At 40.0% G+C, this 72089-nt stretch overlaps 1 long non-coding RNA gene across 1 annotated transcript; it reads right to left on the bottom strand.

Moving 5' to 3' along the window:
* Positions 1–46191: 46191 nt before the first annotated feature.
* LOC127622512 (uncharacterized) lies at positions 46192–47756 on the bottom strand. Its single transcript, XR_007967976.1, has 5 exons — positions 47484–47756; positions 47245–47301; positions 46873–46950; positions 46488–46722; positions 46192–46318 (listed from the first exon to the last, which is right to left on the bottom strand). It is a non-coding gene; the product is annotated as an uncharacterized LOC127622512 (long non-coding RNA).
* Positions 47757–72089: the final 24333 nt, after the last annotated feature.

The raw sequence follows: 72089 nt of genomic DNA, 5'->3' as shown, positions 1-72089 counted from the left end.
CGGTTCAGACGAGTCCAGAGGACGCCAACATCAGACCTCCTCCTCAGTCACGAACCCGCCCCCCTGCCGGATGCGCGGAGCAAGGTAAGTGCTTTGAGTTTATTCTCAGCACCAGAGCCTCGGGACGCCACGTTGCCTCCCGACGCCGCGTTACCTGTTCCGCACCGCTGCGAAGCCCCGCCAGGTACGTCCAAAAAACCCGTCCCCTTGGTGCCCCTAGCACGGAGTTTAGAGGCGTGGCTTGCACTGCCCAACCGTCACGCTGGCTGCACCAGACCATTCGACTCGGTTACGCAATTCAGTTTGCCAGGTCTCCGCCCCCCTTCGTGGGCATACATTTTTCCGCAGTACACGGCCAACATGCCCACTCCCTGCGCGAAGAAATCGCCTCCCTTCTATTAAAGGACGCGATAGAGCCTGTCCCTCCAACCGAAACGAAGAAGGGTTTCTACAGCCCTTACTTCGTTGTACCCAAGAAAGGCGGCGCTTACGACCGATCTTGGACCTGCGAGTTTTCAATCGGACCTTGTCCAAACTCCCGTTCAAAATGCTCACCCAGAAACAAATTCTATCTGGCGTCCGGCATCTAGATTGGTTCGCAGCGGTAGACCTGAAGGACGCGTACTTCCACGTCTCAATTCGCCCTCGACATCGACCCTTCCTAAGGTTCGCGTTTGACGGCCAGGTGGTATCAGTACAAAGTCCTCCCCTTCGGTCTGTCTCTGTCCCCTCGCATCTTCACGAAAGTCGCAGAGGCAGCTCTTGCCCCGCTCTGAGAAGCCGGCATACGCATACTCAATTACCTCGACGACTGGCTCATACTGGCCCATTCCTGAGAGTTACTATGCGCACACAGAGACCAGGTGCTCAGCCACCTCAGCCGTTTGGGGTTTCAGGTCAACTGGGAAAAGAGCAAGCTCTCCCCGGTCCAGAGCATCTCTTTTCTCGGTCTGGAGTTAGACTCAGTCCCAATGACAGCACGTCTCTCCAACGAGCGTGCTCAGTCAGTGCTGAAATGCCTCGCTTCCTTCAAGCCAGGCGCCATGGTCCCGCTAAAATGTTTTCAACAGCTCCACGGCACGCACAACATAAAAGTTACCTCTCCCTGCCGCCAAACCTTCAAACCCTGGACAGACCTCTGCTTTCTAAGGGCAGGAGTACCCTTGCAGCAGGTGTCCCGACGTGTTCTGGTCACAACCGACGCCTCCAAATTGGGTTGGGGCGCCGTATGCAACGGGCGCCAGAGCCGCAGGCCGGTGGAACCGAGGCCGCTGCGCTGGCACATCAACTGCCTAGAGCTGCTGGCTGTTTTTCTGGCCCTGCAGAAGTTTCTCCCGTTAATTCGGAACAAACACATCCTAGTCAGGACAGACAGCACCACGGTCGTAGCCTACATAAACCGCCAAGGCGGAGTACGCTCCCTCCACATGTCACAGCTCGCCCGTCGTCTCCTCCTTTGGAGTCAGCAGCGACTCAAGTCACTGCGCGCCACTCACATCCCCGGCAACCTCAATGTGATAGCGGACGCGCTGTCAAGACAAAGCTTGCCTGGCGGAGAGTGGAGGCTCCATCCCCAGTCGGTCCAGCTGATTTGGGACCGGTTCGGCAAGGCTCAGGTGGACCTATTTGCCTCCCAAGAAACCTCCCACTGCCCGCTCTGGTATGCCCGGACAGAGGCTCCCCTCAGGGCAGACGCGTTGGCACACAGCTGGCCTGCGGGGCTGCGCAAGTACGCATTCCCCCCAGTGAGCCTTCTTGCACAGGTGCTATGCAAGGTCAGGGAGGACGAGGAGCAAGTCATTCTGGTAGCCCCTTACTGGCCTACCCGGACTTGGTTTTCGGACCTCACGCTCCTCAAGACAGCCCCTCCCTGGCGAATTCCCCTGAGGAAGGACCTTCTTTCCCAGGGACGGGGCACACTCTGGCACCCGCACCCAGACCTCTGGAACCTCCACGTCTGGCCCTTGGACGGGATGCGGAAGATCTAGCCGAATACCACCGACCATCATAGATACAATCAATCAAGCCAGAGCCCCCTCTACCAGGAATCTCTACGCTCTAAAGTGGCATCTGTTCGCGGACTGGTGTTCTTCCCGAGCCGAAGACCCGCAGAAGTGCGCAGTTAGGTCAGTGCTCGTGTTTTTTCAGGAGAGGCTGGAGAGGAGGCTGTCCCCCTCCACCCTCAAGGTGTATGTCGCCGCTCCCGTAAGTCGTCCTTACGGGACTCCAGAGATCCCCCTTCGAGCCGCTTGACTCAGCTGGACTCAGGGCCCTCTCTCTCAAGACTGCCCTGCTGATCGCGCTCGCTTCCATCAAGAGGGTCGGGGACCTGCATGCGTTCTCTGTTAGCGACGCTTGCCTGGAGTTTGGTCCGGCAGATACCTTCGTGATCCTAAGACCGCGACTGGGCTATGTGCCCAAGGTTCCTACCACACCCTTCAGGGATCAGGTGGTGAACCTGCAAGCGCTGCCCCGGGAGGAGGTAGACCCAGCCCTTTCACTGCTGTGTCCAGTATGTGCTTTACGTATTTATCTGGACCGCACACAGAGCAGCAGACGTTCTGAGCAGCTCTTCTCGTCTGCTTTGGGGGACAGCAGAAAGGGAACGCTGTCTCCAAGCAGAGACTCGCCCACTGGGTTGTCGACGCCATTTCCCTGGCTTATCACACCCAGGCCGTGCCCCCCCTTGCGGGTCCGAGCTCACTCCACCAGGAGTGTTGCATCCTCATGGGCACTGGCTAGGGGCACTGCCTTAGCAGACATTTGTAGAGCAGAGGGCTGGGCAACACCTAACACTTTTGCGAGATTCTACAATCTCCGAGTTGAGTCAGTATCGTCCCGTGTTTTCTTGGTACCGAACCCGTAGAACTCGGTGGCACACCCACGATCTGATCGGGTGAATCGCTTGCACCTAGCGCCCTTCCCCCTAACCAGGGGAAACAGTGCGCCTTCATTCCCAGGAGATCTCAGGTTTGGGACACTGGTCGATTCCTCCCTAGCCCTCGAGGGTCGCAGTTCAGCGGAGGAACTCGCTGACCCAAGCCACTGCGGGTACCGCAAGCTACCCTGTACTGGTATAGGTGCTCCACAGGTAAGGCCTCCTTCGGACTCCCCCTGTGTGTAACACCACGGTTCTGTCCCCTCTGGCGAGCTGACTCCCGTGGTTCCCTTAGGCAGTCATGGCTGCCTCGGTTGCCGTGCTGTATGTTCCCCCTCCATGAGGCTGGATCCACCACTGCACCGACTTTTCCACATAGGCCCTAAGCAGGCCTCTGATGGTTTTGCCACTTAAACTTGCCTCCCCTCTCGGGTAGGCGTGGCCTCCGCAGGGTCTTCTCCACCCTGAATAATGGCTAAGACCCCTTCCCTCAATCGTGTAAGGGCCCCGGCCTTAGTTGCTCTATGCAGAAACATAGAGAGAAAAGAGGCCCGGCCAGGCTTGGCCCGTTCCCAGGTTGGCGGCCAGCACCTTGTTCCCCCCTCCAGGGTAACGATAAGGAATCCTGATGGCTTAAATGGGGCATTGGGGAAGGGTACGTGCAGCCTGATACAGTTGGTCGCTCCTGCACGTAAGAATACCTGCTCGCTCCTGTATCAGCAGTTCACGCATCACGGCTCAGCGCATGGCACTTTTATAAGTGGACCCCTAGTGTCACTTCTCTGACACAACGTGGAGAGAGCGACAGAAGGGGAACGTCTAGGTTACGTATGTAACCCCGTTCCCGATGGAGGGAACGAGACGCTGTGTCTCCCTGCCACGTCGCTGAGCCGAGCCACTGTTGTGGCCGGACCATTTCCGGCTCCTCAGAAAAATCCTGAATGAACTCCCGTATTTGTGCCGCTTAAATACCCGTATGTCCGGGGGCGGGACATGCAAACACTGGTTGCCAACTCTCATTGGCCTTTTTTCATAGTCCAGAGGTGAATATCGGCGCTCAAGAGAGACCCCTAGTGTCGCTTCTCTGACACAACGTCTCGTAACCTAGACGTTATTACAAATGTTTATTCATTAATTTGGTAATTTGTTTATTCAATCATTATTTTATTTAACGTTAATTTGATCATTATTATATTGGTTTGTTGATTAGAAACTTTAAATAGTTTGATCTTTCCTTCGGAGTGTATGTCTGTCTATGTGTGGCCCTGCGATGGACTGGCGACCTGTCCAGGGTGTCCCCCGCCTTTCGCCCAATGTTAGCTGGGATAGGCTCCAGCCCCCCGCGACCATGTACACAGGATAAGCGGTTGACGATGGATGGATGGATGGATGGATCTTTCCTTCGTTCATTCAATAGTTTATGTTCATTCATCCATTTGTTTTTTCCTTCATTTGTTTATATTCATTCAATAGTTTGTTCATTTATTTCTTTGTTTATATTCATTCATTCATTTTTTATGTCCTTTCATTTATTTGACTGGTGTCCATTTATTTGTCCATTCATTCATGTTTAATCATTATTTGTTCATTTAATTTTATTCATTAATTTGTTCAGTTATGTTCATTTACTCATTGATATATTGGTTGGTTGATTGGAAGCTTTAAATTATTAGTTTATTTATTAATTAGTTTAAGTTCATTCATTAATTAGTTTTTTCATCTATTTGTTTGTTCATTCATTAGTTTTGTTTGTTTATGATCATTCATTATTTTGTTAATTTTTTAATTGATGTAAATGTATTCATTTATGTTCATTCATTTGATTGTTCATTCATGTTTATTCATTCATTTGTTCATTTAGATTCATTAGTTCATTATTGTATGGGTTTATTGATTCAATGCTGTATATTGTTTGATCATTAGTTTGGTCATTCATTAGTTTATGTTCATTCATTTATATGTTTATTTTAATTCATTGATATGTTTATGTTCATTAATTTGATAATTTATGTTTATTCTTGAATTTGTCCATTTATGTTCATTTAATATGTTTTATATTGTTTGGCTGCTTGATTGATTTTGTTCTACATAAACTACAAAATGTGTATTATTCAGATACATAAACATAATTTTTTTTTCCTGTAATATGCGAAAAGTATACTGTAAGTTAGTGTATTAAGTAGTTAATTCAGTTAGGTAACAAAGTACCTTGGAATACCAAGTAAATACCATGGTACATGATTATAATCATTAATTAACCATCATTTGCACCAATTCATTTGGTACACACTTTTATCCAAAGTTATTTAAAGTGCATTCAAGGAATACAATTATCAAGTTTTCTGGGAAGGATCCCACGTTCTTGGTGTTGCTAACACCATGCTCTTACTAGTTGAGATACTGGAACATCATTGTGTCATGGTACAACCACCATATTGTTTTATAAAGCTAGCTTATAATTGTAAACTTCCATTTTGGTCTAAAGTTGTAGTGTAGCTCAGAACTATAAACTCTTGTTCAGTGTATGCTTAAGATCACTTACTCATAATAATACCTGGCATTCAGAGATGTTTGCTAGTTTTGTCAGTGTTGTTTTAAATTTCAGCTCTGATCTGACTATTGTTCTGACATCACATGCTAATTTCAACATCATAAAGGCATCAGAAGCCTCTGTGTTGAGGCTTGTTCTTAGTTTGTTCTTTTCCCTTGTCAAACAGCCGTGGTCCGTTCATTTTAAGTCTAGGCTATTCATGCCATTAACAAAACAAGTTTCATAATGAATAAGACACCGTATGCCTTTCATACATTACATGGCAGTCAACTAATAATACCTATTGACATTTTAAAAACACATCTACGCACGAAAGCCAGAACCAAGGAGGTTTATTACCAAGAAAAAGCTCTCTAATAATTTTTGCGATTTAAATTTTGCTTGAAATAATTTTGTTTCATCAGGGTACACGGTTACTTTTCAAAACTTGAACTGACACTGAATGCTCAAGCAGCCTAATTTACACTTGGAAAACTCTTGATGTTGCTATAACAAAACAAAAAGCACTTAGCAATTTGCCTGAAGTGAAAATCAGCCTTCAATTCTGGTTTAATTAATCCATCGCACAATCATGCAGAACACCTCAGGTTTTTAAATCCATAAGGATCTCTTTCTCAGTGGTGATGTGGCAGTGATGACAGCCAACTCCTCAGCAAGATATTGCACTCTTCGTTTCACTTAAAGCATGATTGCATCACTCAAGGCCAGCTAGAAGGCCTGGACCGGGACATATCCTAAAGATCACACCCACCAAGAACAAATAAATCAATCTGATTGGCTGATGAATCTGATAATCTGACTTAAGATGCCTATTCACTTGAAATGTTTGTTCTTGATTCTGTGGAAAATCTGAAAGCCTGACGGGGCAGAACTCAGATTCACACGCTGATTTGGCTAAGGAGCTCGGCTTCGGGCATGCGATTTATGAAACAGATGTCTCACTTTGCTTGTAAGCATCGAGGAATAAATTCTGATTGGATAAATTTTTTGTTTTTTGCAATTCGTTTGAAGATGAATTAGGAGTGGAAAGCGACTGAAAATACATAGGCAAAAAGGTCAATTAGAATAAAGGATGAAATAGTTTTTATTTATTAGGCATGTTACGCCAGCAGAGAAGGCTTTGCTGGCCCTGAGAATTCGTCACTGATTTCAAAATACCACATTGCATGGTCACAAATCCTCCTGATAGCTTCTTTTAACTGCAATTAAATATCCTGGCACAATGCATGTGAAAAATCAGAGTTGAAGTCCCTCTTCTCTTTTTGCTTTTAATGCTGGCCTTCTAGAGAACAAAGAACCTAAAGTCTGTCACAATTTTCTCTCAAATGCATCCATGCTGATTCACATTTTTGCTCTCTGTTCATTGTATTACTGAAATTTTCTCAAATTTAAAATGCTTATATATTTCTGCCCTCCCCTCTAAAAAGAAGAAATTCATTTTAGCTGGGTGCTTCATACATCCCCAGAGGAAAGGAGTAGTGATTGCTTGGCTGGACATGGATGCATTATGCATGAAGTCTCCCATGTCTCAGTTTCTCCTCTCTCTTTGTATTGCTCTCCCTACCCCTCTAGCTCAGCACAGCTGTAGAATTCTTCTGAAATTAGAGGGGGGCTGAGAGAGAGCAAGATTTCGAAATGGAGAGAGAGAGAGGGAGAAGTTGAAGGATAGAACTGATAACCTTGTTGAAATAAGCAAGTATGTGGTCCGATGGTGTGAGTTATTCTTCATACTGTCTGTGCAGACAATCCTATTGCATTTAGAAATGACTAGAGTAACTATATCACATTAAAGTTACTTGACTCAAGGACTGACGCACCAAGTGGAGCCATGAAGGCAACTGCAGAAGGTGTGTGAGTGTGTGGGGATCAAGAGATATCCGACAGATGGTTGGAGGTGGTGTATTCACAGCAACAGATTTGTAGCACAGGAGAGCTTGGCATTCTAATAGGGACTAGTGAATATGAATAATTTAGATCTCATGTATTATCTGCCAAGGAACAAACCCTTGGAATGCTTTAATTAGGCAAAAGTGGCCAATAGTCACTTAATGCAGCATTTAGTTGCATTAGTTGCTGAATTAGTGGACCCAAGGCAATACTGTTCTATGCCAGGTATATGTTAATGACTATAAATGACAAGACATTTTTGTGTTTTATAAGTCAAAACGATTTTGTTCAATCTAGCTGTTGAAATGAAGGAAAATATTGACAGTTAGGAATGGTTAGTTTGGTAAAATACTAAAATGGTTATCATTTACTTACATTCATATTGTTACAAATCATTTGACTTTCTTTCTTTGGTGGAACACATAAGGAAATGTTAGAAATACTTTCTATGAAGCCCATATATATAATGTATTGTAAAGACATTATACATACATTATAACTACATTTATAATACATTATAATACTTACCCTTCATAGTTATACTTAAGAGTGTAATGCATTATAACAGAAGCAACATTCAATTTTAATGCAGCAGAATGCAGAGTGCGCCTCTCTTCAAGAGTCCGGTCTCGAGTTCCCTGTGCATGCACGTTGGCATCCTCGAAGGTCCAGGATGGGAGCTTTTAGGAACTATTGGCAGTGAGTTAAATGTGCTGTCAGGAGCCGTCTTTGCTATGTGATGGCAGGGAAGCTGAGCTGCTAAAGGAAATGGCTGCCCCTCATGCCCCAGTCCTAGGACCCTGTTTGCCTGGACCTAACTCTTTTATCACTACCCTACCAACACATAGCCCCAGTACAGTGTAAGGATGCCAGACTCACCTTTATTTTGGACACTTATTCCCAGATTATTTTTCCTTTTAAATGTATAATGTTTTTTATAATTTAAAATAAATTATATGCCAAACCTGCTGTGTCTGATCCCACTACAAATTATACTGGGAGTCAATCGTTGTTGTGGATCTTGGCCATTATCTTTGCAGTTGCAAATAGGATAAGTTGTACATGAACTAGCTTGGTATCGGATGGTCTTGATTTCTCATTTGTTTAGCAGCATAGAAACAGAGCTGTTGTCCCAAGGGTTTGTGCCCAGCTTGTACAAGCAAGTTTACCAAGCAGGTTATTCTCAAGACGTTTTCCTAAATCAGTGATCTATTAAGATCTATTAAGGTTAAGCCCAAGTACACTGGGCTCGGGTTGTGGTTGATTCGCTGATCCTTGAGATAAATATTCAGTTCCTGTTTTGTCATAATGTTTTGAAGGTGGAAATACATGATAGAGTTTTAGTGGCACTTGGCTGAAGCATCAGCAGGAAAAGTATACAGCCATCTTCATCATGTCTTTGTTGAGAGTGCCCTCTCAGTAGAGGTGCGACCCAGGGACCCAAGGTAAATATCCTCAGCATACATGCATTTGTGTGACTTTTTCGTTGGTAGGTCATTGATGTACATATTGAAGAAGCTTGAAGACAGGACAGAACCTTGAGGCAACAGGTCGTGATTTTACACACATCCGGTCCCTTATCAGGCTAATCAAGCCTCCGAGAGGTATAAAGGCCGACAGCAGACGGTGGTGCGACAGAGAGAGAATGTTTGCAGCAGCTGTCCATCCTATGTGTGTGTTTGTGTCTTTTGGTTTCAGTTTTACATTCAAATATTATTTCTATATATTATATCCCCTTCCACCTGCCTCCCTTACAAAACCCAATTCCTAAAACATTCTATTTATACACTTATAATTTATATACTTTATTAACTGTCTGGTGGCTGCTCTATTACTGTCGGTGGGTACGTTTGGCACATCTTGTCGGCATAGGCATTACCTGTGCAAATTTTGGTTTGCCTGGCCCCTCCCTTTGCCGCATCTGCCGGCGGTCCCTTCTCTTATTTTAACATGACTGTGTCGGAGTGCTATCTGGGTTGGATGTGGTGTCTCTGGCTGGGGAGATAACTGGTGCACACCACAATTCCAGCAAAAGATTGTTAACCAAAAAAGGTCAACCAAACAATGATTTCTGGTCATCTGCCAGGTCACAACAAGACCAGGTGAGCTTGATTTGGAGGTGCCTGTCGTGGTGCCCCAGTATCCTTTGTGGATAAGATAAGCTATGGTGGTTCCATTGCGCTCTAAACTTCTAAATTCATTAGTGGAAACTAGAACACAATGGTTTTCCATGAATGTAAATAGATTACTAAAATGAAATGTCATAACACGTTTAAGTTCTGGCCATAGTCTCACAATTCTCTGATTGTGCCCAGTGCGACCAGTGATGACACTATGTCTGTTAAGCCTCCTTCTCTCCAACATGTATCGAGTGACCCCTGTGTTTTCCATACCATGATTGCAACAATGGTAAGCCAAAATTATTTAAAACCTCACGAAAAAGTTCTAAAACGCTTGATGATTGGTTATAGTTCAGACAGCGCAAGTATATGATGATTCAACTAAAAAAATCCACACATCCATGAAAAACCATCCTCCATCTCACAAGCTTGTGGTTTCCATCAATATGCCTGTAAAAAAGAAAATTAGTTTGCAAGTCCCTGGTGAAGCCACATGTTTATATTTGAGAAAACTACTAATAATTTGCAAACTTCAACTCATTTGAATTAGGTTTGTATACAGGTATAAACAAATGTGATGGGGAACAGATTATCTACTTTGAAACAGATCTGATTGCAAATAACATGATATTATATGATGTTATACATTTAAAAAGACTGAGATCACAGTGATTCACACTGATTCAGAACAGCACTGAGTGGCACAAAACAATGGAGATCTCAATTAGGATAAATATAAACGTACTAAAAGTGAAAACACTGAAAAACAGCAGCAATTGACAAAATTATCTACTTAAAAATGTGACCTTTGCGCTGGGACTGTAGTGTACCAGTGAATAATTTTTTTGCTAGTTAATTATTTACAATATATTCTCTGTAAGAACAAACCGATTCACTAGTGACCCCAATGCTCCCAAAGTGAAACATATGGCATGACAACTTTAAAGTCATGTAGCTTCACTTACCATTATTCGTTGGGGGTTTGAACACTGTAAACATGAATTACGTGACAATGTCTGAAGGAGCATACAATTGGGGCAAGCCGTTGCAGACATTGTCTGACACGCTAATGCTGTATTTGGACCTGGCATGACCTTAGGCTTCCTAGAACGTACCGTTCCCCCACATTTGGGGTAGTATGAAGAATGTCGGCAATCACCGTATTCAATCCATCATCGAATATCGGTGAGTATTCTTGTGGTGGGATCTCAAGTCATAATCTGTGTCAGTAGAGTGTTCGCGTGCTGGCTCCCAAACATGATGCAATTCTCTGCCAGCTCATGCCAAGTCATTAACCATTGGTAATTTGTTAATGAGATAACCCCCCAAAATAAAAAAATCACAACATCATTGTTTACCCTCACCCCAGAACCAAAACAAGAATGATAAAAAGCGAAACTTTATAAAAACAATGGTTATAATACAAAATTGTTATTTTAGCGAAGCCACTAATGTGATCGGCTTACAGTTTTTGAACTGGGAAAAACAGAGGCACTCACCCAATCAGAAATTGTGAAAATAACACTTTTTATTTTCTCTCTGTAACCCGCACAAGAAGAAACAGTCACAATGAAGGTCAAACTGACCACCGGACAGGAATAGGGTCCGGAGGCCAGGGAAGAGGCCACAGGACAGGGAGAGGGTCAGGAAGTCCGGGCTGAGCCGTGAAAGGCAGTGCCGTCAGAGGCGGCACTGTAGGCGGCTCTGGAGGTGGGGTTCTGGAAGGCTCTGGAGGTGGAGCCGAAGGAGGCTTTAGGGGCGAAGGCCTGAAAGGCTCTGGAGGTGGAGCCGACGGAGGCTTTAGGGGGAAGGCCTGGAAGGCTCAGGAGGTGGAGCCAATGGAGGTGGCGCCGTGGGAGGTCCCCGAGGCGACGACCTGGCAGGCTCTGTAGTCTCGGGGGGTAGAGCCGTAGGAGGCCCGAGAGGCGGAGCCATAGAAAGCTCTGGAGTCTTTGGGAGCAGAGCCGTGAGGGGCTCGGGAGGTGGAGCCGTGGGAGGCTCGGGAGGCAGAGCCGTAGGAGGCTCAAGAGGCGGAGCCCTAGGAGGCTCTGGAGTCTCTGGGAGTAGAGCCGTGAGAGGCTTGGGGAAAAAGGTCGTGGAAGACTCGAGAGGCTCTAGAGGTGGGGCCCTGGAAGACTCGAGAGATGAAGCCCTGAGAGGCTTGGAAGGGGGAGGAGCCCTGAGAGACTCGAGAGGAGAAGCCCTGAGAGGCTTGGGAGGGGGAGCCCTGAAAGACTCGAGAGGAGAAGCCCTGAGAGGCTCGAGAGGAGGAGCCCTGGGAGGCTTGGGAGGAGGAGCCTTGGAAGGCTCGAGAAGAAGAGCCCTGGGAGGCTTGAGAGGAGCCCTGGGAGGCTTGGGAGGAGGAGCCTTGGGAGACTCGAGAGGCGGAGGCCGCGAGGGCTCTGAGGGGTGAGCAGAGGCTGGCAGAGCCGTGGAAGACTCTGGGGGCGGAGCAGAACCCGGCAGAGCCGTGGAAGACTCTGGGGGCGGAGCAGAACCCGGCAGAGCCATGGAAGACTCTGGGGGCGGAGCAGAACCCGGCAGAGCCGTGGAACCTCTGCGGTCTTGAGCACAATATGAGACTGGGGAGAAGGGGCCCTCTTCCTTCTCTTGCGTCCTCGGCCAACAGGGGACGTGGCCATGGGGACGGTCGAGGCTACAGGCGCTGGCTCGCCGAACGTGGCGGGCATGGGCGCTGGCTCGTTGGCCGTGGTGGGCATGGGCACTGGCTCGCTGGTCGTGGGCGGCATGGGCGCTGACTCTCTGGCCGTGGCAGGCATGGGCGCTGACTCGCTGGTCGCGCCAGGCTTCGAGACTGGGGCCGTGACAGGCTTCGGGACTGGGGCCGTGGTCAGGCTTCGGGCTAGGGCCGTGTCAGGCTTCGGACTGGGGACGTGACAGGCCTCGGACTGGGGCCGTGTCAGGCTTCGGGACTAGGGCCGGTAAGGCTTCGGGCTAGGGCCGTAAGGCTTCGGGCTAGGGCCGTGTCAGGCTTCGGGCTAGGGCGCGTAAGGCTTCGGGACTAGGGCCGTGTCAGGCTTCGGGCTAGGGCCGTGTCAGTCTTCGACTAGGGCGCGACAGGCTTCGGGACTAGGGCCGTGACAGGCTTCGGACTAGGGCCGTGAAGGCTTCAAGACGGGGCCGTGGTAGGCTTCAAGACGGGGCCGTGGTAGGCTTCAAGACGGGGCCGTGGTAGGCTTCAAGACGGGGCCGTGGTATGGAATGCTGGTTCAGTTTCTGCCTCCCCACAGTAAATGAGGAACCAGCGTACAGTAGGGCGAGGTCAATAAACTGAGCCAGGTTGAGAGAGCAGCCACCACCAGGCATGAATGATGAGGCTGGCTCATTCAGTCCAAATTGAAAAATGTCTTTCAGAGCCACCTCATCAAAATTCACCTGGTTGGCCAGGGCACAAAAATCAACCACATAAGCCTCCAAGGGTTGACTCCCCTGACGCAAAACCAAGAGTTGGGCCGCTGGGTCCATAATGTTAAGGGCACGTTTAAAAGTTCTACAACCGCTGCCCTGCATAAACAACCCTTGGCAAGTGCCCGAAGAGCCATCAAACCTCTCAGGGGGTTGAAGGCTTACGGCGCTCAGAAATGCACTGGAGGCATAAACGGGCTCAGGGGCAGACACAGGTGAAACAGGGTGACATAAAAAAGACAAGTGACATACCTGCTGCCCCTGGGCCGCGAGCGCTTGGTCCTGCCTCCAAAAAGTAGCTCCTCGCGCCGAATGTGACGTGCACCTCCGCTCTAGTGAGCTGCGCGAATCCTCAGCGCTGGGCATTGTGACTGTCTTCGGTAACGGTTGGTTATTCTGTAACCCGCACAAGAAGAGACAGTCACAATGTAAGTCAAACTGCGCTTTATTGCAGGCAGGCAAAAGTACAGAAAAGGGTAAATCCAGTGAAGAGTTGTCGAGGGAAGCGTAGGGTCAAAAGCCGGGAATCAAAGAGAGTAAAGGGGCAAATCCGGGAGAGTAGTAGAGGGAGCGAGGGTCAAAGCCGGGTAAACAGGATAAGCGAGACGGGACTAGTGGGAGCAAAAGACAGGGGAACAAGGGGAGCTGGCAAGCTAAGAGGTGAACGAGAGGAGGTCAAAACTAGACGAGACTAGTGGGGGGCAAAGACACGGGAAACTAAATACAATAACCAACAACCGTGAGACGAAAGGGTAGTGATATATATAGGGGCAAGTGCAGGTGTAAACCATGACAGGTGATGAGACGAGTGCAGGTGAAACTAATGTGCAGGAGTGCAGATGACTCGAGTGCAGGTGGTCATAATGTTCTGGGGGATTGGAAACGCGTGAGAAACTTGAGGAAGGGAGATTGCCTACGAGCATGTGAGCGAGTAGGAGCAAATTGGGCGTGAGGGCTCGAGCGAGCAAAAAGAGCGTGCGAGCTCGAGGGGGCGGAACGAGCGTGGGAGCTCGAGGGGGCGGAACGAGCGTGGGAGCTCGAGGGGGTGGAACGAGCGTGGACGCTCGAGGGAGCGGAGCGAGGGAGCGGGGTTCGTGACACTCTCTCTCTCACACACACAACAGTGCACACCCAAAGCTTCTCAGGAGTGAGAGTTTGATAGTTTGTGAGCGAGAGAGTTTGATAGTTTGTGAGCGAGAGAGTTTGATAGTTTGTGCGCAAGAGTTTGATAGTTCGCAAGAGAGAGTTTGATAGTTCGTGAGAGAGAGTTTGATAGTTCGCAAGAGAGAGTTTGATAGTTCGTGAGAGAGAGTTTGATAGTTTGTGAGCGAGAGAGTTTGATAGTTTGTGAGTGAGAGAGTTTGATAGTTTGTGTGAGAGAGTTTGATAGTTTGCAAGAGAGAGTTTGATAGTTCGCAAGAGAGTTTGATAGTTCGTGAGAGAGTTTGATAGTTTGTGCGCAAGAGTTTGATAGTTCGCAAGAGAGAGTTTGATAGTTCGTGAGAGAGAGTTTGATAGTTTGTGCGCCAGAGTTTGATAGTTCGCAAGAGAGAGTTTGATAGTTCGTGAGACAGAGTTTGATAGTTAATGAGAGACTGCTTGATAGTCTGTGCATGAGAATTTGATAGTTTATGCGTGAGAGTTTGTAGTTTGTGCAAGAGAGAGTTTGATAGCGCATGTGAGAGTTTGATAGTGCATGTGATAGAGTTTGATAGTGTGCGTGTAATATAAAGTTTGATAGTGCATGTGAGAGTTTGATAGTGTGTATGAATGCTTTGAAAGTGCTTGTGAAATAAAGTTTGATAGCACGTGTGTGAGTTTGATAGCATGTGTGTGAGTTTGATAACACGTGTGAGAGAGTATTATTGTGTGCGTGTGAGATAAAGCTTTATAGTGCATGTGAGAGAGTTTGATAGTGTGTGTGAATGCTTTGATAGCATGTGTGAGAGTTTTATATGCATGTGAGAGAGTTTGATATGCATGTGAGAGAGTTTGATAGTGTGTGTGAATGCTTTGATAGCATGTGTGAGAGTTTTATATGCATGTGAGAGAGTTTGATAGTGTGTGTGAATGCTTTGATAGCATGTGTGAGAGTTTTATATGCATGTGAGAGAGTTTGATAGTGTGTGTGAATGCTTTGATAGCATGTGTGAGAGTTTTATATGCATGTGAGAGAGTATGATAGTTTGTGTGAATGCTTTGATAGTGCGTGTGAATGCTTGGAAAGAGTATGATTGTGTGCGTTTGAGAGAGTTTGAAAGCACGTGTGAGAGAGTATGATAGTGTGTGTTTGAGAGAGTATGATGTATACAAAATCAGCATAACATGAACAACAATGATCTTACAGGACACAGTGTCAGTAGCAGCCACAGCGCAAAATGGCTTTTGTGAATCTGCTGGAGGTAGTTTACTTTCTACATGTATCTAAACAGACAAGATAATATAAGATAAGTGAAGTTGGTCTAGAACCTGAGATTAGCAGGAAAAGACAGTATCAGTTGACATGAGCGTGCAGCCCCTGAACCATCAGTCCACAATATTTAATACTATTTGAAAACAACAAAATAAACACACACACACACACACACACACACACACACACACACACACACACACACACACACACACACACACACACACACACACAAGATGGTGACAAAAGTGTCCCTTTGTGCCTCCTGGCGGTGATTTTGCGAACGGATCTCACATGTGAGAATGGAAAGTTTTCATGCAGCGGAACTCCCTGAGGTAGTAAGGCTCAATCTGTTTGCTTACCCCAAGGGCGTAGGTTTGGCTTGAACATTGGTGTGTGTGTTTATACCATGATCGATGTTTCCATTGATCATGGTATAAATATTGGGGGGTTGTACTTGCTTGGAATCTACGCCCTTGGCTTACCCACTGTATAGGAGGAGTGAGCAAGAGATGAACACAAAGTGTCAAAAAGAGATGGAGTGTGGGCTTGACTTTTGAACTGACCTATGAGAAAACTCTCCTGGTTTCTCACACTTTCTCTCCTCTTGTCATCCTCTTTTGCCAAACTGTCACATCGCAGTAGCAACCCTTCCTCAACCTTGCTCAAATGTCTACATGCCTTTCTGTGGAGGAACAACAACACATAAATTATTAGCAGAAATCCAAGTGGCAGATAATTCTCATCAGGGTTTTCGGCGACAGAGCCAAAAGAGTCTTGCAGCACAAGAATGCCCTGTAAAATAAAGTAGGATAGCACAGCCTTTGATATAGATATGAATACATTAATTTCTATTACTGTGTAAGAGAGGGGCTGTGCATAATAGATATGGCAGCAGCCTGCTCCATAAGAACCACCAACCATCATGCACTAGGCCAATGCCTTTAGGGGCAGTGTGTGTGTGTGTGTGTGTGTGTGTGTGTGTGTGTGAGAGAGAGAGAGAGAGAGAGAGAGAGAGAGAGAGAGAGAGAGAGAGAGAGAGAGAGAGAGAGAGAGAGAATAAAACAATGAGGAAAAAATTAAGACAATTATCAAATGAAAACACAGACAACCAAATGATGCAGATTTGTGCCATCAGTATTGTAAGGAACTTAAACAGTATAAAAATACACTCAGGACAAAGAGAGAACAGTGCATGCAAAATCAGCTAAAAACTATTTAAGAATCAATACATTCTAACAAATTCTGGGACAATTGGTATTCCCTGAATAAAAGACAACATAAACAAACAGCCATACAAAATCACTTTGAACAACTTTATAGTGAAGTAAAATTGAACCCAGAACAAACCCAAATATATGAAAAAATGATCAATATGGAACATACAATTGGTAAATACCAAAACCCATTAGACTACCCCATCACAGAAAATGAACTGATTGATAAAATCCAGGCCCTAAAACTCAAAAAAGAAAATGGACCAGATGGCATCCTCAATGAAATGCTGAAGAACACAGAGCACAAATTAAGATTGGCCTTACTGAAACTGTTCAACTTGGTTCTGAGTGTTTGTCATTTCCCTGACACCTGGAATAGAGGACTCATAACGCCCAATTCAAGAGTGGAGACAAATTAGATCCAAACAAATACAGAGGCTTCTGGGAAGATGTCCAGCAGTATCATCAACACAAGACTCGTTCACTTCCTTACCGAACACTTTTGCCTTAAGCAAAAGTCAAATTGGATTCTTACCAAATTTTAGAACATCAGACCATATCTTCACCCTACATACCGTGATTAGATAAATACATCAACCAAAAAAAAAAATAAATATTTGCATGCTTTGTAGATTTCCAGAAGGCCTTTGATTCAATTTGGCACCAAGGTCTACTGTCTAAACTTTCAGAAATTGGTATAGGGGGCAAAACATACAACATCATAAAAGCAATGAATTCAAACAATAAATGTTCGATCAAAATTGGCAATAAACAAACTGAGTTCTTCACTCAAGGGCGGGGTGTGAGACAGGACTGCCCACTATCACCGACCCTCTTCAATATATATTAATTTATTGGCAAAACTACTAGAACAAGCAGCAGCTCCTGGCCTCACACTACATGACTCCAGTATAAAGTTCCTCCTGTATGCAGATCCGGTCCTGCTGTCTCCAACAGAAGAGGGTCTACAGCAGAACCTGGACATCCTGCATCAGTTCTGTCAGACCTGGGCCCTGACCATTAACCCAACTAAAACTAAAGTTCTAACATTCCGGAAAAGACCCAGATGTCAGGGAAAGAAATACAGTTTCACCCTTGGTATGAACAAAATGTGATCATGCCAAAACCTCAACTTGGCTGTGAATGAACTGAAAGCGAAAGCAAGAAGGGCTTTCTATGCCATTAAAAAATCTATCCAGAATCTATTCTATTAGAATCTGGCTCAAAATATTACAATTTCATAGAGTATTCATTGAACCTATTGCACTATATGGCAGCGAAGTTTGGGGTCCTCTCCTAAATCACCAATTTGAAAAATGGGACAAAAATCTGATTGTAGCCCTGCATACAGAGTTTTGTAAAAGCATTCTTAGGGTACAGAGAAACACACTTAATAATGCATGCACGGCAGAATTAGGCCAATACCCTCTATTAATCCACATTGAAAAAAGAGCCATTACATTTTGGAAACATCTAAAACTGAGTGACCCCAACTCTTTCAACATTTTAAAGCCCTTAAAAACAAGTGAACACTGAAAAGAGTCCCCTTATTCAGCTGGTCCTGAAGCTCCACAAACAGACTAACACGACTAACAATAATCAGCCTCAGGACACTGACACCCTCATCCACACAATCCAGCCCAAACAAATGATTAACGCACAAAAAGAAAACTACCAAACTTATTGAACAAACCAACTACAATGTTATTTGGCCCTAAACAGAGATTACACAACATCAGAATACCTGAGTACAGTCAGAGACCACAAACTGAGGAAAAACATGATGAGGTTACAGACTGAGTGACCACAGACTGGCGATAGAGAAGGGCAGATACAGTCAGAGCTGGATGCCCAGAGAGGGCAGGTTATGCTCGTACTGTATCCAAGGACAAATAGAAACAGAGCTGCACTTCTTAACCACCTGCCCTAATTATAATGAAATTCGAAAACACTTCTTTCCCAAATTTGAAATTATTTGTCCCAACTTCCAAAAGTTGAAGAATGATGCACAAGTTCAATATTTACTTGGTGAACAGAGAGACTGCATTTCACTTGCAGCAAAGTACATCAATTCCTGCCACAAAAAGAGGGAAGAGTCAACCAAACAGTACAATGTACAATTTGTCATGCCAATAAAGCTCATATTAATTTGAATTTGAGAGAGAGAGAGAGAGAGAGAGTGAGGGAGTAAGGAATAAGTAGAGTACAGAACTAACCCAAGCAACATGATCCATCTCTCTGAACATGCCTCTCATCGCTCTGTTGCTTCAAAACAGTAAACATTCATAATTTGATGAAAATGTATAAACTATCAGCAGCCAGTACACTTGCAAGAAGATGAGTCATTTACTTTAATAGAGCCTGTTAAATATCATAATGAATTATTATGAGGATACAAAGTCTGTAATGGACAACAAACACTGTGTGGGCACTTCCTTTACTCCTCTCTCTCTCTCTCTCTTGCTGTATCTCTCTAACTCTTACACACACTAAAACACAAACGAGAGTCTAACGTCTGAGGTTATAGACATTTGTCCTGAGAAAAACAAAGTTTAAGGCATTGGAGCTGTGGCTTAGTTTTTAGTACATATGTTTAACATGTTGAACTCCGGCACTCATGTGTTTGATGCAAGCTCCATTGTTTGGCTAGTGCCAGATTCTTATCTAACTTTCCTACTTCACCTAATAATTAAATATTCACTCTGCTAATAACTAAACTTTTATGAAATGGTAACAGTTGAATAGTGTTTTTGAAAAATATGTTTGAAAGGATCAAATGAGATCATGTGATCATAAGACCAGCCAAATAATCCTCTCTTTTTTTGGCGATAATCCCATGTGTTTGGATGCTTACATTAGCAAAATAAATGAATCATGGTTGACTTCGTATAGCTTCAAATATCGTTAACTTACAACTTTAGTTTATGCTTGATGCTACATCTACACAGCTATGTGTAAGCACAACATAAACACAAATATTACTGAGTGCACCTAGGCAAAATGGCTTAAGCACAAGTCTATTCTTCAAATTATCCGAATGGACAGAGATGAAATTGTTTAATCATTGTTTGAAATTACATAATTTTTCTATGATTATTTTTGTGGATAGAAGTGTTTAGTTATCACTTGTCTGATAGCTGTCTTAAAACACTGGATGCTTGCATTATATGTTTGCTTTTTTTTACTGCCATTTCATTCACATGCCACCTGTGTAAACCCTTCTTCTCTTATTGCATCCAAACTTGAACTTGTACTGTTGTACTGTAAAACTTGTAGAACAGCATTACAACTTGTACTGGAACTGCTTACTGTTGTCATGATGATGAGCGTGCATCTTGTATTCTGTCGGTTGGGTGGAAAAATCAACAATCTACTATTTAGGGGGCCTGGGTAGCTCAGCAAGACGCTGACTACCACACCTGGAGTTGCTAGTTCGTGACTCCAGTCAGGCTTCCTAAGCAACCACTAGGCACAGTTGCTAGGGTGGGAAGAGTCAGGTTGGGTTAACCTCCTTGTGGTCGCTATAATGTGGTTCTCGCTCTCGTGTGGGGGGGCGTGGTGTACGTGGAAGTCTCCACATGCACTAGGTCTCCGCGGCTCAACAAGCCACATGATAAGATGCACTGATTGATGATCTCAGATGCGGAGGCAACTGAGATTCATCCTCCACCACCCAGATTGAGGCGAGTCACTACACCACCACGAGGACCTAGAGCGAATTGGGAATCGGGCATGCCAAAATGGGGAGAAAATGCATTAAAAAGTCTGTTTACACACTGCTTTTGTGATGTATGAAATATAAATAACAAAGAATGAGTAGGTGTATCCAAACATGTGTACATGTTAGAATAATAGTAGTCATCAAAAATACAAAACACAAATGGAAGGATTGGAAGGAATCATATAGTGACCTATCTTGAAGATTACAACTCTGCACACTCATTCTCTCATCCAACTTCACGAGGTGCCATCTGGGATGCTTTTTAAACCGTTTTCATCTGTCTGGGACTCTTGTTGGCTGCTTTTCCTTCATTGTTCAGAACAACATTAATTTGTTTACAGTAGTTTTGTTAAGAAGTTAATTCATATGGACAATTTATTTTTGTCTACACAACTCATTTCAATAATTTAAGCATAAGCCTTTAGATTTAAAAGGTTTGTAAGATCATGAGAAATATTTAAGCTAAGTGTTTCCAAACATTTGACAGATAGTATAAAAACTACTACCTCTTTTTTGCCCCCAAGCAAAAAAAGTACAAAGCCTGTATAGAATCAGTTTCTAGACTTGACCCCACTCAGCCTCAGTCTCAGGGCACTAAAACACCCTTCAGCTCTTACAGCTGTCAAAGCCCTTGTCTATTTCCTCTTTACATAATGGTGCTCATGAAACCCACTGTGCAGTAATGAGGCCAGTCTGCTGTCTGTGGAAGTCTGATATGTGATCATTCAAATACTGTACTTTTAAGACTCTCCCACATGTCACTAGCAATCACTAACTGCTTTGTTTGGCAGGTGCAGGTTCACATTGACTTTTCTGATTGATTTTTGATTAATATTGTTATTTATTTCCCAAAACAAACATGTTTTGCTGAAGTAGTGGGCTGGTGGCAGCTGGTAGGCAAGTCAGAGCACAGAGTGTTTTAAATGAATTATTAGCTGATTGCTTTTTGAGTAGAGTGAGCTGGCGGTTTGTATAAAGATATCTCGCTGTGTGAATGTACAAGAGAACTTGCGGCGGTGAAGCAATATTTTGTTCAATAAAGACCTTATATTTCCTTAATACACTGTTGGCTGAAATAATGGGTATGAAAAGATGCGCTCTTGCATTCAAACACAGCTGGATGGTGCGCAACTCCGAATGCAGTGGTCTCGAGATCTGTTATTCTAAGTTACTCTATCATGGACAGATTGTCAAATTCAATTGCAAAATAGATTGCTGTGGACTGTAGGCCAGTTATTTGCTTGCTAACTTATATTAAAATAAACAATATTGTGCATTTTAAAGTAACTTTTTGTATTTCCTAATCAATGATTTACTTGTCTGCCAAAATAATGTAATGTATATTTTGATTATGTGGAATATTATATTTATTATATGTTCTATTTATAATTATTTACTTTAAATTATTTATAATTATTTAATCGTTACAGATTGAAATTTTTTATTTTATTATTTGGGTGTCTTTCTTTGCGAATATTGATATATGCGGTTACTTGCGATCAATTATGATTAAGTAATCTGCATTTAAATTTGTAGTTTAGTTAAGTCAGTTAAAATGTGTAATTGATTGACAGCCCTATTTACTAGCATTATATAAAAGCACACACAAGTGTGGAATGTGTGTGTGTGTTAAATATGTTAGATGTCAGAGCTGTATTTTTCTGGATGACTGTTTGAGCATGTGTTTGTGTTTGTTTGTGTGTGTGTTTGTATTGTGAAAGAGATGGAGAGAGAGATAGGGCATGTTTTAGGCAATGCTATTTTGAAAAGGTCACATCACATGTAATGTGAAATAGTGCTCTATTTCTTATTCACAGTGGCTCTATCATTCTCTTTCTCTCTGTGTACCTGTGCACTGTAAGTGTGCTATATGTCTGTATGTGTGTGTGTCTTTAAGACTGCCATTTTAGTACATGTGACAGAATATAACAGGCCCACGTGATTTTAAAATGCATTAGAGAGGAAGGAAATATATAAAAAAGAAGACCACACATACAGAATGTAGTTTAGTGTATATCGTATCTGTGTAGCATGCACACATGATAGCAAGTCGTAATTTATTGGCTGGAGGGAGTGTTATTGGGTGGCAGCTGTTTCTTTGACATCTGTGCTATTAGAAGGAAAATGCAGATAAATTTGCTAGCATAAAGATGAAAATAAAAGATGGTGCACACAAGCTGTGAACCCAACGCTCTGTTCTTGCTATCAATTATTCAGAGATGCCTATTGGCGAAATGAAGAGGGAGGGGAGAACATAAATGCATTATAACATGACATACATGCACAAAAATGTGTACATGCAGATCAGTTAACAGGAAAAGTGACAAAATAAAAGAGTTTTAAATGGCAAGGAGAAAAGAGGCACTGTGGTTTTCACTGAGAAAACAATCATGGCTGCAAACCTGTGATTGTAATAACCAGTTATTTTCTTTAAATGGACCTGTTGCTTTTGAGCTCTTAAAGACAGCTATAAGTGAAGTATCAAAATGTCATAGAACTGGTACATTGCATCAGACAATCAGTTAGTTTTATTCTCCTTGTGCTGACTTTATTCCTAGAGAAATGGAACAGTATTTTTAAAAGTCAGATCCCCAAATTTCTAAACGAAATTAATAAAACTAAAATATTTAGTTTTTAACTGATATTTTATTAAATATGACTTATGTTGTTATCAGATTCTTAAAATCCTAAAATCTTTGAGTGCTTTCTGAGTACTATTGCTGAACATCTATTAATAGCCTACTTACATATTATATTTAAAATGCAGATAGATTGTGGAAAATAATTTTTATTAATTTTTTCTATTTTTATTAGTACTTTATATTTCATAAAATGTATTCTTCTCAAATCAGTCTCAATAAACAGCAAGTTATCATTGTAACAACTTACCCCATAGAGTATGACAACATTCTCCGCTCTGTGTTAAATTAAATGTATCTTTTTTTTCATCCGCATAATACATGGAAATGTTCAAAAGCTTTTTTAGAGTCAGTTTAGATGTTAAGGAACTGTATATGCCTATAGAAAAGTTGACTTTCAAAAATAAATCTGTTCAAAGACAGGCCTATTCAATGAGTAAATAGTGCCCTGGTCATCCCGAAATACAACCCCAATTCCAAAAAAGTTGGAACAGTATGGAAAATGCTTATAAAAACAAAAAGGAGTGATTTTTCAATTATATTCACCCTTTGCTATATTGAAAGCACTACAACTAGAGAGAGGCAGTTTAAGACTAATCAAATTTGACGAGTTAAAATAACAAGGTGATGTGAAACCGGAGATGTTAAACAGGTGAGGTAATCATTTCATAATACTCTAAACTGTATAAGGAACTCCAAAAATAGCCTAGACCTTCAAGAGCAAGGATCATTCAAGACTTGTCAATTTGCCAACAGATGATTCACAAATAATCCAGCACTTTGAGATTCATGGAATCTGGTCAAATCTCAGTGCATAAAGGGCAAGACGAAAAACACATTGCGTGTGATCTCTGATCCGTCAGACGTCATGGTCTTAAAAAACATAATTCATCTGTAATGGATATCATGAACATGGGTTTGGGAGTACTTTAGTAAACCTTTGTTAGTCAACACCACTCGCCGCTGCATCCACAGTTTCAAGTTAAGACTTTAAAATGCAAAGCAGAAGCCATACATCAGAATCAGAATCAGAATCAGCTTTGATTGCCAAGTATGCTTACACATACAAGGAATTTGTCTAGGTGACAGGAGCTTCCAGTCAACAATACAAACAATACCAAAAAACAGCAGCAAGACATAGGTAATTAAAAACAAAAAAGAACACAAAATAAATAATTATACATATACGTACATACACTCACCTTCATACATACCCACATACACACACGTAGTGCAAATCTAATACAATCTGTTATATAAAGAACAAAAACCTGTATATTATGTACAGAGCAATGTAAGTAATGGCAGAAGTGGATATGTTGGATAATATAAATTAAAATTAAAATTAAACTGTTTATTGCACATAATTATTCTCAATGGGGCAATTTAATTGTTCATTAGATGGATGGCCTGAGGGAAAAAACTGTTCCTGTGTCTGACGGTTCTGGTGTTCAGAGCTCTGAAGCGCCGCCAGAAGGCAACAGTTCAAAAAGGTAGTGGGCAGGGTGAGTGGGGTCCAGAGTGATTTTACCAGCCTTTTTCCTCACTCTGGAAGTGTATAGTTCTTGAAGGGGGGCAGGGGGCAACCAATAATCCTCTCAGCAGACCGAACTGTCCTTTGTAGTCTTCTGATGTCTGATTTCAGTAGCTGCACCAAACCAGACAGTTATTGAAGTGCAGAGGACAGACTCAATGACTGCTGAGTAGAACTGTTTCAGCAGCACTGGTGGCAGGTTGAACTTCCTCAGCTGGCTGAAGGAAGTACAACCTCTGCTGGGCCTTTTTCACAATGGAGTCGATGTGTATCTCCCACTTCAGGTCCTGTGAGATGGTAGTGCCCAGGAACCTGAATGACTCCACTGCTGCCACAGTGCTGTTTAGAATGGTGAGGGGGGACAATGTTGGGGTGTTCCTCCTAAAGTCCACAATCATCTCCACTGTTTTGAGCGTGTTCAGCTCCAGGTTGTTTTGACTGCACCAGAAAGCCAGCCGCTCAACCTCCTTTCTATATGCAGACTCATCATCATCTCGGATGAGGCCGATGACATGTGGTGTCGCCTGCAAACTTCAGGAGCCTGACAGAGGGGTCCTTGGTGGTGCAGTCATTGGTGTACAGGGAGAAGAGAAGTGGGGAGAGCACACATCCCTGGGGGGCACCAGTGCTGATGGTACAGGTGGTGGAAGTGAATTTTCCCTGCCTCACAAGCTGCTGCCTGTCCATCAGAAAGCTGGTAATCCACTGACAGGTAGAGGTGGGAACAGGGAGTTGGTTTAACTTAGTCCGGAGTATATCTGGTATGATTGTGTTGAAAGCCGAGCTGAAGTCCACAAAAAGGATCCTTACGTATGTCCCTGGTCTGTCCAGATGTTGCAGGATATGATGAAATCCCATGTTGACTGCATCATCCACAGACCTGTTTGCTCGATAAGCAAATTGAAGGGTGTCCAGAAAGGGTCCAGTGATGTCCTTCAGGTGGGCCAACACCAGTCTCTCAAATGACTTCATGACCACAGATGTCAGGGCTGACAGGTCTGTAGTCATTAAGTCCTGTGATTTTAGGTTTCTTAGGGACGGGATAATAACTGAGCGCTTGAAGCAGCATGGGACTTCACACTGCTCCAGTGATCTATTGAAGATCTGAGTGAAGATGGGGGCCAGTTGGTTAGCACAGGAACGAAGGCAAGCTGGTGAGATGCCATCTGGTCCTGGAGCCTTCCTTGTCCTTTGCTTCCGAAAGACACGGCACACATCGTCCCTCACAGATCTTGAGTGCAGGTAGTGTAGCAGGAGGGGGAGGAGGGGGTTGCAGGAGGTGTTAATGGTTGTGTGAAATGAAGGTCCGAGTGCATGTGGGGTGTGAAATCGGGCCATTCAAATCTGCAGTAAAACACATTCAGGTCAGCCAGCCAGTCGTTGGTCCGCCACAGGGTTGGGGGTAGGAGTCCTGTAATTAGTAAGTTGTTTCAGGCCACTCCACACTGATGCAGGGTCGTTAGCTGAAAACTTGCTTTTCAGCTTCTCAGAGTAGCTTCTTTTAGCCACTCTGATTTCCTTATTCAGTGTGTTCCTGGCCTGATTATACAAGACTCTATCCCCACCCCTGTAAGCCTCCTCTTTGGCATGACAAAGCTGTCTGAGTTTCCCTGTGAACCATGGTTTATTATTGTTGAATGACAAAAATGTCCTAGTAGGGATGCACATATCCTCACAGAAACTGATGTATGACGTAACAGTATCTGTGAGCTCGTCCAGGTCTGTAGCTGCAGCTTCAAAAACACTCCAATCAGTGCAGTCAAAGCAGGCTTGTAGTTCCAGCTCTGCTTCAATAGTCCATCTCCTTATAGTCCTTACAACTGGCTTTGTTGATTTTAATTTCTGCCTGTAGGTCGGGAGAAGATGAACCAGACAGTGATCAGAGAGTCCCAAAGCTGCACGTGGGACCGAGCGATATGCATCCTTTAATGTTGACATCAACACTGTCCAGAAGATCTGCCGACTTCTCTAGATGGAAAGTAGAACAATGGAACTGTGTTTTTTGGTCTGATGAGTCCCCATTTCAAAAAGGTTTTGAAAAACTCAGCCGTCGTGTTATCCAGGCCAAACAGGAAAAGGTCATCCAAGCTGTTATCAGCGTCAGGTCCAGAAGCGAGTGTCTGTATTGGTCAGAATTTTGTCAGTGCCCATGGCATGGGTAACTTGCACATCTGTGAGAACATCATGAATGCAGACAGATGTGTACAAATTTTGGATCAACATATACTGTCATCTAGCACCGTCTTTTCCAGTGACATTTTCCAGCAGGACAACTTCAAACCACATACTGCCCAGATTACAAGTGCATGGCTGTGAAGCAGAGAGTGTGGGTGCTAGATTGGCCTGCCTGCAATCCTGACCATCTCCAATTGAGAATGTGTGGTGCATTATGAAGCACACCATACGGCAATGAAGACCCCGTACAATTGTGTAACTAAAGATCTACACACTTTTTACACTTAAAAAACTTGTGTCTTCAATGCCAAAATGCTCTAATAAGTGTTATTAGAGAAATGATTATGTTTCACTGTGGTAAACACTCGAATTACCCAACTTTTTTATAGCGTGTTGCAATCAACTGATTTTAAATGACTGTACATTTAAAAAAAAACAAAAAAACAATGAAATTCACAAGGTAAAACATCATATAATGTGTAGTTGTAGTGCTTTCAATATAGGAAAGGATGAATATCATTTTTGTTTTTATTAGCATTTTTCATACTGTTCCAACTTTTTGGGAATTGGGAATGTATATTGCATAGGCATAGTTGAAAATATTTCATTAAATAATGCTATTTAATAATTCTAATTATGAGAAGACACAGCACACATTCTCTTCCTCAAAATACTAAACAAACACAACTATGTCTTCAGGATGGGCATTACCAACATATTTACCCCCATTTTTTAAAGCTTAGTAATTTAACACAGTACATTTAACTTCAATAAAGCCATCTTTGCCAAGGTCTACAAAGCTTCTCATGGGTGGTGAGTCGTTCACTTTGGCAAAAAGAGCAAGTGTTTTAGCTGTAATTGTGATGTAGAAATATTTCTTGGAAGAGAGACATAGAGCATGAGGTGTTACATCTCTGTCTAACCTACATCGAGTGAAGATGAAGATAGCTTCCTGCAAATGCACATCTAATTGCTTCTCAAGACATCCTGCAACATTTACCCTCCTACACTCTCATTACACACACACACTGATGGGTTTTCATTACACACACACACACACACACACACGCACGCGCGCGCACATTGTTTCACTTTCATTGGAGTAAATACTGATGCACTGCCAGGCATATGGATAAAACTATCTCCTATGAATTCTAGCCTGTCACTTTAGCCACTCAAGGTTCAATTGCTATTGCTTTACCTGAGCAAGAAGCAGCATTTAAATACAGAATTCACGCCAGCCACTGCCAAGTGTACAGCAGATTAACATTTCCTTTGTGTTCTGGGACCACTGTGAATTTATATTTGCAGTCATGTAGACTTCTCAGGTTTTAAACCTATACTTTACCATCTCCGAGGGCCCCAAGGCGAAGGGCCAGCTCTGCGACAGAGAGGCCCATGTGCAGAGGTTTGCCCGGCCGGGGCATTATCGGGCTCCATTTGCTGTGCAGTGAGGTGGGAAAAATGGCAGGTTTGATCTGATGAGAGAGAGTGGAGTTGAGCACTTGTAAATGTCAAGCTTCAGAGTAACTCTTAGTCCCAAAAGATCCTTACTCAAATCCCTGCTCTTTTAGAGCTCTGGACGGATCCGCCACAACAAGGTGTTTCTCTCTCTCCACTTCATGTTTATCTTTTCCTCTTTCCATCTCTGACTCTCATCCTCTGTCCTCCAGTCTCTCAATTTGACCAATTTTTCTCCTATAAGTTAGATGTTTCTGGCAATACCTTACTTCATACAGTATATATTGCATTATAAATGTATTCTAAATGTATTTTAGAAACACTCTTAATTCCTTATTATGCATTGTATTTGATATTTTAATAAATAACCAGTTATAACACTGTACAATATAATACTTTCCATTCATAATTAGATTGAATTACAATTACACTTTTTATATTAAATGTGTTTAAACAAGCAAAAGCAAATGGAGGGAGAATTTGGGAAACCTGTTTGAAAACAATTATTATTGTTGCTATTTATTTGTTGGTGCTAGTGGTACACAGGTCTCCAACAGCCAAAAAAACCCTGAAAATATCAGGTAATAGTAGAATTGTGATTTCCAGACCTGGAATCAATAGTCTCAAAAGTCAGGGAATAGACATGTACATTTCTATAGTAAATATATATTTTTCCTGTTTTTCTCTGCTCTAAAATGTTTAATGAGCTTGATATTGCTCTCTAAAACATGCTAACAATTCAGAGTGATGTCTGATTTGTCAATTAACCGTTCTTTTGAGTTGGTGTTTTTCAATTAAGTAGTTGATTCACAAATCATTGTTCGGTTCACAAATCAGTCTAAATGATTCATAAGTGAATTGGTCTGAATCAAAGTTATTTTTTTTAAATCAGTATCCAGTAATCACAGATGACTGGAAAGGTCATGAAATACATCAGCTTCACTGAGTATTATGAATTATTATAACAAACACCACACGAAATACGGTGTGGATAATGTTTCAATGCATTATTTAAGCAAAATCACACTCTAAATCATGCTTTTGTATGGAGTGTGAAGTGTGGGTTTTTTTTTTAAGAAAACGGTTACAGTTATTCACACAAAAATATTCAACTGATCAATTATTAGGCATTAAAGATTAATTGTAATCCATTAAGAACACCTTTATAATGCCTTGTATACAGGCTTCAAGTAAAATGTTACAGAGTTACCTTTTCACTTTTAACTCTTCTTCGAAATCTGATGTTTAAACAAACATTGTATCAAAAATTGAGGAAAACGAAATCTTTAAATAATTAAATCACTGGATAACACTTCTCTTTCTTGCTTCATTTGTGATTTCACATCTAACATGATTATAGAGTCAAAAGCAAATCCTTATTGATATAAATCTATTTAAAGGTAGTCTGCCATATCTGCACACTCGTCTTGCATTTAGATGCTTTAAAGACTTCTCAGAATGCTTCGTCACCAAGGTGATAAGCATGACAGTCGGTGGGCTGAGGGTGCACTGGGACCCTTGACACACAAACAAGCATGCACATATACACACACTCATACATAGATGTAATCTTCCACAAGCTCTCAGTTTATGGGGCCCACGGGTATAATTTTATGCCTGAGTGAAGTACTTACTAATAGCTACTGTTATGCATTCAGTATAGGACAGAGACAATGACAGAGACAGAGTGACATGTACAACAGAGGAACGGCTGCAACAAATGAATCAAAGCTCAAAGAATGTACTTAAATCTCAAAAACATGGGACGAATTATACCAGTGGGAGCAAAAAACAAATGAACACCTGAATACATTACAGCAATCAATTTGCAATATTTAACCAATACACATGCTTGTACATGTAAATTATTAATATAAGCAATGCTGGACTTAATCTCACCTTTACCTGAAAATTAAAGGTGTACAGTATAGTGATTTATTAACCATAGTTAGTGAAATATTAATTTTATAAGGGATAGTTCACTAAAAAAATCACTCTTTCATCATTTAATCACACTGATATTGTTCCCGACCTATATGGCTTTCTTTCGTACAGTGTGTCAAACACAAAATGATTTGTTAGGTAGACTGTTAGTCTCAGTCACCATTCATTTTCACTCTTTTTCTAATCTATTGAAAATGAAAATCTCTACTGTTGTCATTACTGCAAAATTCAAATTGTCTTAATTAAACATTACTTGAAATGTCAAGTTTTGGGCTCAGAGCCCCTTGAAGACCCTTGAACTTATTTTCCATATACTTAAGCTGCATACAGTCCATTTACACTACCAACTTCTTATGAATGTGCCATCTTTGTTGATATCGCTGGTGCTTGACTAGGAATGGACTGTATAATGGGATGAGATGGTGCCAGAGAAGAACATCCATTGACCCGATTAGTGCCTTGCGATCATGATTTCACTAAACCCACTTACCACACGCTTTCACGAAAATACCAATACTTCATGGCCGTTGACTTTGAGTTAAAGCACTGTGCTGCGCTTAGCGCTAGCACGCTTAAAATAGGGCCCATAATATTAATTATGTAAGCTGTGCTATTGTATAACCTCAATCTGAGTAAATAAAAAAACAACAACATTTAAATAGCAAAAATGAGTTAAGTGAATTTGCATCTATTTATCTTAACTTAAATAGTTAAGTTCGCTCTATATGAACACCAAGTTAAAAGTGAACTTAATTACACAAGTTTTGGAGAGGCCATTAATCAATTCATTCAATTTGTTTTGGGTTTTCAGTGTAACATTCTGTCTTACAACTCATTTTCGGTTTCCAAGGTAGAATAGTCATATGGGTTTGGAACATCATGAGGGTGAGTAAATTATGGCAGAATTGACACAAATTAAAAGATTGCTGTGAGGGACAGATTATTTTCTGATATGAGAACATTGTAAATCAGGCATCACCCTGACTAAACTCTAAATGCTAAACCCTTTCTCTCATTCTGTTATTTTGTTTTGCCTATGCAACAGAGTATTTTTTCAGTCCAACTGAACAAGAGCAAGAAGGAGCCAGCTAATGATATTATGATTAATAAAATACCAACAGTATTTTCTCCTTGTAAAAATGCTCATCATGTGCCAATGTTGTAGTAAACAGTGTGTATGTGGCATATGTCTTGTGTGCTCAGACACGTTTGCTGGCTTATATCGATCAATAGTGAATCTCTGTTGTCGTTGTGGTTGTTTTGTTGTTCGTGATGCAGTGTGAACATCATTACTTAAAGTTGTTGTGGACTCATCCCAAGTGGCTGGGATGGAAATCATGGGAGCTGTTTGTTCATCCCTCTTTTTTCTTTTCACACCTTTCCATCATGACTTCACTAATGGTCTCACATGGGGCTGGGAATGTACTGGGTGAGGGGCAACAGGAATGTAATAATAACATTCTGGAATTACAAGATCAGAATTCACCAAGAGCAACAGCAGGAACCTAGTAACCTGTAAGAAACCGCATTTACTGCAAAAACACTATGTTCAGGATGATGTTACATTTTTTTCTCAGTAAGCACTAGAGAGAAAATCAAATCACAAACTGCTGATTCAACAACTTTCTGACAGAAAAGTTATAAATACATTGATATTTCAGAATAGATCTATAATTTTAAGCCTGCATTGGTCTTTTACACCAACCCTAATGACATAATTCAATGCACTCTCATAATGATACAGTACTTCATTTTTCCAACTTTATCCTGCACCACCATTACATCACCCTTCCTCTGTTGCTAGCACTCTTTTATTTTACAGACTGAATGAGATGCGAATGCCTTCATGGAGAGGAAGATTTTCAGTGATTAAAACCTTTACTTTTACTCACACTGAGCTGTGGTTTCAGAAGACTTCAAATACAGCATGAGTGGTTTGCAATACTTTTATATTGCTTTTAATGATTTTGTGCAATAATTTGTTTTTAACTGTACTTTTATCTGCTTGTTCAAAATTAGTTAGGTTTAGGCATAGGGGTGGGGTTAGGTGTTAGATAGCCTATTTCATAGTCTAATGTAGCTACATTTTTGTGATTAAATGTAACTGCCTGTTACATGTTTTCTATTATTGATAAGTGGTTAGAGCTAAGAATGGGGTTAGGTAGAGGATCTAAAATATCAATATGCTAGTAAAATTAAACTAAATAATATATTTATAAGGAAAATAAAACATGTGGTGGTTAAACATTTGTCGTTCCAAATCTGTATGACTTTCTGCCTTTGGAACACTATAGGAGACGTTTAGCAGAATTTCTGAGCTGCTCTCTTCCATATGACGGAAGTAGATAGGGACCATAGACTTTTGAGCTCCACATATGAACATAAAAGTAGTCTGTATGAGTTGTGCACTAAATTGCAAGTTTTCTGAAGCCATATTATTAATTTGTGTGAGGAACAGACTGTAAAAAATCTTTACAGTCATGGTCACCATTCACTTTGATTGTCTGAAAAAGACATTTTAGTTCCACGGAAGAGCGAAAATCATTCTGGTTTGGAACGACATGAGGATCAGTAAATAAAAAAGAAATGGGGGAAACTAGTTTTCACCAGTTGTAGGAATAGGATTCACTAAAATATAATTTTTCTCCATTAAAATTATACAGTGCACTCCATTAAAAAGATACAGTGCATAAAATCTCTCAATAAATTCTCAATAAAAAAAATGTCAAACGCTGGGTGCTAAATATTTCAAATATGAGAAATGCAGAAATAATGCATGTGTGTTTGTCTGTGTGTGAGTGACACAAAGAGGAAATGGAGAGAGATAAAGCAACTGTCAGCAGTTATAAAGGTACCACTTTAATAAAGCATTGCTGATATAAATCTGTCGCTTTGCCTAAATCTTCCCCAGAGCCACACTTCATTATAACGCCATCTCTCTTCTCTACAGAAGCACCACTCCAAACCTAATATTGAGCTCATTGCTGGATAAATATCATAACGATTCTGTTTGGAAAGAAAAAAAAAGAAAGAAATGTTTTACACAGATTCAAATTAAGTTCAGCTGTGGTGAACTTTAGAGGACAAGTATTAAACACACAGAGAAATGATGGCATGCTTTTTATTTTTTTTTGGCTGTAGAGGATTAACAAATATGTATGTCTGCTTGTCCAATTTATGGTCATGGGTAGTGCTGGAGCTTATCCCAGCGGTTTCGGGCCGAAGGCAGGGAAATAGTAAACCAATACGTATCAACTTAATACATTTTTGTTTAAGATGAGAACATAATTATATTGTGTAAAGTCTAAGTGATATTCAAAACAGTCATCAAAAAATGATATGATCACAATCACATTGCTATGAAATGTTCAAATGGATTTAAACTTTTAACGGATGGTGTACACTCAACATGATTTTAACTGCTTGCTCAATTAATTTAAACTTAAAATGAGCTAATGCAGCTTAATTTAATTGTGTACAATTCATCGTTGTTCAGTTATATACTGTAGGAACTACATTCATTATATATTTCATTATATATATATATACATCAATGTATTTCTGAAACCGGGTGTCAGAGATCAGTCAAGTTCATTGCAGTCCACCACTCAAAGATCACTCTCCCCAGAATTCTAAATCACAAACACCTGGTCATCACTTATCACCTCATCAGTAAACTCATAAAAACACTCACCTTGTATCCAGTCTTTGTCAAGCCTCCAACAGGAACAGACCATTTCTCCCTGAGTCCTGATATCTCCGTCGATCCTGAAAACCTGAGTATTCCGTTTTCTTACCTGATTCATACTAACCCTATGCACTGTTGTTCTGCCATCTCCAGATCACTTATCCGATTCCTGAACCCTTGTCTGAGATCTGATCAAACCGGCCCGATTGCTCCTAGAAAAGAGAAGGCGTTAACGAACTGATACAGAGTGAATGTTCTGCGATCCAAGTTATTTGGATTTCCAGTTGTTCTCCGTGCAACGAACTATCTTCACTAAACCAGCACCTGAAAAGTCACCTGATACTTACCTTTCACCTTCTATACTTGAATAAAACTATATTTGAATCACTTACCTCCGATCTCCTGGTCTCTACCCTGACACCGGGCAGATGATTTCCATTTCCCAGCATACTTTGCACAGGATTGGATTGGGAGAGGGAATTTTAAAATTAAGTGTTATTTTAATGTATTTCTATGCAAAATGAAACAGTAGGAGACTTGTTAGTGTTTAATGTTCTGAAAAATCAGAATATAGTTTTTCTCATGAAGCACATACTGAGGGATCATCAGTATATTTACTCATTGGGGATCTGTAAACTCTTAGCTTCACCATGCTTGTTATAAAGTTCAAAAATATATAAATAATATGCAAATGTGTAACAGCAAGGAGTTATTTCACCATTTTAATCAATGGGATTAAATGGGTTAATGACAGTGTAGATTACCTGCAGGGTTCCAGCAATGTCTCCAACTTCTGCATTGTCTAGTGCACTATCAAACAGAGATGCTGTGACAGAACCTTGTAGACAGCAGTTGGGTTTCAGTTAGCCAGTATTCAGTACTGCTGCTCCCAAAGCGCAGGGATGGATTACAGACCAGGCCAATGGGGCCAGTGCCCATCAAACTCGCTTGAACATGCTCTTGTGTTAAAAACATCAAGCTTATCTAGAGACCAGGTTTAAAAGTTCACAATGTTTTAAATTGCCACATTGTCTTTTACACATGTTTTACATGAACGAAACTCCAAAACCTTTATTGAAATGTGGTGCAATGGGCAAAGATGTTCGTCAGGAACGTTTAAATGAAAAAAATAAAATGAAAACTAAAATAAACACACAAAAAAAAAAACTATTTAAGTTTGGTGTAAATGAACCCTGTCAACAGCATTGAACGTGGCTCATCCAATCAGATTTGAATCATCGAACTATTAGTTTTATAAACATGATGTCACTTTCAAAATAAAAACAATTTTGGCTCTCAAACAGACTGATTATTTTTTAAAATTTTGTATTTAATTAGCACACCACTGATTCTCTTTCTGTTTGAAAGAGTTGAAAATGGAATAAACTGGCTGAGTAACATATCAAATGTAATCACCAAATCACCACATTTAAGGAGCTCCTGTAACTGTGACGATATTTGTTTAATTGCAGTGTTTAAATAATTAATAGCATTTTCCTTTCTTTTTTTTTGCTCATACAAAAACGCAGACCCGTTTCCTGTTGTAAGCAGGTGCAGCAGACTGACAGACGTTGCCATGTCTGTAATGGACAGATGAATGAAGAAGGGAATTACTGAAAGGCCCATCTCAAATCAGCGCATCAGTTCACATCTCATCAGGGCATTGTGAGTAAACATCAAAGAGTGGAGGAGGCACAGGAGAAAGGATATATGAGAGACAAGGGGAAGATTGGAGTTATATGGGCAGGGTCGTAGATTCGGGGGGTGGGGGTTGGAGAGGTAACCCTCTCAATAATCAAAACAAGCAATTGCACCCCCCATTATTTATTCAATGGAATCATGTAAAAGCTTCACGCTTCAACACCCCCCATCCCCCAATGTTAAAGACAAATCTATGCCATTGTATATGGGGAGTGTATTGAGTTTCACTTAACTCTGTTTCTTTGCTGATTAATATTTGTTTTGCGACACCATATTTTATTCAACGTAAGCGAAAACTAGGCTGCCAGATGGAAGTACAGTCCATGTAAAACATGTTTGGTCAGTTGACCTTAAAATGTGCTTCATCTTAATTAACTGGTTTTATTTAAATCAAAAGTATTAGGTTTTAATATTATGTTAGGTTACACAAACCAAAGTCCTTTTTATTTGGATTAGTTCATTTTAGAAAGGACAGAGTTTCAATGTTTTGTCAGCTCAATAACTGACGCCAAGGTAAACAAACAACAGTGTAACTTATTGAACATCTATAGGCCTCAAAGTCTTCAGTTTTAATCCATGTCAAAAATATGTCACCTCACTAAGGTCTATTGGCGAGTACAGGACTATTATGTATACACTGATCAGCCACAACCTTAAAACCACTGATGGATGAAGTGAATAACATTTATTATCTAATTACAATGGCACCTGTCAAGGGTTGGATCTATTAAGTAGAAAATGAACAGTTAGTTCATGTGTTAGAATCAGGAAAAATGGGCAAACTTAAATTTTGAACGCACAGTGCAATGCAGCTTGCTACGTATGAGGCTGCGTAGCTGCAGACCGGTCAGAGTGCCAATAATTACCCCTGTCCTCCGCCGAAAGCACCTACAATGGGCACATGAACGTCAGAACTGGACCATGGGGCAGTGGAACAAGGTGGCCTGGTCAGATGAATCACGTTTTATTTGATATCATGTGGATGGCCGAGTGCAAGTGCATCATTTACCTGGGGACGAGATGGCAGCAGGATGCACTTTGGTAAGAAGGCAGGCCGGCGGAGGCAGTGTGATTCTCTGGGCAATGTTCTGCTTGGAAACCTTGGGTCCTGGAATTCATGTAGATGTTACTTTGACACATACAACCTACCTAAGATTGTTGCAGACCATGTACTCCCCTTCATGGCAATGGTATTCTCTGATGGCAGTGGCCTCTTTCAGTGGGATTATGCGCCCTGCCACACTGTAAAAATTGTTCAGAAATGGTTTGAGGAACATGACAAAGAGTTCAAAGGGTTGACTTGGCCTAGAAATTCCCCAGATCTCAGTCCAATTGTGCTGGACCAACAAGTCCCGATCCATGGAGGCCCCACCTTGCAACTTACAGGACAGAAAGGATCTTATGCCAACTTCTTGGTGCCAGATACCACAGGACACCTTCAGAGGTCTTGTCGAGTCCATGCCTTGACAGGTCAGAGCTGTTTTGGCAGCAAGAGGGGGACCTACATGGTATTAGGCAGGTGGTTTTAATGTAGTGGCTGATCGGTGTAAGTGTAGGTCAGTACATGTGCATTACTTTGTGTGTGTGTGCCGACCTGTTGGGCTACAAGGGCATAGACATGGATGTCAGGCTTGTAATCCAATCAACCAAAAAAAGCAAATCAAATTACTCAGAGCAGCTAAGTGATGCATCTCTATACACAGAGAGAGTCTGAGACAGAGCGAGAGAGAGAGAGAGAAAGCAGTCGTAACAACAAGAAAATACAGAGAACTCTTCATCCTGTGGAGAACTTGTGAATTTCCATGCAAGAACAATGAACAAATGAGTCAGGGTGCAGAGACCAAAGCTATTACAATGCAACAAGAAAATAAAAATAGAGAAAAAGAAAATAAATCTAAAAGCAACGAGTATGTATTTGCAGACGAAGGTTAAGCACCATTTTCCAGTACACCCCCCTTCTTCCTAACAAACAAAAGGCAGTCAATTGGCTGCTAAAGGAAAAATAAATTAATCCTCAGTTTATTTTAATAAGCCTTCACTAACTGAAGACCCTCGTGCATTCTGTCAGCTTGTCTCCACTGTCTGCCTTAACTACCTCTGAAACTGCAATCAGCCGTTCTGGAACTGAAAGCTTTAGGATAAAGTCAGTGAAACAAATTTCTTCCACTGGCTCAGGGGATGTGTGTGTGTGTGTGTGTGTGTGTGTGTGTGTGTGTGTGTGCATTTGTGTGTGTGTGTAAGACTGCTGCTGTAAAATGTCTGCAGGTGCAAAGGCTAAGAGTAAGCCTTCATTGAGGGCTGTCTTTTATAGATGCATGAATATTAAGATGTGAATATGGATTTTTAATGGGGGTGAACGTAGCAGATTTTTGTGTGATAAAGTCTCTCTTTCTTACTTTCTTACACAAGCTAATTGATCTTTATGCCTATTAGACTTTCATAACCGCAGATGAATAGACATTTCTGTAAGAATTTTGCATGGGAAATTAGCAAGCTTGTTCTATCAGACTACGTGCAAGAAATTTGAACTCTGAATGGAAGTTGCTAAATCAAAAGACCTCTTGAAAATAGTTTGAAAAAGTGCAATCTTTTTGTTTTTGACTGTGTGAGTATTTGAGGATCCTTGAACAGCTCAATCCATGAAAATGGAACATACTCAGGACTGTTAAAATGTTCTGTGGCAAATAAGCCAGTAAGCTGTCTATGGTTCTAAACAAGACATTATAAGTTTCTAGACATGCTTTAAAGGGACAGTTCACCCAAAAATGAAAATTCTCTCATCATTTACTCACCCTCATACTATTCCAGATGTGTATGACTTTCTTCCTTCTCCAGAACCAAAAACAAAGATATTTAGAAGAATATCTCAGCTCCACAGGTCCATACTATACATGTGAATGGTGACCAGGCCTTTCAAGCTCCAAAAATCACATAAAGGTAGCATAAAAGTAATCCATACACCTCCAGGGTGGGAAGACGTTCTCACAAATGTCTTCAGAAGCGATATAATAGGTGTGGGTGGGCAACAGATCAAAAAAGGATTTAAATATTGATATTTTTCTCACCCACACCTATTACATCGCTTCTGAAGACATAGATTAAACCACTGGAGTCATATAATGTATACCCTGAGTGCAATGCAAGTCACTTTGGATATAAACATTTGTCAAATTTATAACTGTTAGTAGGACTGGGAACCGAGAACTGGCTCTTGTTCAGAACCAGTTCCTTTTTTATTTATTTATGTATTTAATTTTTAAGGGTTAAGGGTTCCCGAACATGCTAAACATACTAAAATACTCTGTCAGTGTTTCCTGCAGCGCAATTTAGCAGCAGCACTATTCTACAGAATGAAACACAAAGCACATCCAGTGTATTCTTATTCACAAACGAATGGCTGAAATGAGCCGGTTCTTTTGAATCTACGGCACAAAACATACAATGCTACCAGTATTGACCTGTTTCAGTGACGTCACACTTCCCCCGCAGCCGCCATATTTGTGACCATCAGCGGGAGGAAACAATGGCAGCGAATGGGAAAACATCTGTAAAACGAAATCAAGAGAAACCCCAAAAAATGCTTTTGATCCATGCAAAGTCTCAGGAAAGGTGTATACAAGTCTGAGGTCAGCACAAATATTGCCAAATTTGACTTTCACGGACTAGTGAAAATAATTTATTTTATATTTACGATTCATCCCTATATACGCCAACGAGTCTGACAGGTGTCCGGCGAGTACACACACCTACCACTGAACATCTCTCATTCAGAACTTACACATGTTGCTGATGTTCTCTGCTCTGATTTGGTCAAAATATTACAAAACGTCTGTGATGATCCCGTCTGTATGAATGTAAGAGCTGCTTTTAACTCATGAAGAATACACAGAAAGCAACCGAGGCATATTAGTGAATATGACAAATATGTTTACATTGTAGTCTGGCAGTGTGAATAATGTCAGTGCTTCATAATCTTATGTGTTGTTTATTGACTGATATATAAACACATTAAATATATACTATATAGTCACAATGTAGTGCTTTTTATTTATCACAACGTGTTACAATTATGACATGCCTTTTACATAGTCTGAATGCATTTCCAGTTTAATTGACCAAATTGATGATGTTATACATATAATTGACACGTGTCAATACAGTGCATTGAAAAAGTATTTGCCCCTACCTGATTTCTTCTATTTCTGTATATTTTTCATAACTCAATTCTGATAACTGGAGATCAGTCTTTCACAACGCTCTCCTTTGCAGAACTGCTTTAGTTTAGCCACATTGGAGGGTTTTCGAGCATGAACTGCCCGTTTAAGGTCCTGCCACAGCATCTCAATTGGGGCTAAAATGTCAGGACTTTGACTAGGCCACTGCAAATCCTCAATTTTGCTTCTTTTGAGCCATTCAGAGGCTTAAAGTAAGAGACTTACTCTTATGCTTTGGATCATTGTCTTGCTGCAAAATCCGGTTGCTTGAGGTTCAACACTTGGACTGATGACCGGACGTTCTACTTTAGGAATTTCTTTAGAATATTTCTGTATTTTGTAATATAATCCATTCATTTCCATGGCCGGTCATTTTTGACCGGGAACTCAAAATGAAATAAAACCAAAACATTTAAAGAAAATGGTCAAATTTGTGTGTGTGTGTGTGTGTGTGTGTGTGTGTGTGTGTGTGTGTGTGTGTTTTCAGATACCATAGGTGAACAAAGGCAAGAAATTTAATAATAAAAAAAATTGTAGGGAAAAAAGTTGACCGGAACACAGCATAAGGGTTAAATATATTTGGGTGTGCATTCTTAGTGTACACAGCAAAGCTGCTCTTGCTGGAATGTATTGCAAACTTAGGTGCAATCAAACAGACCCGCAGTTCTTTGTTTCACTACATAACCTCTATTTTTCACTCTCTCTCTCCCCCTCCCTACCTCTTGTTTTTGAAAACCAGTTCACAAGGTTCATTTAACAGTAGTGTGAGTTTATTAAGAGGTTGCATGAAAATTTCATAGAAAAATGCCTCTCATAAACATGGCACACAAAACAAACAAACAAAACATTAACTTATGCTAAGACGGCAGCCACTATGAAATCAGTGCCTATTTCTTTGGGCTAAAATAAAGATGCTATTGTGAGCAGGTTAAGATTTGCGTCATAAATTCAGCTAATGAATATTTAATGGAATTCCATGTCTTTGATATTCTCTGTATTGCTGGGCTTGTATGTTTTAATTGGGAGGCTGGTTTGAATATTCATGGAACCCTGTTTTCTCTCGGCCTGATATAGACGTGGTGGTATGCATTTCAACCCTGTTTTCTGTTCAGCTGAGGTCTGTTTATACAGCTTAAGTTTTATATTCTCTCTGACTCAAGCCACAATTTTAAAAAACAAAGGACCAAAAAGTGAGTTAGAAATCACTCTTTTATTTCTCTATGAACCTGTATAAGAGTATGACAAATAAATAAGACTTCTAAAGCCAGTTGCCTTCATTAAAACTGCCCTGTTGCCAGTAAGTAGTCTCTGATCTGAGTGAAAATAACACAGAAAGGCGACAGGCTTACAATTCTCCTGGCAATGATGGGCGTGCTCATTGGTCATGGCTCATATTGGATTTTTTGATGGATAGTGTTGCAGAATTAAAGTGCACTGGAGTGGAGAGGAGAGGACTCTGCATGCCCCAGCTCTGGGGCCAATCATCCTTAAGCCATTAGCCTCAAACCAGCTCACACTTCCAAAATCTACATATTCAAATACAGACATGCAGTGCTTGTCTTTCCATTTCCTAGCATTAGCAGTCACAAGCTATAATAAACCTGAACAGTAAATATTTTGGCTATGTCTGTGCACATGTTCTTTTACAGTCTCACTCCATTTACATTACCAGTGAAAAGCAAAGACACAATGATTAAATTGATGTTCTTCATGATCTTTAAAACCTTTTGATCTAAAGGCATGTGCTTAAATTCTTGCGGTTATGTATTTTCTTTTAACAGATAGTGAAGGAAATACACCCAACATGTGGCCAGCATACATGGGAACACCTTAAATACTGTTTGAAAATCATCCCTTGTGGCAATCTAGGCAAAAATTTCTACTTTTAAGAAGCTAAAATGCAATATAATATAGTTTTGATTTGTTTAAAATTTTGGTCCCTGCATAATTTGATTTAGTGTAGTGTAGGTGCATATCATTAAATGGAGCACACTCACACACATATACACACTACTTGTGGTAGATACTTGGGGGCCAAAGAGAGAGAGCGAGACAGTTTATGAGTGTGTGCAACAGAGTGAGAAAAAGAGATGAAAAGAAACTGGTAATTGGACCGGGAGTTCGAGACAGGTTGACACCCGACCAGAGGAATTCCCTTTGCATACTGCTGGCACCCTCACTTGTACTCTCTCACTCTGTAGTGGTCTGCTCATCCACTGTAAAAAAGGTTTGTCATTTTAACTGTAAAAGACTGTAAACAAAAAAATAAATAAACGTTAATTGGTTAACGGGTAGTTACCTTAAAATATATGATAACATTATTCAATATATATTTGTATTAAATTTTTTATGAAAAAGTCTGATTTTCTGTATAATTAACAGTAAGAGAGTACATGTATTTTTTATGTAAATTATTGTTAAAATTATGGTAAAAACAATAATTGGGCATTCCCAGAATTCCCAGCATGACCCAGGAATCTCACATGTATTACCCTGATGGTGCTTAGTATTTGTGTGAGTGACACTGAGCACTGTCCCTACATGTTTATTGGTCATTGCTCCAGGAAGGGCCTCTACTGATGAACTTCATGTCATCATGTGCCCCTTTTGTAATTACTACGGTGATGAATGCACCGTAAAATATAAAGGCATCAAAATTACATCACGTAAAGCCTGAAACGTGGTTAATGTCATTTTTTTTTGCAACTACAGCTGCCGTTTTTTTTTTTTATCATAAATTTAACAGGAGTTTTTTTACAGTGATTCATGAGGCCAGATCTTCCATTAGGATTGAATTATAAGCACTAAGATCTCATCTTTTCCTGTCTTTGCTAATCACTCTTTCCATACTCTAGCCAACCCGGCACATACATCTATCACAAATAGATCTACAGAATGCCTAGGTAGTGCCAAATCATAAAAAAAAGTAAGACAATTAGAAAATAACAGAATACTTTCCTACTGTGCAACATCAATGCTGAATATAAAATGCAGTGTGTATTTGTGTGTGTGTGAATATATATATATATATATATATATATATATATATATATATATATAGTATATACTGTAAATACCGAATATTATACTTTATTAGGTACACCTGTATACCTGATAAGATAATCGCATGAATATACCCAGATAGCAATGAGTCGGCGGGCCTCTGGCGGTGCACCGGAGGCAGTAGAAGCGGCAGAATGGCATTATCGCAAACACGTTTGACGAAAAACACGTTTGTCGCAAACACGCTTTTTCGAGCGATCTGCCGCATTGTATATATATATATGTATATATATATATATATATATATATATATATATATATATATTTTTTTTTTTTTTATTTTTATAGCATGCAGTTTATCAAAAATAATGATTGATCAAACCAGACAAATTTCCATTTGGCGTTTTAATTCCACATTTCAAAGTACAGTAACTGTCATTGAAACAAGATGTCAGATCACTGAAATATAAATAACAGAAAAATACAAACATTATACACACACACACACACACACACACACACACTAAAGAACATGCAGGTTTCCAATTCAATTTTGGTAAATAAAAAAAAATTTAAAAACACTACTGTAACACTTACAATAATTGTTAATAATATAAAGAGGTCAGCTCTGGGATGAAAAGAATTACCAGTAAACATAAGCAATGAGGATATTTGGTTCCCAACAAAGTGCAGGATACCAAATAAATTGAGGTATAACATCATATTTACAAGTCATTTCGAAGAATAGGGTAAGTGGTAATAATTTAGAGTAAAGCTCTGGAGTAGAATATACCATTATAACTGCAATGCTGACCTGTGGCACAAGGATTTACAAGCTATACTTAACAATAGAATAACAGTTAAGCACTATGACGGAATGAAAGTAGAATATTTGGTACTAGTTAATGTGCAATATCAAATATCAGAGGGATGAAATAGGATTTACAAACTATAATAGAATGACGGAATGAAATAAGCCAAAACTAAAGTCACGGTAAGTAGAATATTTGATACCAGATAATGTGCAGATATCAAGTATTAGATGTATAATCTTGGATTTACAAGCTATATTTAAAAATAGAATAGTTAAGCACTGTAACAATGAAATAAGCAGCAAATTGTATATTAAATAATTGAGATCTTTGGTATCAAAGAATGTGCAGGATAACAGGTATAATATACATTTTGACATTCAACTTACACATGACAACAAGTGGGAACAAATACAATTAACAGCAGAAAATCTGGCTGTAGAGAACACAGCCAATCAGAATGTCTGGAGAGGTTGGGGTCTGCGTGGCGTAGTGGACTAAGAATCACCGGTTTTCCCCGACCTCCAGAATGAGGCAGTGCAAATTGGCATATCTTCAGTGATTCCTTGTGCGCCTGAGCAATTTCCACAGTGAACAGTGTGGATTGGGTGAGTGTAGTCTGACACTTTTAGCAGGCTTTTTTAGGGGTCTTGATGTTACTGACTGCAGGATAAAGAAAGGGTTCCAGTTGTCAGTGATGCTAGGGTGTCAGTAGTCAGCCTAAGTTAAGGCGTCGGCTGTGGGTCCCTCTAAGCTGTGCGGCGCCTTTTTCCACCTTCACTTTCAGATGCTCCTTTCAGGTAACGCGTAACGTTAACCTGGATCGCCTCATCAGTGGCATCCTGGGTTGCCAGGTTCTTCCGGATGGCTCCTGTAGAAAATAAAGATCTGTCATTCCATTTGAATGGCATAAGGTCATACACATCTACTTAAATATAAAAAAAATATCCAACTTACTTTGAACAATGGTCTTCAGGAACATGTCTCTAAAACAGGGGTTCTCAACCTTTTGCAAGCTGGGCCCCCCCAAAGCTGGTTCATTGCAGTTGGGGCCCCAGTGCCCCCCGCCCCGCCCCATGCTTTATTGTTGTTATTATTATTATTATAATTGGCAGTAGCACCAGACTTCTAATGTGAGCTTGCAGGCATTATTATTATTATTATGAGTAGTAGTAGGCCTATCATCATTACTAGGCTATTGCTATATAATTATATGAGGTTACATGCTTTATTGTTGTTGTTATTATTAGTATTATTATCATTATCATCATCAGTAGGCCTATTATCATTACTATAATTGGGAATTGGCACCAGACCTCTGATATTAATTTATGCTTTATTATTGTTATTATTACTAGGCCTAATAGTAGGCATCATCTGCATTTTTTACAGAAGCTTGCTGGTAGGTGATGTTAATGTGAGACCTGAGCCTGCTTTGCCTTGCAAAGATCCTCAATTCTTGGCTCAATGTTTGATAAACATAGCCTCAAATCATCCTCGATTTGTGCACGATTGCGGTATTTCGTTTTGAGTGCAGTCATTTTTGAGAATCCTGCCTCACACAAATATGTCGACACGAAAGGATGGAGAATCTTCAAGGCGACGTCACAGAGTTCAGGGTATTCCTGCATCAATGCTGCCCAGAATGACGAAAGAGGGCAGGAGCTAAAGAGTTCCTTCAGTCTACTGTCACTCTTCAGCTCAATAAGCTGTTCCTGCATATCAATTGATAGCTCGTTTGCTGTGCACACAAACGGATCTCGAACCCACGCAAAAGAGCGATAATCCTCTTTAAAGTACGTAGCAAATTGTTTTCTCATTGCTGACAGGTGCTCAGACGCTGATTGAAATAGGGAGGAGAAATCGTGTGACGTGCCTGCATCAGTGATAAAGTCTGCAAGGCTGGGGAACATGTCGCAGTTCCCTCGACTGATGCGGCCATGCCAGAGGTCTAGATTTTGTGTGAAGGCGTGCACTTTGTCTGCAAGGAGCAAAATATGAGATTCGCGGCCTTGCAAAGACAGGTTGAAATCAAACAAATGAGCGCCGTTTTCTGAAGTCTATGAGCGCAGCACACACAAATAAACTAAATTGACATACTGCAGTTAAATTTCAAAATGTGGTGTTTTTATATTTATAACATTTGAATACAGTTCAGCAACATACATCACACGACCTGACGACCAAGAGAGCTGACAATTGACCATCACTTAATTTACCATCACCTCACGATTGAAAATGTGACACTGATTTCATATGACAGTTCAACAAACAAGTTAATAATATTAAGTCACTTACATTTTAGACGAAATAATGACTGTTTTGGTCTATTTTAGCAGCGAAAATAGATCCGATGAATCCAAACAAAGATCACAGCATAGCCATAGCGCATCTCACAGCAATACTCAATCGTGTTTTGAATGATTCAGTGTTGTGAACGAATCGGTTGAGTCAAAGATTCAATGACCCATTCACAAACATCTGTCTCATTCTTGATGAATCGGCCGTTTGAACGAATCGTTTGAATGAACGACTCAATGACTCGCTTAATGAAACCGCTTATCACCTGCATTTGCACTCACTATCGACAAACCAATCAAATTTGTTCAAAACTTTTTTTTTTTTAAATCAGTCCAAACACATTTTAATTTTTATTCAGGAGTGATGTATATACAAAACTATAACTTTTTATGACAGTAGTTTAGTGATAAAAAAATGTGCCCAAAAAAAATGTTTTTCCAGTTTTTTTTCCCTTCCATCGTAGCCTACTCGCGCCCCCCCCCCCGGTTGAGAACCACTGCTCTAAAACAATGCTTTATCCCCTACACCAGTCCAGGTTGTATTGATGGAAAGGTGATTAGAGAAGATACTCTGAAGCATTCGCCACGCAGTTGTCTTTAGGTCCCTCCCACATTTGATTGCCAAAAACCGAAGCTGAAAATACAAAAAAAACAAACGTGTTACAAATTACATTTCTCTGACGCTTCTCATAAATTTAAAATGTGACAGGCTGTGGATTCAGACTGTAGAATATGCAGTGTACAATCTTAATTGTACTTTTTAGATTACCCTATGGCGTTATAAACGAAATCAGCACACTTACAAATCGTTGCTGGAGCTCTTTATCCTGCCTCAAACTGTTGTCAAGCAACGCCAAATCTTCCTGGGTGTCTAGGGGGGAGTAACAGATCCCCTGTCAGGGATAACTCTCCAACAGACACATTGGCACTGAAATGTTGCAGCATAGCATCCATTTTGTTGTCCATGCTACGCACAACATTGCCAATTCTAAACAAACAACTCTCCAAGACGTCACAGCATTAGGGTCTGATCTGCACCTACAGGGGTTCCCAGAATAAAAGAATAAAGTAGTCAGTCCTGGTCCTTCAACTACTAAACTATGACATTTATATCTAGGTCTACTACATGTACAGGTGGCTCCAGTGGGAATTAAACCAACAACCACAGGTGTTGTTTGCAAGTTGTACCTGATTGCCCAGTGCGAGCAAATGTCTTCAACATTGTCCCAACTTGCTTCACCTGCTCTATAAGTGAGCCGCTGTCACCTGGGAAGTAACAATATATTGATTAGAAATACACTAAATATAATAGTAATATAATATAACCACAATTATCATACCAGTAACTTTCCCTGTAATTTCTATCCACAGTATGTTATGCATGGCATACAAGTTCATAATGAAGAACCCTTATGATAACATAAATTTCATTTTTTTTCTTTGAAGCAGAATATTTGTTTGTAAAAGGGGAGGAAAAAGAAAATGAAATATTGGTATAGAGATTTTGGTTGATATATCATACTGTACAGTGAAATTTGCTATTGTTTTATCCCTACTCACCTGAAGGACGGATAGATCAGGCAAATCTCCAGTCAGGCCTTTGTAGAGTGTGTGCTCCTGCATATCCACAGGTATTTTAATTCAAACATGAATTACAATTATCACAAAAATTAACAAACAGTCTGCTTTAAAACTAAGAAAAAACTAGCTTCTATACTAACGTTACATTAAAAATGAACACGTGGCGAACTAGCTTAGCCGCTATCTGCCGGCACACCACATTAGATTAAAATACTTACCCTTGTAGTTGTGCAGATAACTCGATATGTAGAGTTTAAAGCCCTTGTCCCTCTTGCTTGTCGGAGCAGGGGACCAGGCATCAACAATGCGATGAACATCGCTGACGCAAATTTTCGGAAGATCCTGGAGACATCGAAAACAGACATTTTGTGCGACGCGCAAGTAAACCATAAAAAGATATGCCGACTTCTGGCGACAGCGGAAGTTCGTCACTACCATCACAAAAAACTTTCTGCATTTTTACATTTTCAAAGTTTCTGAAGCGATACGAATTATGGGGACACAAGAAATATCTTCATAAACCACATTTATGGCATTATACTCTTGTAATTACCAGTCTGTAACCTAAAAAAAGTCCTTGTAAACCGCCCACACACACACACACACACACACACACACACACACACACGACTCAGTAAAATTGACAGTTAAATAATTGCATGTGTGTAGAGTGTAGAGCGATAATTAAGTGTGTGTTCATGTTGTGTAGGAGTGTGTGAGAGTTTTGCGGTTGGAGTCTGATTGTGTGGGGTTAAATAAATACCCTCTCCAGATTGGAACTCAGGGTCTGCTGCCATAAAGGGAGGGAAGCTAATGAATGTTGCACAGGTGGCCACTTTTTAACAGTACACACCTCTCACATTCAACAACCTCACCCACAGCATATGCGGCCAAGTAACATGCAAACACTCTCGCTTATTGAAATTCCACCTCCAACACGCAGCCATATTTAGAAGCACATCCATCTTACATGAAATGAGCACATGCCCATCACTCTAGTGTAAATCTATACAAAAGATCTGCAGTTATTTACATGATTTCTAGCTATTCTAAAAATGGTGTAAATGCGTAATAGAGAAACCATCAGTACATTCCAATTGACAAATAGTGCACTACAAAGTTGAATCCACATTTTATTAAATGGTATATGGTCTGCACTTCTATAGCGCTTTTTTAACCTTAGCGGTTTTCAAAGCGCTTTACACTGTGACTGATTCATCCATTCACACACACACACACACACACACACACACACACACACACACACACACACACACACACACACACACACACACACTCACACACACACCAATGACAGCAGAGCTGCCATTCAAGGCGCTAGCCTGCCATTGGGAGCAACTTGGGGTTCAGTATCTTGTCCAAGGACACTTCGGCATGTGGAGTCATGTGGGCCGGGAATCGAACCCCAACTCTGCGATTAGTGGCCAACCTGCTTATTTAGTCACTTTTACTGTTCTAAAACCATTCACTTACATTGCATCTTTTTCATACAATAAAAGTGAATGGTGACTTTCATAGGAAATGAGTATACATCGATGTCTCACTTCACAAGAAGTGGAGAAGGAAATTTACACATTAAAGCATAATGCTTAATGTAATAAACTTTAAAGGATTTCAGATTTGCTAAATGGAGACAGAATGGATTAAACAAAAACAAGACTGGATAAAAGAAACATTGAAATAGAGTGACAGACCTTTTTTGAATCAAAGTTGCTGGAACGCTGTTCCAGATCGTTCTGTCCAAATTTAACCTCTGGTTGAGAGTCCAGCATTTCATTAAGCCTAATCACCTCCTGTGTAGTTTATACGCAGTTGTTTGCAACGATAAAGCACAAAGAATGTGACCATTACAATGCCATTATCATGAATCTGGGTCGCATACCAATTAAGAAGACAAAATCATATTATAAATGATTATTTATTATTTATTTGCCACACCCAAGCAGAGATGCTGTCAGCTTTCTAAGTGGAAAATAGACATCCAAGCGGGAGTATTCCTCCTTATTTCGCGGTAGCCGATGCACAAGAGTCATTCACTATAGAAACAGCGATGTCCTCTGCCATTTTAAACAGTTTGTATCCAATGTGGAAACACCGATAAAAGGTAGGCATCTTGAGTTCTGTAATAAATCAGTTGTGTCTCTCAGCTGTGATGAGCCTTAATCCTAAAGTTGTCTGTTTAAAACTGTTTAAAGCTCTTTCCTAGCTTTGGTGATGTATTAGTAATACCAGCGATCACGAAGTGCGGTTCTATGCAAACTATGACTAATGGATTCACTTTATGTCACCAACTGGCTCATATTACACACAATAATTGTCTTTTGCCACCACCTGATGGCTAACATATGTAATTTCAAAAATAAAGACAGTAACTCCTAGCAGATCTATTTGTTTTATTTATTTACACTTATATATCTATATCATCATACCCAGTGTTGGGTAGATTACTCAAAGATAATAATCCTCTACACATTACTCATTACTTCAAAATTCTAATCAGAATTTACTGGTATTTAATTGAAAAGTAATCCCATTATTCATTAGTTTACTTTTAAGTTACTTTGTAAAAAAAAGTCACAGAATTTTTTTACCCCCATTCAACAAATAATAAAAAAATACATTTCCTCGTTCCATCCCATTCCCTTCAGCTGTCGCAAAAACACAAACAGCCGTGCATATAAACATAATTTATGTTTTAAATGTATTTTAAGTAAATAATATTATTTAAAAAATATGTGTGGATTATATAATTTACTGTAATTAAATGAATTGAAAATTAGTATCTGTAATCTTGTTACAGTCATTTAAATTGTATTGTTACACTACCTTCTGACTTCAAAGTGATTAGTTCACAGTAACGAATTACTCTGAAATCAGATTACATCCAACCAAGATCATACCCAAAATACTGAATCTCCTTGACTGAAGTCCTTGACTGTTTTTGATGAAGTTGCAGGACATTCCAAATGAGCAAATTGTGGTGAGTAAAGTGAACTTTTGCAGAAATCTCCTGCTCAGTGTGAGCAGGGAATAGGAAGCACTGCATATGGACCTTGCAAATCAGACCTCGGCTCATGTGCTCTCAAATGCTAAGGTCACCTTACATAGTCATGTGTGCAAGTCTGTTAAAGGATTAACCATAACTTATTCATCCCTCCCTGCAGTCTGTACTTGATACACTGAATATTATTTGTGGCTTTGTTTCCATCTCTTCCTCACTCTCTTTCTCTTGCCCTGCTTTTCTTGCACTCTCGCCGGTTTCTGTCACTCCTCCTGATGCATATTTTATAACGCAATTGTAATTTTGAATGAGGCTTATAATGAATTATGAATAGTCAATGCGGGTGTTTTGTTTGTGTGTGGTGCCGTTACTGCCTGATGTCCTATTTTCTGCCCCTCACATGGCGAGTGCTTAAAGTTCGCACTTAGAAATAGAATGATAATCTGATAATTGTGTTGTTTTGGATAGCTTGATTGATAGGTTTTCTCATGAATTCTGATGGCAACTTTTGATTGTTGATGAGAGCTTCTTGATTTAATGAAGAATATATTTTACCTGCAGCATTCTTTGTGTAAATGTATTGTTAGAACATTACTTATGTCATTAATGATACTTGCTAAGGCAAGCTTCACTATTACTATTGCTCATACTCAGAGTTAAAGTTTTGAACAAGTCCATAATGACCAAACTTCAGTGCATCTTCCGCTTTTGTTTCATGGATGAATGATACCTCAAATAGTGTGGCTTGTTGAGGAGCGGTGTGCTTTTACTTTTCTAAACAACTGGCCTGGTGTGAATAAAACCAGTGAAAAAGTCCCATAGACTTGAACATTGAAGGAGAGAATCAAGCCATATCTAAGCACCAGAATATCATAGAGACACGAGAATGGACTCTTGATTTAGGCCACTAAGTGACCACTAGGGATGGTCATTTTGTAGGAATTTTTGTGGTTGAGTAATCTAACCCACAAAAACACAAGTTTAAAGTATGACACGTACCTGAAATTTATATTTTTGTGTTATTCACAGATGTTACTGCGAACTGCCCCCCCTCCCCCCCCCAAGAAAACCTCCAATATCGGCTGTGTCTCATTGGAAGACTGCGTCCACCGGATATATGTGGTCGCATTTGCCGGCCGCATATATCATCGATGCTGTCTCGTTTCAGAAAAGCGAGTAGGTCACTTCGAATGCAACCTTCTTTCACGGGAATTCGGAGGATGCATGAGGTGTATCCTTCGTGGGCACTCACAACCCACAATTCTTTGCTTCAACGGAAATGTCTAAAAACATTTCCCAATTTGCCCGCAAATATGTTCAAATGCAAGGAATGTTAATTCCCAAGTTGAAGAACCTCAGTAGATGGGTGCAGAGTATATAATATGTATAATTATATTAATATCTAATTAAAATAAAGTATTACACTAAAACTACACCTGTAAAATCTATTTTATTTTCTCTTTACATCATTATAACTCTCCTAAAATGAACCTCACACATTCCCTTCTAAAGGGACTTTGTTCCCTTCTCAGTGACAGAGTGGCGTACTGTCATAGCAACCATTTTATGTTCAGTTTCTGTTTGTCCTACGAAGTCCATCTCATTTAAATGGGTCTTGTTTAAAGAAGGACACTCTGTAAACTGCAGCCTTCACAGGACGCGTCCTATCCAACACGCAGCCTTCGAAACGAGACACAGCTATTGTGTTTCAGATTGTGCTGTGAGGATCTGTATACTGTAGAAGCACTTCATTTGATAAAAATGTTACAATGTATGTTGAAAAGTAAATGTTTTCATTTCATTAATGTTCTACAAATGCATTTGATTAGACAGTTTTTTGACGATAAAATGTCATTAGCAACTACCCACAACACCCTAGCGACTGCATAGCAATCCGCTGGGAACTTCCCACCCAATAACACAACTGCCTAGAGACTGGCTAGCAACATATCAACTAAGTTACATATATAATTCTACTTATATAATGTATATTATAATGTTTCTTAGATGTGACCAGTAATCAGTATTTTTAACTTGAGGGATATGTTCACTAGAGCTTTATCCCAATAATGCCAAAACCTGTGTACGTCTTTGGCAAAACCTTAATGCAACTGACATGTCATAACAGCATATCTCAGTATAACACACAGCACAAAGATTATTTTGTTATTGTTTTGACATTTTCTATTCCTTTTTCCCTGCGGCACCAGTGCTTTTGTGGCATGGTGTTACATGAATATGGCTTACAGGCCCAAAAGAGGTCACAGGTGCAAGACATTTACAGTTGGAAAAGCCGGTTTCAGTCTGTAAACCAGCTCCTACTCAGGCAGTCACACTGATTGAACCCTTTATTGTGTCAGTTATCAGAATTGCACAGAAAGGAACTGTTGCCCTGTGCGCCACGTTATTCTGTGACCTGCTATTGTATGGACAAGGGTGCAGGGACTGCCAAACAGTACCTTCCTGTTAACATTTGTTGACAAGACAGATGAGAAGCAATTTGGAGACGGACAAAAGTGTCAATTCATCTCAAGGTTTAATGGTGCTGAAAATTATACTGCTGTGCATGGGGAGGTTTCCATGCTTTTTGAAATGATGAATCTGCATTGTTTGTTAGCATAGATGGATTATTAATTTAAATAAATCTCATTTACTTCCAGAGCTGTTTATAACTTTTGTGCAAAAGAGTTCTCGATCTGTATTTATTACATGAAATCTGTTCGGTTACAGGGCACAAGAGATTTGGCCATTCAATCGTCAATACTCAGTTATGCAGTGTATAATAACTTTAATTTACAACAAAGGACAAATGAATAAACTGGCAAGCCTATGATGAAAACCCTTTGCAAGTAATGAGTAAATATTGTCTGAGCTTGAATTATGTTATCACCATGTACAATATGTTTATCTTTGAAGAGCGCCAGTGGCGGTTCTGGCTTATTTGGTGCACTAGGAGAGATCTGATGTGGCGCCCAACTTAACTTCTCTTGTGAACTCTGTGAAGGGGTGATCGATCTGGTACCCTGTCGTGCCGCCCCAGAGAGCATTACCGCGCCTATGCCAGGATCCGCTACTGATGAGTGCAGAGCCTAGGAGTGAATGAAAGAATGTCTAAACAGGACTTCTTGACTGAGAGGGCCCTGACTTCAGGCAGGTGTTGAGGTTTGGTGCTTCATGATTGGTTGCTTGTCTCTGGGGTCCTCTAGAAATATTTGTGCCCTGGTGGAGGGCTGGTCATACATCTTACTGCCTACAGTCCTCTCCCCAAGGACCAGGTGTTATCAGGTGTTTGTGTGTATGTGTGTGTGTCTTGTTTATCTCTGTCGGGTAGTAAGCCTTGGAGTAAGCCAGTGGAATTACTGCTGTCTCACTGTCCACCTATACTAAAGCAATCTATCAGTTTACTGTATGAGAGAGGGGGGGATTCACAGAGCAGAGCGTTTAATAAAGACAAAACTGAAAATAAACATTTAAACTAAATATTGGAATATATATATATATATATATATATATATATATATATATATATTATTATTATTATTATTATTATTTTTTTTTTTGGCAGCTCAAACCAGGCCATTCTCTGTTGATTTATCTCTGCAGAAAAGTTTCTGTATATAATAATAATAATAATAATATATATATATATATATATATTATTATTATTATTATTATTATTATATATTATTATTTATTTATTTATTTATTTTTTTTTTTTGGCAGCTCAAACCAGGCCATTCTCTGTTGATTTATCTCTGCAGAAAAGTTTCCATCAGCAGAACTGCCGCTCACAGGATGTTTTTAGTTTTTGGCACCTGTATCTGCATGATTTTATGCATTGCACTTCTGCCACACAATTGGCTGATTAGATAATTGCATGAATAAGGGGGTGTATAGGTGTAATAAAGTGCCCAGTGAGTGTATGAAAACAATATAAGTATATAGTATATCCACATTTAGATGGCTAAGTAACTGTGTGCATGTGTGTGTTTATCTTTGAAATTTGGCTGTAATCCAGGATGATATTGTTGAAGTAAGGCAATGGAATTACTGCTGTCTCACAGTCCCCCAACACTAAAGCAATCCATCAATCTATGATAGAGAGAGGGGGGTGCGGGGCAGGAAATGGTTAGGACAGGGTTGTACGAGACTGAAAAATGAAAAGGGAGCTTAACAAGAGGAGCAGTATCCCTTCCCAGGAGGAACTCCTCCATTTGTCAGGTTCACTACCAATCAAGAGTAAATGGGCAGAGGTCATCGCCATGGAGAGTGCTTGAGTCATCCCATAAATAAACTGAAGTACGGACCATCATTGACTCGCAGCAAATAACAACATAATGGAAAGACAACACACTGTCTGATTTTACAGCTGGCATGCTCACTGACATGGCAAATGCCATTTCATGTGGTCTTTAAAAGTGCATACGTATAAGTAATGCATGATTTTTGCAATAGAGCGATACATTGCCCACCCTCTTTTTCAGCTGTCCTAGTTCCGAAGTATTTTTCCCATTACCCCCCCCCCCAACCCCCCATTAACCAAACCAGCTCCAAGGTGTTTCACATTACAAACTTTGATTTGAAGCTAACAAGAATTTGAAAATCAGACTGAAACAAGACTGTGTACTTAAAATCTTTAATAAGTTGATGAACTACAATCCCATGAATAATTATGGATAAAGAGTGGGATTTTTACTTCCAGATCCAGAATGTTCTGGAAGTAAAAGCTTGACCAGAGACATTTTAGCTGACATGGATTTCTTGTATTAAAATTAATAGGAGAAATTGGAACGGCCAATATGGTGAATGTAGAAAAAGGGAAAAGAGCCAAATACCTTTCTGATAGGTTCATCTTATGTCAGTGTTTTTTTGCATGATCTTAGCAAAAGCATAATTTATGATATAACTGTAGTCTCATTTAACTGCTGATTTGAAATATATTAGTTTGTTGTAATTTTGACTAACCATTGTGGAAATTTCAATCTTTCACTATTCAAGTAGATAGGAACTGTACTTATATGCTGCTTTTGGAATTATGGAATTATCTGCCCGGGAGCATTCCCAAGAAGGCCCTCTTGTGGGCTGACATGCCTTGTAAGCGACTTTGGCTATATTCCATTTGATGTCTCTAAAGACAAAGACATTATGCACTTAAATTAAACATTGATAGTGATATTAAACATACTACAAGCATTATTTGGACTGTTTAGCTTTAATTGAAGAACAACACAGAAAGGAAGATATTGGACTCTAATAGCATCTGGTCTTGATAATTGTTGAGGCATTTAGTTGCAACATTACCTTACCTTATTACCATAGCTCAGTCTCATGGGACAGCAGTATGAAATGTGTGCCCAATATCTTACTGGCTTCACCTGTGTGAGTTTAGAGAGCCTGTTCATGCTAACAGCTAGTCTATCATGTCAACACTGCTCTCCTGCCATATGGAAACAGCCAGCATCAGTAAGCTAGAGAATATACTTCAGGTTTGCGTTTTCATAGTGCCTGCCAGGGCCGTAACTAGTGGGGTGAAAGGTGATAACGATTCTAGGCGCCCAAAGGTCCAGGGAGCCCCTCAACAAATTCTGAACTGTATTTTTTTTTTAATAGGAAAGTAGCCCAAGTTTCCTTGCTATGTTAGTTTGTTGTAATTTTGACTAACCATTGAGGAGATTTCAGTCTTTCACTATTCAAGTAGATAGGAGCTGTACTTATACGCCCTGGTGCCTGCCCACCCCCCATATTTGTTTGAAAAGAGAGATGACAGTAAAAGACTAATGATACCTAACTGAATCACAAACGGTTATATTGCTAGTGAAAGTGGCCTTGGTTTCTGGAAATGTGGCAGCCGGTTTAATTTTCACCCTGCCCAGTTGTGTGCTTGAGTGTATGAGCATGAAGCCGAGGAGGATCAGAGTAATTGTGTCGATTAGAGGCGCTAGCTCTTCACAACAGACTCATGTAGACCAATTCCAGCACAGGAATGTATACAATACAACTCATGAGTGTTGTTCTTTTTCACCAGAAATGGTGTGCATGCATTGGCTTCACAATTTTATCATTGTGTCTCAAATATAGTTTACTTTGCATTTCCATCAAGCATTAGAGTGTCGGTTTGTCAGAATGGATACATTACTTAATACGCACACAGCCCAGTCTGGAAACAGATGACAAATGAAAACGCGAGACAAGACAGAGCAGTTGAAGAAAAATTTGGACATAATGGGTAATGGGACAGATGAAAATACAGTTCTGTCTGTATTTAGAAGAAATAGCTAGCACACATGCTGGTTATTATTGCATGTGGATGCAAACATAATCCATAAATATGCACATGTTTAACACATATTATGGGGTTAACCCTTTTCATTGATATTGTTGTGGTAATATAGTCATGACTGTTTGGGATTGGTCAAGGTTGTATTGATGAAGCGCAGGGGTCGGCAACCTTTTAGACATGCTTGTGATGCACGAATGGCTTGCACGCTCTGCACAAGTCTCTTGGTCTCTCTCTCTCTGCAGTCTCATCACATTTAAAAAAAATTGTTTATCCTCCCATTCAGCTCATGAAAACATGCTGCATAATCATGATGAAGGATTACATCAAGATCTAGATTGTAATGCAGGTTTGGAATTTTTATAAATAAAATAGTCTACTCCTCTCGCGCCGATGCTGGCGTGCTAGTGATAACCCCTCCACGTGCAAATGCTGGTACGCATGCCATAGGTTGCCAACCCCTGATGTAGCGGGTCAAGTTTGCTTCAGGCAGGCTAGAGGGGGAACAAACAGACTAATTCCCTATGTGCTACTTTTAATATAAATACATGCATAGAATAAGCAATTTTGTATCAGTGTATCCAAATTGTCTTGCAAATATGGAATGAACGGAATGGGAACCATTTTTGAAACAACATTGTCTCATAGAATTTACATACATACATATTATCTTTCGATGAGACATTTCCTGGTCTCATAGAATCTATACCTTGATATTTGCAAAAAGTGTACATGACTTGTTATACGTATCACTCCAGTTTCCTGGTGAAAGAAATTCTAGAGGTGACAAAACTAATTTTTACTTCAACAACAATCGGAGCAAAACAGCAGAATATACGTTCATAAACACTTCCTCACACAACAATTTTCTCTCATGAACCTGAATCGGTTTGGGTTGCAGTGGTGTAGTGGTGACTAAAGCAGTGGGCATACTTTGAGTTTATAAAAGGAAAGACATAAGCAAAAGGGAGAAAAAAAATAGCAGCATACATTGTATTTAAATTAGTGCTGTCAGTCAATAAAGATGTTTTATCACGATTAATCACATAATAGTTTATAGTTATAAGTCTAAGTGGGAGGTTGGCTAAATTAAATAAAACTAATTTCCCATAGATTGCATATCCATTGCAATGGGCATTAAATCACTTAAACTCTCATCCTCCACAACATTAATTGTTACAGCAATTTTGAAGCCACATTCAAGATTTGCATCAGGTCTTCAACGCCAGCATCAAGCGCCGCTTTGAACTCCACATGCAAGTGCTTAACAACATTTAGTTCTGCATTTTCGTGATAGTTATGACTTTACGTGCTTCTGTGGTAATTAAATTACACCTTAAAGAGGCAGCAAAGTACTTGATTTTTGTTACAAGTATATAATATATAATAATTATTATTAATGGAAATGAAAATTGTCATCATACACCATCTTGTTGTTCCAAATCATATGACTTTCTTCAATGCAACACAATTAAAGAGATGTCAGATAGAACGTTTTCCTTGTTGTCACCATTTACTGTCACTGCATGTTTTTTCCTCCATATTTTAAAAGGTTATGATGACTGAGACTGTCAATGACTGATACTGAAATTTTGGTTCCACAAAATACACAGTCATACAGGTTTGGAACAACATGAGGGTGGGAAATTATGACTGAACATTCATTTACAGTATGGTTGAACTATCACTTTCAGTTTAAATCATTTTGATCACTAGTTCAGTACTCTAAGGGTAAATTGCAACTTTATGTATTTGGAAGCGTGTTGGGCTTACAGTACTTAAGTTCTTGTTTTTTGTCCATGAGAAAAATGCGCCGTATTTGACAAACGCAGAAATGCTGTGCAGGCGCAGATGTACTGTCAGCTCGTGCTCCAGAAATCAAGCACACGAGCCGCAAAGCATAAGACATTTACACTTAATGCAGATGGTTGCAAGGATTTAAAAACTGATATATTGCAGCACTGATTTAAGAATGTATACTGATAAACTGAGGTCATAAGAGCCCATAGTTACAGAATCACCCAGAACACAAAGCCCACGTTATCATAACATTTTAATTAGAAATTTACTTGAGTAAGAGTGAAAAGTACCCACCTTTAAATATACACAAAAAAGTTACTCGAGTAAATGTAACAGAGTAGATGTAGTGTGTTACAACCCATCTCTGGTGGGTATATGGCATATTCTTGCATTTACTCTAGACTACACCACTGGTTAGTTGCAATAACAATATATCATAAATGACATGGTCCTGATATGCTCTTGATTTGCTCGACAGATTTTTGTATCTGTTCTTATCTGTTCTTACACATTTTTGTGTGCTAATGTTTAACACCTAAATATGAATGAGAACTGAGAACAGGGTAGAGAGACATAAACAGAGAGAGCTTGGACGTGTGTCTGCGTGTCGTAGCTACTGTGCTGTGAATTACAACTGAGGAACCTACATTTGAATGAGATGAGGAGAATACCAATGACCATGCAGGAAGAGAGAGAGAGAGAGAGAGAGAGAGAGAGAGAGAGAGCGTTGGCTCTTTACTGTGGAGTCTTTACTGTGGGTGTGAGTCAATGAGACAAGGGAATGTGTGGGAGTTGTGCTGTTAACAGCGTTGGCAGACTGAGACCATGTTTGGCTAGTCCACATACGAGAGTTCTCCAGTCTGGTGCAGTACTGTGTATGGTGTCGACATATTGAGCTTTCAGGCTTACTGATATTAAACACCATGTATGCATACATTTGTAAATAGATTAAGATATGTTTCATATTGTGTGTGTGTTTGAGTGTATCTGGGATGTTTAGCACGCATGTGTGTATGTCACAGGCTCTGGGGCCGTTTGACAGAAGATAAGATGGATGACTCTGCAGTGAGGTTAAAGCCTGACTCCCAGCACAGCTCTACACACAAACGTACAAACAACGTGTTAACATACTCATACATGTGGATGGAGGATTTATTGGCACACTCTAAGGTAATAGAGGGTTTAAATAAATGGAGAGGAATTCTTTTAAAGATGCACTCAGTATTTTATTCCTCAGTAAAAAAGTTGGCCTTTTTTAAATGAATAGTAATTATGAAACAAATGTATATAATCATGAGAACTCCGATGAGCTGAAGACTCCAGTCATATCAGTACATTTCTAATTCTTTTGAAATGATGCTGCATCCACACCGCAAGGTGTCAGTTTAAGTCCAAGATGACATGCATACAAGTTTAAGAACGTTTTAAGAAATTTTAAATGCATTTCATTGAATACAACTAGTCAAACTCCTACTTAGACTTAGCAAAACATTTAATTACTTGACATTTTTGTTTCAAATGTTACTTGTTAAATTGTTCAAGTTTTAGTGCATTTCTATCTTTATCTTAAAATTACCTTAGAATCATTATAGATGGGTTATTCATGTTCACCTTGTCATGTGTGTGTTTATTATTTACTGGGAGCTTTTGAAAGTTGAAGCACTTTCACTATATGTATTAAACATAAACACCAATATAAAATATAAACCTATGTAACAGAACATACATGTCAACACAGGGCTCCAGACTAACATAGTGCCACCAAGATCTACAGATGGTGGCACAAGCACCTAACTTGGTAGCAACAGTGGAAAAATATATTTTTTGTCCTTAATTAAAATAATAATAATAATTATAATTACTGATAGAAACTCATAAAAATAGTAACATTATGTTACATTATTTTGTGCTGAAATGCACATTAGACTGTATATAATTTATTCTGAATTGACGCAACAGTTACATCTGCAAAAAAGGATATATATTATATAGGGCTGAAATTCAATATTCTTTGTTTGATCCTACGGATTAATTACAGCCATCTCTTTGAATCTCTGAAGACAAACAAAGCAAGTTACTTTTTTCTACAATCAAAGATCAGATAGTTGAACATATTTTACACCAAAGAAAAACTGATCACTTGGGCCATAATAATTATGAAAAGTTGCCATAGTTCCTCCATTAGTGTCCATAGTTTTTAAAAAAGATTGCAAGATGCGACCATAGTCTGGAGCCCTATATTTCTACTACCTTTGCCAAAGAAGTTATATGAGTAAAAGTCTTTCCGCTAGAATAGGTATCATGTTGGGTCTCCTGCTTCTCTGTTATGTATGTGTACGAACTCGTAAACTGCTTTTGATAGGCTGCTATATGATTACGTTACTGTGAACACGTGTGTATATGGTGGGGTCTCTTTCGCTTCACACAGGTATCCCATTTGACTTCACGCCGTATAAGTGTGACCAACTGACTGGTGCTGGCAAGTGTTATGTTGCGTCATGGATATTAATGAACCATGTGAAATGTCAATAGATAATAGCAGCACTCATAATTCAGCAGCGGTGCAGCGCCACTCCTGAATGCACATACTGTTTCAGCACTTTCAATATCTTCGATTAATCATGATTATTATGAACAATTTTGCAGTTAATCATGATTAAAGATTTGAATCGCCTGTTGGCATTTAAAACTCAATGCCGTATACTGTTTCAGCACTTTTAAAATCTGAGATTAATCACGATTAACTATAAAAAAATTATGCGATTAATAACGATTGAAAATTTTTATTGACTATCGGCATTTAAAACTCAATGGAACATAAACCTTCAAAACCTCATCTGTTTGGGAAAATAGTTCAATTGCTTTTGGACACACAGTGGACATTTCACATCTGAACAGAACAAGTAAGGAACCATGTAATATAATTATGAAAAACTGTCACCACAGTCATGTCATTTTAATGAGATGCTTTGTAATAAGCTGGCATTTAAAAGAAGTCTAAGGTGTTATGTGTCGATGTAGGTTTTTACATGTTATGATTAAGGTAATTGTAAATAACATGGTATTTATATTTAGTTTTATGAATCGAAACTAGATTATATGTAGGTATGAGTGTGTGTTTGTGTATGTCTGTACATATATAAAATTTATATATTGTGTACTGTGATGATTGAAATGTGTTGTTGTTGTTGTAATGTAATTTTTTAGAATGGAACCCAGGAAGACTAGCTGATGGCACAGACTTTCAGCTAATAGGATCCTAAAAATAAACAAATAAACAAAAATAAACAAATTTTAATGAGATCAGTCTGTTTTGTGTGTGTACCCATTTAGCATATTTAGCAACTATATAACTTGAATTACTGATTTTGTTTCTTATAATTATTATTAATAAATGTAACAATTTATTGAACATTTGATTCCTTAACTATATTGTTATTGCCGACATTTTATAAAAGCAATATGCCACGAGAGGCCATGGATTACAGTGATATTACCACTTTGGTCATAATGACATGTGGAATATAAAAATAAATAAGAATGGCCTCTATTGCCTTCTTGCTTTAACAAGCATCAGATTATCATAAAAAAAAAAGATTGGATTCAAATAAATCATAAACGCTGTTATGACATCTGCTCAATGTACTTCTAACATCTGACAGGCAATGTTTTAGTTGCATATACAGTACGTCATATTGCTCTAAAAATGACATCTTCCAAGTGAAAATGCACACATTGAACAGACGTCTTGGCGATGTGCTATCAGGTTGGGTGTGCATTGATTTGTATTTATTGTCTGTTCATGTTTGTCTGGTGTGATTGTTGTTTGGGTAGAAAGTATTTGAAAACAGCAATCCTTATTGAATTGCTTCAGTTTTTTCCGTAAGCTGCTCCCTCGATTTCACATCCTATGAAAGCAGCAAAGGTGAGGAAAGGCCTTGTATAAACTCTTGTTTGTGTGGAAAGTGGTTGTTGGAATATATTCAAATCCTGCCTCTCTGCCTCATTTTGTCATGTCTGTCTGCTTTGTCATTTCACGTATCTGGCAAGCTGGATTCAGCAATATAGGCCCCCGTCCATCTCTTTCTGTCTCTGTCTATTTCTTGCCATCTCTCTGATTGAGGCAGTGTGCTCAGCGGGGAGGCAGAGGGTAGGAGGAATATATCACAGCAAATATGGTTCTTTGGACAGAAGGTTAGAGCTATGCTAACAAATCCATTTCCTCAATGCTTGTACAACATAACTATCTTTTTATTCTGAAGAGCATGGGGAATGGCTTTTGTCATTGAAAATGCATTTTCCTGTACACAAAATTACAGTATTTGTGTTAGGATGTGTGTTTATGCACATACTTTTTATATGTGAATCTGTGAGCTTGAACTAGTGTTATTTAGAATATTTGTGTGTGTGTGTGTGTGTGTGTGTGTGTGTGTGTGTGTGTGTGTGTGTGTGTGTGTGTGTGTGTGTGTGTGTTTGAGAGAGAGAGTGCTGTTTATGTGTGCACTAGATAGGTTTTATATATTGTGCTATTTTCCGAGGTTTTTGGTATGCAATGTGAGTTTACATGGACATGTGAGTGTGTGTATCTGTCGTGTAGCCTTGTCTGCATTCATGTGTGCATCTGCTAGCTAATGCATGGCTGAGGTCGTCTTAACTCAGTATGCATGCTTATAATTCATCTGTTGAGCTGTTGAAGGATTACATGTCATACAGGTGCTATTCTGCCCAAATACAAAATCTATTTTGAAGTGTTAAATAAAAATTAAATAACCCATTAATTAGCAGATAGTTTTTAAAATCGATTTATATAATGTTAACAATTTTATTATTCTTTCCTTATGACGGGCACAGACATAGATGCTACAAGAGTACAGAATTAATATAATCCCAGATGCAGTTTATTGTTCAACCAAAATCACAATAATAACCAGATTAAATAAAGATCCGGTGCATAATGCGGGACCTTTACTATAAACAAACCCGAAACACACATAGGGACTCTTATTTTGAAATGACAGAGACTTTGCTTTCTATTTTCCAGATGAAGTGTCTTGTATACAGCATACAGTATGTGTAAATATGTATATATATATAGAGAGAGAGAGAGAGAGAGAGAGAGAGAGAGAGAATCAGAATGAGCATAATTGTCATGTGTTCTCACATACACAAGGAATATTTAAATTTTTTGGTGATATAAGTGCACACAGAACATTACAGTGAGACACAGAATATCAAACAAGGTAAGAGTATAAATAAACATAAAATAATATGACATACAACAGAATGGCGTATGTACATGTGCAAGTGGTAATGTATGTGCAGGGTAGGGGTATGAACAGTTATTGAATTAAATATATGAATTTAAATTCAGTATGTATATGAGATATTCATTTACATTATTGCACTGTGGGGGAGTCCTGAGACAGTTTAACTGTCCATGTTTTAAATTACCTGAGGGTAAAAACTGTTCTTGAGCCTGGATGTCCTGGCAACAACTCAATGAGAGAATGGGCAGGGTGTGTGGGGTCAGGAGTGATTCTACCTGCACATTTCCTCACTCTGGAGACGTACAGGTGTTGGAGGGTGCGCAGGGGGGCATCAATAATCCTCTCAGTAATCCTGACTGTCCATTGTAGTTTCTTTCTGTCTGATTTGGAGGCTGAACCAAACCAGATAGTTATAGATGTACACAGGACAGACTCAATGACAGCCGAGTAGAACTGTGCCAGCAACTCCTGTGGCAGGTTGAACTTCCTCAGCTAGCAAAGGAAGTACAAACTCTGCTGAGCCTTCTTCACAATGAAGTCTATGTGAGTGTTTCACTTCAGGTCCTGAAAGATGGTAGAGTCCAGGAGCCTGTATGACTTCACTGCTGCTGCAGTGCTGTTCAAGATGGTGAGGGGGCTTTCTCCTGAAGTCCACTATCATCTCCACTGTTTTGTGTGTGTTCAGTTCAAGGTAGCGACCACACCAGATAGCCAGCAGATCAACCTCCTGTCTGTATGCAGACTTGTCACCATCGCGGATGAGGCAGATGACCATGGTGTCATCTGTAAACTTCAGGAGCTTGACAGTGAGGGTCCCAGATTTTGTTTCAGTGCTAATAGTGAGGGTCCCAGATGTGAGTTTCCCCAGTCTCACTAGCTGCTTCCTATCTGTCAGATAGCTGGTTATCCATCGATAGACTGGGGTAAGGCACGGAGAGCTGGGTCAGTTTGGTTGAGAGAAGATCAGGCATGATGGTATTGAAGGTTGAACTAAAGTCCACAAATAGGATCCTTGCATAAGTCCCAGGTCTACTTAGGTGTTACAGGTTATAATGCAGTCCCATATTGATATCATCATCCACAGACCTATCTGATGCAGACTTTTGGTTGAGAGAAGATCAGGCATGATGGTATTTGATTGGTAAGGAAACTGAAGGGGGGTCCAGCAGGGGTCCAGTGATGTATTAAGTTAGGCCAAAACCAGTTTCACTAATGACTTCATGACCACAGATGTGAGAGCGACAGGTCTTTAGTCATTAAGTCCTGTGATTTAATGATTAATATATAAATATTTTTTTTTACTGGAATGACAGTGGAGCATTTGAAGCAGCAGGGAACTTCACACTGCTCCAGTAATCTATTGAAGATCTGTGTGAAGATGGGGCCAGTTGGTCAGCGCAGATTTTCAGACAGGCAGGTGAAACACCGTTTGAACCTAAGCTTTCCTAGACTTTTGTTTCCGAAAGTCCCAGCACACATCCTCTTCACAGACCTGAAGTGCATACTGTGTAGTGGGGGGGGGGTTTGTGTGTGAACTGAAGATCAGAGTGTGGGAGGGTGTGAGACTGGGCTTTCCAAACCTTTTGTAAAACACATTCAGTTCATCAGCTATTAGTTGACTAAGGGAGGTGTCTTGTACTTGGTGATGCTTTTTAGGCATTTGCTCACAGATGCAGGATTGTTGGCTGAAAACAGTTTTTTCAGCTTGCAGAGTAGCTTCTTTTAGCCACTCTGATTTCCTTAGTAAGTGTGTTCCTGGCCTAGTTGTTCAATGTTTTATCCCCACTTCTGTAAGCATCCTCTTTGGAATGACGAGACTGTCTGAGTTTTCCTGTAAATCATGGTTTATCATTATTGAATAATACAAAATGTCCTAGTAGGGATGCACATATCCTCACTCAAACTGATATATGATGTCACAGTATCTGTGAGCTCGTCCAGGTCTGTGGCTGCAGCCTCAAAAATACTTCAATCAGTGCAGTCAAAGTAGGCTTGTAGTTCCAGCTCTGCCTCATTGGTTCAACTCTATACAGTCCTTACTACAGGCTTAGCTGATTTTATTTTCTGCTTGTAGGTCAGGAGAAGATGAACCAGACAGTGATCAGTCCTAAAGCTGTACGTGGGACAGAGGGATATGCATCCTTTACAGTGGTGTAGCAGTGGTATAATATATTTAATTCTCTGATGGGGCATGTGATGTGTTGTTTGTATTTTAGCAGTTCATAGGTGAGGTTAGCTTTATTAAAATATCCCAGAATAATGATAAGAGTGTCTGAGTGTTGTTGCTCCGTGTCTGTGATGTGAGCAGCCAGCTGTTGCAATGCTGCGTTTACACATGCTTTTAGCAGAAAATAAACATTCACCAGAATAAACGAAGAAAACTCCTGCAGCGAGTAGAAAGTCTTAAAGTTGATGAAGAGATTCTCTAAATTAGGGCTGCACATCTTCTTCAATGCTGTTATATCTGTACACCAACTTTCATTGATATAAATGCATGTGCCACCGTATCTCATTTTCCCTGAAAACTCCGCGATACGATCTGCTCTAAACAGCTGAAAGCCTGGCAGATGTAACGCAGTGTCCATGATGGCTTCATTCAGCCAGTATTCCATGAAACACAGAGCAGCAGCATTAGAAAAGTCCTTATTTGTTTTAGTGAGCAGAAGCAGTTCATTTGTTTTGTTTGCGAGGGAGCGGACATTCGCCAGATGAATACTCGGCAGTGGAGTCCTAAAGCCATGTTGACGAAGCTTCACAAGCTGTCTGGCTCACTTCCCTATGGGTGCATCTTTTGGATCACTTGTAGAGCACTGCTGCACCTCCAACTAAGATGTCTGATAAAAAAAAATCTAATAATCAAACACTGTCAGAAAATTATCTATGCTATGGTATGCTATGCTGAATATTCATCCCTGGTAAAACTCATCAAGAAAGAGTGACCAAAAAAATAAACAAACAAAAGTAACATGAACACTACAGAGCTCCACACCAATGCAGCCATCTGTGGTGCCATCTTCTGATGTAAAAAATGTGATCTCAGTGATTTTGACCATGTCATGATTGTTGGTGCTAGACGTGCTGGTATTTCTTTAACTTCTGGGGCCTGTTGCACATATTTTGCGACTACGCATTACTTTACGGAGAGCTTACGATCTACTAGTTAAGTCTTGCCTTAAGAACAGGTGGTGCAACCAAATTAAGCACTGACTTAGTTGCATTCTAACTAGTAGATACTACGCCCTTAGTGTGAACTTTTACATCTCAACTTACGTGAGAATGTGTGCACAGCTGGTGCAACCCTACCCTGATCTCTTGGAATTTTCATGCACCACAATCTCTAGAGTTTACTCAGAATGGCCAGACTAGTTTGAGCTGACAGAAAGAATATGGTAACTACTCAGTAAAATTGTAGTGAGCAGAATAGCATCTCAGAATGCAAACATTGAGGCAGATGGGCTACAACAGTAGAAGACCATGTCGGGTTCCACTTCTGTCAGCCAAGAACAGAAAGCTGAGGCTGCAGTAGGCACAGGCTCACCAAAACTGGACAGGTAAAGACTGGAAAAACATAGCCTTGACTGATGAATTTGAAGTACACAAATTGTAGGCCCACTGCAGCCTTGTCTTTCTGTTCTTGGCTGACAGAAGTAGAACCCTGAATAAACAATCATCCTTGTTGATTTTATGTTCTTATTTTTACACCAGATGGCAAATGTTTTACATCCATATTGAAAGATGTGCAGCACCTAACCTCCCAGTCCTCTCCGAATAGCATTTAAGATAAATCAATTGTTTGTTCATGATGCCTAATTTATTAAGTAAGGTTAAGGAATTGAACCATATTGTAAAATGTTACCTGTGAAGGTAGAAATGTGTTTAATATCAATTTTATCCCAAAATCTTGATGATGATTAAGTCAATTAATTTTTATTTGAATAGCACCTTTCACAACACACATCATTTTAAAGCAGCTTTACAGAAAATCCTGCATTAACAGAAAATGAAAACATAATATCTATAAAGTCTTAGTCATCATTGTGTAGTTTGATTAAATACGATTATGAAATGTTTATAAATACAAGTAATTAAATAATAATTGTATTTAGAAACCCAGTGAGTAAGCCAAAGGCGACTGTGGCAAGGAACACAAAACTCCATAAGATGTTGATTAATGGAGAAAAATAACCTTGGGAGAAACCAGGCTCACTGTGAGGGCCAGTTCCCCTCTGACTAACATCATGAATATAATGCCAATATTAATTATGTATAGTGCAAGTCATGGTTTAAAAAGATTAAAATAAGTAAGTGTTAAAGGCCAGTGTTTAAACAAATATTTTGTAAGAAGTGCAAGTTTAATGACTCATGTCTTTGAAGTTCATAATGGATTAACTGCAGAAGTTCATAGAAATGCATTGTCCTTTGTTAGTTGGCTGATGAAGTGTAGCCCATCATTACACCAAGTTGATCCAGGCCTAGATCAGTGAGGTGCTTTGCAGTCTTTAAAAAATTACAAAAAGTCTGTCACCTACCCACATATATTTATTAATAAAAAAAAAAAAAACTGCCCTAGGTGTGGATGTGGAGGTGAGTGTGAGTGTATGTCTGTCTATGTGTGGCCCTGCGATGGACTGGCGACCTGTCCAGGGTGTCCCCCGCCTTTCGCCCAATGTTAGCTGGGATAGGCTCCAGCCCCCGCGACCCTGTACACAGGATAAGCGGTTGACGATGGATGGATGGATGGAACAAAATAGTGTATACACTTTAAAAAGTGTCAACCTGCAATAACCTAACAGAGCTATTTCTTCCTGATCTAATCATTAAAAATTACTTTTATTCATGTGACCTAAAGTATTCAGGTTGATTCAGACAATGTTAATTTTGACGTGAATCAAAGTAGTTAATTTAGATGTTATCACATGAAGCACATTTTGAGGTTAATAGTTTTTAGATTTGTAGATGAGCTATCCGATGGTATACGGCTCGGAGGCCTGTTGGGGCTGTATCTCAGTCCGCTCTGAAGGCAGAGCTTAGAGCAGTGCTGCTGTATTGATTTAACTGGACTCCCCGATGACCCGCCATGTTTACACTGGACTTGAATGGCTAATGCAGTGAAAGTCACATCTAACAGCAGGGCTGGGGATTCAGGAGGAGAGAGCCCCCCACCCCCCCCACATACTGTACACACACACAAGGGTATTAAGATTTCCATCATTCCATATAGCTAGATGTTCTGTTTGCAATGTTGCGTGGAGTAGCCTGCTATGCCAATAATTTGGTGATATTGAGATGCAAATAGCTATGAATTTTTAGGTTTGTTGTGCTGTCCTTGATAATGTTATTACCAACAGAGATGTATTTGACTGGGGTGGCCTTCAATAAAATAGATTAAGCATATTCAATCAATCTGACTCAGAGGCAGGAGGCCTGAGTTTGTCAATCAATCAAGTGTCTATTACATTACCATGTGTAATTATGCAAAATGGTTCATAAACTGTTGCTATGGGAGTCTAAATAAAATTATGTTTGCACAAAGATGCACGGAATACAATGCTTTGAATTTCCATGATTTAATCACATACATCCTCTTGGTTTAGCAAATTAATTCTTTGTCAGAAAACATAATTTGTTCAGTTAATTTCAACATAATGGAATAAAGTTATTTTTTAAGCAGCTTCAATGTGATTTTGTGTCCCTAACATAATACATGTCTTCAGTTTTGCTTAATATTTTGTTACTTTACCAATTACTGTTATAAAGTTGTTAACTAGCTAACTTTTAGCTAGCAATAGCATACATTAGCATGCTAAATGCTAGTATTTGCTACTTGAGTAATAACATCTCTCACTCTGTTTACAATATAATTTATCCTCTTTTACTCTACTATCAAAGCATTAACCAAACAGTGTATTTCTAGTCTCTTAAAGAGTAGTTGTGGTCTCCATAGTGTGTTTTTACTCAAGAACTCTCTAACCCATAATACTGAACCAGACTACCAGTAGCCCCACAACAGCCCGAAGGTTTGTCAAGATTACAGCACCTCTGAGTTATTGTAACATTTTTATTGAAAAGAAAAATCGATCTGGCATCTTAATCCCACAAACAAAGGCATGTGGAGACAGGCAGGGGGTTTAAACTTTAAGACTCTGTGACTAGTGTGCCCTTCAAGTGGACTCAGTAAGTTCAAGTGGGAAACTCGGGATTCTAGATGATACCTGAGTTGCCGAGATGGGAGGAGTCCTAAACTTTCAATATGGTGCAGGAGAGTACAGTTTCTGTAGTGAATGGATTTGTTAATTTTTCTAAATACAGCTAATTGTTAGCGCTTGCCGTTTTGGTCATATACATTTATGTTTATCAGCAATCATTCTATGCATGTTGTAAATTTTTGTACATGAAAATAGCTCGAATTTGACCAAAAATCCATTATCGTCAGCAAGCTAATTGAGTATTATGTATTGTGGTGTCAAAATAAAAGTTCCTCAAGAAATGTGAATAAACCTGGCATCGTCCAGGTTTCCTGTTCTTTCCGAAAACAAAGCATGTGAACACGACCACTTCAGAAGAAGGTAGTGAAATTCAGATAGCACATGAAGGCAGCATAAATCACGCCAAGGTTATTATTATTTTTTCCTGTGTTTCTGCTCCCGACCTTTCTTAAATGACAATTTAAGTGAGATTTACCTTAAGTGAGGCAATTTACAGAAAGATATTTTAAAATGGGGGAAAAATACATGGCACATTATCCCAAAGTGGTTATAAAGCAGGTTAGGTTTGTTTACAGAATAATCATTGCATATGGTTCTTTGCATCATCATAGGTTGCAAAGCTACCAGTAATTTATTGTATAACCAATGCTATGATTTTGCACTGACACATACGTGTGACATGTGACACATAATTTTCTTTTGTCCTGTGTAGTTTGTATACAGTATTTGATTACCCCCATTACTAGAATGCCACTTAGCACTGATAAAATGATGAGATGTATCGCTGTCCACTGTTTCAGAGAGCTTTGAGAGAAGCTAAATTTGATCAGAATATATTACTGTTCTGCTTTTAATAAACCATCATAGCAACAGTTGGGCTGCTAAGTTTTATTCTTTGAAAGGCCTGTCAACGAACTATAGCAGTGCTCCGCAGGTTTGCAAAATATACTGCAGAAAGAAAATATGGAAATAGAACACCTAACAGAAAAAAGTGACTTAGGCCACCTGCTAGTAAAAGCCTCCTCTTAACCCTGACAGCACATCTATCCATCTCTCGCTCTCTGATTGGTATTCTGCAGTATTATCACAGTGCTTCTAGCTGTAAGCAGAGCAGATGTGTATGGACCAGGAGGGATAATGGTTGCTGGGAGGTTAAGTCAATGTACCTGATGTAACAGCCTGTGTGAGCGTTTCACTGTGACCTTATTAATGATGCTGCCGCAAATCAAGCTCTTCTCAAATGGCGTGGTGTCACATCATTCTTATATTTTGAATTTAGCATACATTGTATTGTCATGTCTGTCATGTCTGTTTTCCTGGTTTTCCCTCTTGATTGTATCTCAGTTGTTCTTTGTCTTTTTGTTAGCCCATGTGTATATATACCCTCTTGTTCTTTGTTCCTGTGTCGGTTCTTGTTTGTATGTAGTGCGTTGTTAGCCAGCATACTGTTGTAGAGTTTGTATTATCTTCTTTTTTTTATGTTACCTTCATCGCTGTTTACAATTAAAGTTCTGCATTTGGATCCTCACTCTCCCGCCTCTTCCCTTTACATACCCTGATAGAAGAACCGACCTTGGATTGTGGATCAAGCAGAACAGATTGAGCAAATTTTCCAAGGTTCCACTCCATTACTGGGAGTCCCAGCCTTGGTAGGTCTAGTGGTCCCTACATCTCCATCCTCAGAGACCCCATCCTCTTCATGTATATCTATTACAGATCACAAACTTGTGTCTATGTCGTCCTCATCCTTCAGGACTCCACCCCTCGAGTCTTCTGTGGCTCCGCCCTCTGAGTTTTCTGTTGCTCCGCTCTCTGAGTCTTCTGTGGCTCTCCTGTCTCCGCCTCTAGCAGTTTCAGACTATCTTACAGCTCTGCCTTGGCCACTGGATCATCTGCAAGCTCTGTCCTGGGCTTCAGACCATCTTACAGCTCAACCTTGGCCTCTGAATCGTCCGTCAGCTCCGCCTTGGCCTCTTGGACTCTTGGACACGGCTCCCTTCCTGGAGCCACTGCCCTAGCCACAGGCTCCACACTGGTCCCCTCATCCATGCCTGTCTCTGGGCCTGCTTCATTATCTACTGTGTCTCCTACCATAAACCCCTATAGTTTTCTTGTTTAGACTGTTATTTCTTATGGGCTTTAGGAGCTGCCCTTTTTAAGGGGGTTTTGTCAAGTCATTCTTACGTTTTTCCCCAATCACTATTATTTTGAAAGTGTTTTGTAATCATTGTCATGTCTATTTTACTGGATTC

The sequence above is a fragment of the Xyrauchen texanus genome, chromosome 28, assembly GCF_025860055.1.
Source record: "Xyrauchen texanus isolate HMW12.3.18 chromosome 28, RBS_HiC_50CHRs, whole genome shotgun sequence".
Classification (NCBI taxonomy): domain Eukaryota; kingdom Metazoa; phylum Chordata; class Actinopteri; order Cypriniformes; family Catostomidae; genus Xyrauchen; species Xyrauchen texanus.
This window is presented reverse-complemented; position numbering and strand designations above follow the sequence as displayed.